Here is a 72,089-nt window from a genome sequence, read left to right on the forward strand (position 1 = left end):
CTTTTCCACAACCCCTTCAATAGACTCCCGGACAGATAAGTCTTCAGCTTGGGGGATACCATTGTCAAGCAAGGCCTGGATACCCTGCTACAATCTCACACAACCCTTGCTCTGTGCAGTACAACCCAAACAACCGCTCCCACAACCGGGGAAAACATCGGCCTTAAGCAAGTATTCTTTAATCTCCAAAAACGGAGTCTTCAACTTCAACACATCTTTGACTGAGTTGGCTTCTTCTTCCACCATGTTAACATTTGCACCACCATGTTGCGACATGGGATTGTTGACAACATTAGGAGCCGGTGCAAAGTTGATGGCCTTCGAATCAATGAGGTCCTGAACTACGTGCTTAAAAGCTTTGCAGTTCTCAATATTGTGGCCAGGTGCCCCAGAGTGGAAATTGCACCTAGCATTGGCGTCATAACCCACCGGAAGCCTGCCAATGGGAGGAGCCAAAGTGCATAACTGCACGAGTTGTAGTTGTTGAAGGCTAGGAAGCAACTGAGTGTACGACATTGGAAGAGTGTCAAAACGCCTGTCCATCATCTTTTGTCTCTGTTGGTAGGCGGGTTTGTTACCCTGTTTCTGTTGTTGGTATTGATTCTGCTGACGCTATGGTTGTTATTATTGTACTGGTGCTGCATTCGGAATGGTCACAGCTGCAACATACGGTTGTTGATGGTAATTCTGAAAGTTGTTCCTCCGGATACCCCTGCTCTGATAAGAAGATAAAGAATTTGCATCCCCTTCTCTCCTCTTCTGCCCTCCAATGAACGGCTTCTTCACTCCTGATGATGACCCAACTCCATTCTGGATCTTACATGTCTTCAAGTAGTTCTCCACCCTCTCACCGGTAAAGACTACATCTACAAAGTTGGAGGCGTTGTAACCCACCAGACGCTCTAAGTAAGATCCGGGCAGAGTGTTCATGAACATGTTGGTCATCTCCTTCTCCAACATCGGAGGCTGAACACGGGAAGCCGTCTCTCTCCATCGTTGAGCATATTCTCTGAAGCATTCATTGCTCTTGAGAGACAGATTCTGGAGTTGAGTTCTGTCAGGTGCCATGTATGCGTTGTATTGATACTGCTTTACAAAGGCCTCAGCCAAATCTCTCCAGCAGCGAATATGAGCTCTGTCCAACCTCATATACCATTCCAAGGATGCCCCAGCTAGACTATCCTGGAAAAAGTACATGAGCAGCTTCTCGTCATCGGAGTATGCAACCATCTTGCGGAAGTAGGCTTGCACATGAGTCTTCGGGCAAGAGTTGCCATTGTATTTGTCAAACACTTGGACTTTGAATTTTGGTGGCACCCTCACACCTGGGACCAGCCCTAAATCAGCAACATCTACTCCGAGAGCATTTTGTCATTCCACAGCCTTCAATCTCTCCTCCAATCTCTTAAATATGGGGTTCATACCATGGTCCATGCCAAATTCTTCCTGTAGCAGGGTGAACTGATCCTCCTGATCATCATGAATGGGTTGTTGATCAGGGTTGGCACGTGGGATCGGGATAGGCCCCGGTCCACTGGGTCCGTTAACTTCTCCAACTGGAGGATTAATTACCGTCTCTGGTTGAGTAGTGGCGAGATTCCTCTGTATCATCTGTCTAAGCTCTTGCTGTCCTTGAGCCACTCCTTGAACCATATCCATGAATTGGTTCATGTGAATTCTCATCTCAGCGAGCTTTGCTGGTAGGCCTTCCATTGCTCTCTATTAATTTCTTCTAGTATCGTACTGGTGAATACCTGAATCAGCTATCTTGCTAGTGGAACACCAAACACAATGAGAACCACTGCGGCGGTACCTGTTATGCAAGACATGCAAATGAATATGTAAATGCAATGACATGTTTATCAATTCCAAAGTGTATTCTACCCCCTTGATTCCAGTCTCACATCAGGTAAATAGTGCAAGAAGATCGAGTCGTGGATAAGCTTCTGAGATCAAGATGCAATAGAGAGAAAACCTTCATACAAATAAGTTCAAAGAGAAGGGCCTTAGCCAACAGTATATTAAAAGAGGATTCCCACAACAAGCCTGTGGATCATCACTACAACACAACAAGCAAAAAGAGGAACAAAAATCAAGAATCATCCTCTTGTATGCAACCCATAGAGACTGCTCCTAACTTCAGCCAGCAGTGCCACCGTGTCAGGATGATCTGGAGATTCTGTCAAACGCTGGATAAGCAAATTCCTCTTATGAATAACCCCATCCAGCTCGTTGATGTGCTCCATGTAGTAATTCAGCCAGCAGTGCCACCGTGTCAGGATGATCTGGAGATTCTGTCAAACGCCGGATAAGCAAATTCCTCTTGTGAATAACCCCATCCAGCTCGTTGATGTGCTCCATGTAGTAATTCCCATCATCCTCTCTGAATACCTCTTCAAGTATGGATTTCTTCAAACCCGTCAGCACCTTGAGTTCTTCAATATGTTCTTGAGCCTTGTCGAGTTGATCTGTGATGTAACCATTGGTTGAACGGGCGCACAGAAGCTCATTGTTCTTCTCCTTCAGCAAAGTGTTCGACTTCTCCATCTCACCAGTCAATTCGGCCACCATATCCTCCTCTTTTGCCTTCCGAGAAGCTGAAAATACATCCCATTGCTCTTGCCACCCAGCTAACTTACCATGAGCATCCGTTAACTACTGCTTGACTCGCCTCAACTCAGAACTGGATGACCCCAAGGCTTTGTCTGTCTTCCTGAAGAAGTTCACCTCCACATCTAATTTCTTCTCTGCTTCCTCTTGCAATCTGATAACTTCCCCCTTCTGATATTCCGCCTTATGGTATAGATGCATACAGTCTTGCAACTTCGCACTCAACTTCGAGTTTTCAGTTTGAATCTCCTCCATGGCTTTCTTCAATTTGTCATACTCCTCTCGACTCACCATTGTTGACTGCTCAGGAGTAGGTGGATACAAAGGCTCTTCAATAGGAAATGGCAGACCAAACTCTTTAACTCTTCCCTGAAGCCAATCTTCATACTGAGGATAAGTCCTGCAATCTCCCTTTCCAAGCAAAGTTCTTCCTCTCTAGATTACCTTGAGCCAGGCCTCAGCTGCCTTGTGGGATACAGTCAGGTCAGATGAAGAATGGAAAAATAGAGATTCTTCCACATCTTTTTCCAAAGGCAGAGTTCTTAAAGCATATCCAAACTGTCTGACTGCTATAGAAGGATTATAGTTGATTCCTCATCTTCTTCCTACCAACGGTACATTCGGGAAGTTCCCACAACTGTGAACAATATCCGCCCGAAGCAAGTTCTGGTCTGACCACTAAGAAATATCTTTAGCTCTTATATCCATCAATCTCTTCAACCAACTCAAGGAGTCATTGAGATCAACGAACGCTCCTGACTTGGGAAGGTGGGAACTAAACCACTTATGAAACAAGGGTGCATAATAATTCACCAATCCTCCTTTTCTATTCTCATTCTTGTGATGCACTGAATGAAATAAATCTCCTAGCAAGGTCGGCACTGGGTTTCCCAACACGAAGAGGCGTATTGCGTTTACGTCCACAAACTTTGCAACATTAGGGAACATGACAATCCCGTATACACAAAGAGCCAACACAACATTGAAACCTCTCTGATCAGCATCTCCAAGCTTCTTCTCGGCCTCTCCCACTAAGAAACTCAGATGAAAACCACTGACTCCTTCCTTCTGACACATATTAGACTTCAAGACTGATTTCCCCAAATATGTGGTTGAAGCAACCATGCTGAGATCAAGCAGAAACTCAGAACTGTAGAATAGCAACTACGGCTTGATAGGAACTCTAAGAAAACTGGCAACCTCCTCCAAAGTAGGGACCAAAATATAATCTGGGAATGTAAAACACCTCAATGGAGGGTCATAGAACTGCAACAATGTAAAGAGAGCATCATGTTGATCTTTGGAGAGAACCGTGACGAAACTCAGAATCAAACCGTAATCCTTCCGGAATCTTTCTAGAGAATCATGATACATTAACTTCATCAGCTGCTGAATGGGATCCAAACAAACCACAAGAAACTTGTAGGCGACATGTCTCTTTCTGCCAATATCCATCTTAGGAGAACTGGAGAACCCCGATCAGAATCAATAAGAAGATATAAACCCCTAGAAATGGATAAACATGTGTTAAATGATATGAATGCAAAATGATGTGATGCAATGCAGTGACATGGAAATCAGGATTGCTGTATCCGCTTGAACATCTGTTGGGTCGCACTGTCTGAAGAGAAACCCACTGAGGAATATGATACGAGATCAAAACTCTGCTCCAGAAAACCGGGTTGGTTGAAGGTTAAGGTTTCCTGAATTTAGCCCGCCCCTCACTGGTAGGTTCTAAGAACAGAAGTTCGTCAGCTTCTTGCCCTTCAGTGGAATAATACGTTTACCACTGAAGGTTTGACATTATTACGAGACAAAAGACCTCCACTGACTCCCCTCAACAGAACATCCTAAAGCAAGTTCCCAGCCTCGGGGTCCTAGGATTGAGCATCGAGAATGCGCCCACCAGAGCTAACATAAACGCATCTCGGAGGAGAGGCCTCGGCTGAGTCCTCGGGAAATGGTCACCAGAGTCGACGATTTCTAGAGGAACATCTGTCGTTATGGAACACCCATAGGACATAATATATCCAGAAGAAACCTCGTATAGGTGTGGGTCTCATGAACGACTTAATGTAGTAACATGCCACGCAAGCCTCATGACTATCTATTCTAAAATCTGTGTGTACGCTCAAGCCTGGATAGTAGGCTTATCTCTCATAGAACAACCCATCCCAACATACAACCAACCCAACAACCAACAGATACAACAATGATATGAACACAATGCAATAAGATAAAGCAGATAAATGTTGAAAGTAAATGAATGTACAAAAGAATAAACACTCAACAAATAAGAAACTACAAAAGCTAGGAGGGACTCGCATAGGGAAACCGGGTCCCCAGCAGAGTCGCCAACTGTCGTAACCTAAAAAATATGCGAAAAGACAACCGGCGAAAAAAAGAAGAAACAGAAGAGTCGCCACCGTTCGTTATTTATCCCAAATGAGGGAAAGGAAACGATCGAAGAAAACCTGAAAAGAAAGGAAAAGACAAGGTCTCGCAACCAAATCATGGGTTCGGGAGTCGATTATGCGAAGGGAAGGTATCAACACCCCTACGCATCCGTAGTACTCTACTAGATCCACTCTTGTTGTTCTCGTCTAGAGGGTGTGTGTTTATCTAAGGTACTATCTACTAAAAAGGAAGGGTCAAAAGAGAATGACTCGCACGGATGTCGCATCCACTACATACGTATCTCATATGAGTATGAGAATCAGAGTCTTCGTAGCTCGGCTACCTATGGGTTAAAGACAAGTGTGCTCGCTAAGACATCGCGTCTTATGCCTACGTATCTCATCTAGAATGAGAATCAGAGCAAAACGTAGTTCAGCTAACTACGGGAACAAGAATCTCGATTGCAACTAGGACAAGAGAAAGGGAAAGGTCTCGATCGCGACGAGGGCGAGAGAAAAGAATCGCAACAAGGGCGAAAGCAAACAAGGATTAGTTGTTAGTCGTCAGTCAAAACTCGGCAAGACATCGCATCTTGTGCCTACGTATCTCATTTGAACATGAGAATCAGAGTTGTCCTAGTTCGACTAACTAAGGGTTAAGGATTGCCATCTGAACATGGTCTTACAAAAGAGGACACCAACTGTGTCAAAGGAAAGTAGGCAATGTGTTCAACGTCTTAGATATAGGTGTCGCGGCTCGTTGAATCGAGTCTTAGGCAGTTACCTCTTTGCAATAGAACGGATTAACATGCCACAAAATCGGAGACGCACGGAAGGTCTAAAAGTGGGGAAGCTCTGCCCTAGAGTTGTCATGCAGTGTGGACCTATGTGTTAGGATTTACAAATGGGAACATCTACCTAATGTTAGCATGCAAAGAATAAAGGGAATTCTACATATGTTATCATACAAAGAATGAGGAAATTCTACCTATGTTATCATACAAAGGGTTCTACCTAATGGGTGCTACCTAAACGGAACAAGAGTCGACGGAAGGAGCAAGGAGAGAAAAGGGATAAGGGTAGATGGCGATGCCTGAAGCAATCGACTTACAAGAGGTAGATGGTGATACATGAAGCAATTGACTTACAAGAGAAATGGCGATGCATGAAGCAATCGACTTACAAAAGGATGGATGAATACGTGCTGGTTCGGTTAAGTTTTGAAAATGATTACTCGACGTTGGATCGAGCTTTTGATCTTGTTTTAAAATGGTTATCGGATGTTCGTTTTAATTCTTGTATTAACAGATAAAGAATGAAAGAATAAATATTATACACTTCATGGGAGAGGGGTACATTTGTTATGAATGGGGATTGTTCATAACAATCAAACAATAAGAATATATGCCTCATACATCATACAAGTAGGCAACAGTCATTAATCAGATCAGATAAATAAACAAGTATACAATCAAGCAATAGAATCAAATAATGATATAATGGAGCATTAAACAAGGTATGGGAAGTATAAACATGTTAAACAATCAAACAATATTAAGCATGGATGAAAGAAACAATTATTACAAATGACAGATGAATCAGACAGATGCACACAAAGGGTCCACTAAATAATTTAATCGGGAAATGATGCAAGGATCAAATAAAATCAAGATGAAAGGCCTCTAATACATGGCATATGATATGAACAAGGGAGGATCAAAAGATCCCTTCAATTGCCATAAGCAATCCCTAAGTCAAACATCAATCATAGAAAAGTCAACTAAAAAGTCAAGTCAACTTAAAAAATATGAAATAAATAGCAAATTAATCAATAAAATTATGAAAAATTAAACTAAGTAAGGTGGGTTCAGGGCATCATCATCCCCCCCAAAAGATTTCAAAAATAATGAAAAATAGTCTATAAATTAGTTGAAATAAAACAGAAGTCAAATGAAAAGTCAACCAAACAAACTAGGTCAAAAATAAATCCAAAATAAATTAAAAATGGGAAATAAAATTCCAAGAAAAGGTCAGGTTGACCATGAGACATTGGTCAACCCTCATCCCAAAAATCAGAACCTAAAAATAATTCTAAGTCATGAAAATAAAATTAATAAAAATATGTGTGTTAAAATGAACCATTTAGAATAAACAATTAAAATTAAATATTAACATTAAATGAATATGAAAATAAAAATTAAATAAAATTAAATAAAACAATAAGAAATGTGGAAAATATTTTTTGGTATTTTTATGAATAAATAAAATATTTTTATTAATTAGAAACAAAACAGAAAATAAAATGAATTAAAAAAAGAAATGAAAATAAATGTGTGAAGGTGATGGGCCTTGGACAAAGGGTGGGAACAACGAAATAGCCAAGGCCCGGTCCAAGTGATATTAAAACCCAGCGTGACATGAACATTTAATTAAAAAATAACATGTAAACCCTTATCAATCGGTCACGCTGGTTTTAAGTCACAAAAAGACAAAATTGGAATGGATGGACATGATTACAAGCTATGCGCACGATCTAACGGTCTACAGAATGACACAACATTATCTTCTCCACTAGAACTAAAAACCCTAGGGCCATGCATGCTGAAACGCGACACATGCAGTTGGTTTCTTCAATCTTCCACACAACAATGCTCATGCTATAGTGTACCAAACATCATGAAGTAAAAACCAAAGTTCAAGTATGGAGCGAGTAGATCATCGTGGTATCTTATTTTAGTAAAAATGGTGGCTCAAACATGAAGAAAAGTGGACAACAAGACACCCTCATGAACACGGATATGGATAGAAAACAACATCACAAACTCAAACTTAATAGCAATGCCTCATGTTGAGGGCTTCATAAACAAGCATGGCATAGTATTAACATGGAACAATATGATGATGAACATGGCAATGGCATGAAAAAACAATAATGAATAAGCATAATGGTGAGCATAAGAAGTCATACATGTCCATGGAAGAAGGAGTAAAAAGCTTACCTAGTGGAAATCAGTCCACTGCTTCTTGATAATGGAGGAATGGAAGAAGAAATGTGTTGTTTCAATGCTTCAACTTTGAGAGCTTGTGAAAATGGAAATGGAATGAAAACAACCTTGTCAACTTGCCTTTTCCTTTTGCTCGAAAATACCAGCCACCACCCTTCATGTTAGGGTTTTAGTGCTTATATATGTTGGGTTTAAAGTGTCTAATGGGCTGAAATGTTTGATTTTGCTTATTTGCACTATGATACAAAAGTGAGGTGTATTAGAAGATCTCTTGTTTTGGCAAAACTTAAGTGAGTGGACAAAAGAGTACATGGCCAAATGAGGTAAAGAAACACATGTGCTGGTTTGTTTGGTCTGACTGCATCTTGATGAGCGCATGACCAAATGGTAAGACAATGCAAACAGTAGAAAGAGTTCATGGAGCTTAACATCTTTCATGTTGGGCACAAATGGAAATGATGAATGGAAGAAGGTGAAAAATGGGCTTAAAGTTCAGGTTTCACAACTGCAAAATGGTTGGGCCAGTTTGGCCTAAATGCTGCCTAGAAAACCAAGTCATGATGCCCACTTTAGGTGAATGTATCTCTCAAACCAATGATCCAAATGAGATGATTCCAAAAGGATGTGAAATAGGACATGGCAAGATACAATTGTTATGAAGAAATTATTTTCAAAAGATGCCTTGAAAGGCAAGAAATATGGCCAAGAAGTCTTGACAAATTTTGCAGATTTTGGGACTTAGAAAATTTTTTGTCTTAAAAAAATGTCTCACTTTGAGTAGGCATAACTTTCTCAGTATTGATCCAAATGGAGAAAACTTTATATCTGTAGAAATCTTGGAACAAGAGGAACAACTTTCATGTTGGAGAAATTTTTAAATGGAGCTTTTATCTTGATGAAAAATGGGCTTAAAGTGGGTGCAACAATCATGAAAACTTGCCCTAAATGGAAAGTCAACCATTTCCAAATTAAGTAACTTTTTCAATTCCTGATTAAATGATGAATCCATGATCCAAACTTGATCAAATTTCACATGTAGGCTCCCTTAGGCATGGATTTTGAGATTCCACCCTCAAAATGTCAGGAGTTGACTTTTCTGGCCCCATAGTTGACTTTTCCCAAACTGTCTGATTCCCGATTCCATTGATCAATTGAAGCACTTCTAACTCAAATAAAAAGATGATTTTTTTGTATGTAGACCCTTGTGGACATATGGAGGGCCATGGAAAAGAGTTTCACCCAAAGAATCAGAAATAAACTGATTTTATACCAAACCCTAGTTTTAGGGCAAAATGATCAAGAACTGATTGCACTGATTGCCAATGGATCTTTCTGGGATAATTGTGAATCTTCCTAGGCCAAGATTCCTCTCCAAACATGACATGGATGAGCTCCTCTACTTCCAACCAAACATTGCATGTTGCAGGTAGCCATGAAACTCTAATTTCTGATTAAATCTAGATGCATACTCTGAGAGCTCTGAATCCTCCACTGATGAACTGAGGACCACAATAAGATACTTGGAGCCCCTTGAGACCCTTGAGACTTTTATATTTAGAAAATAAAGTCCAATTCTCAATCTTGCTTTGTGTGGGCCCCTTCTGTTAAGGAGTGATCAATCAAAACCTGATTTCCCAATCACTAATGCAGTATGCAATGAGTATGACCTAGTATGATGCCACTGAAATGTAAAACATAATCCCATGCTTTCCATGAAAAAATGAAGGGTGAATTTTGGGGTATTACAGAGAGCCACCCGCAATAGCATCCAAAAGTATTTTGTGAGTCGATTGGAGCCCATTTAGAAAAATGTGGATTTGAGTGAGTTCATCAAAACCATGGCCTTTGCATTTTCTCAACATTGACTTGAATCTTTCCCAAGCCTCATATAGAGACTCGTTGCTCCCTTGAGTGAATATCACAATAGCCGTTTTGGCTTCCATGAGTCGGGATTGAGGAAAATATCTTTCTAGAAACTTTTCTTCTAATAAATTCCAATCCGTCATCACTCTTGGTGCTTGATCAAGATACCACTCTTTTGCCTTCCCCACTAAGGAATGTGGGAACATTCTTTTGAATAATGCTTCTTCACCCGCTTCCTCTATTCTCGTAGAACCCGCAATCTCATAGAATTTGATGAGATGGGTATACGGATCTTCATGGTCCATTCTGGTGAATGGATTTGCATAAAGGAGTTGGAGGATTCCGGTTTTCATCCCCGTGTTCCTTCCACCACGAGCAAATTGAGCATTCTGCCTTGGACTATTGGCGGACATTTTGGTAGGAGCTTCATCTGCCATGTTTCCTTCACAAGTTTCTACACCCACTTCTTCAATTTGAACAAGTGAAGAAGTATATTCTTCTTCTCTCCGGTTTCTCTCTTCGGTTAGTTTCCTTCTTCTTCGTGTTTTGCTATTGAGCTTTCGAAGTGTTCTTTCAATTTCGGGATCGAATTGAAATTGCTCCTCGGTAGCCTTTCCTCGCATGCACTAGAATCTACAAAACTAACAAACCAAGTGAAACACAAGAGTGATAGTAGTAAAATAAAAAAACTTATAACAATGAATTATTGCAATGAAATTATTGCAATGAATTATCTCTTAAATAAAAAAACTTATAACAATGAAAAGTAACCAAGTTGTTTTTGAGTGAATAGTTATCTCTTAATTAAAATGACACTAAGACAATGAAATTAGTTTTAATCAAATATAAAAGGCTTGCCAAGATTGGAGTTCACTATCCCAATTTCTTATGTTTCCTCAGTGACAACTATATGGATTCAAGATTATTGATGATATTCAAGTATCCTCTCAATAACATTTATTTCTAAATGAGATTGTGATAATCATTGTATTAATCTTTAGACGATTTCTCCACCTAACTATTAATATAACAATCTTTAATGTTTGATACAAAAGAAGAGTAGTGTATAAATCTATTTCTACAATTCATTCACTACTTGAGAGCATATTTTAAGTCAAGACTTGAATAACCTTTCTCAACAATAACTCAAATCTTAATATTCAAAATAGGGTGAAAATATCAATCATTACATCAATAATCTTTTGTCACATACAAGAGTCAATAGGAATACATAATCAATAAGGGATATCTACTACCTCCAATCACAAAGTGGGGTTTTAGCTCCTCATCACCATGTTTGACAGCAAATGGAATACACAAAATAGCCTCTGTTTTTCTTCTTCAAAACTTGTGATCAAATCTCCTTTTCTCCCATTGTGTGTTTAAAGAGTTCATTCTTTCCCTAAATACCTCCTTTTGGTCTAAAACAGAAAAGCGATCTAAAAATGTTCTAAAACTGTCATACTTAAGTTGGGTTCAAAACATAACAAGTGACCCAAAACTAATTAACAAGTTTGCTGTCTTCGCAGGGTTCGCGGCGCCAACAAGGGTCGCGGCGCCAACTGAAGGAAGTTTAGCTTCTTTGCCTTGCAAGCTTCCTTCACACCATTTCTTCCAAGTTTTGTTCTTCAAATGCTTCCAAAATGCCCATCAAACTCCTTCTAAATTTTGCTCATGCAATCCAATGCTCTCTTGTCCAAAATTTCTACAAAACTAACAAAGAAGTGAAATATCTACTCAAAACATCATTAAAATAAACTTAATTGCATATTTACTAAATTGTGAGAATAAAAGTGTGTAATCCAATAAGAAAATGGTAAAAGGGACCAATAAAAATATACGAAAAGTAGTGATAATTGGTCCCTAACAGTTAAGAACACACGAATTAAGCAAAAACGATTATGGAACATATATTAATCGAAATTAATCAACACATATTCTATAGAACTTGAATGAAGCATACAAGACATAGAACAATATATTGAAAGGGAAAATATATTTGATTGAAAATTAAGAAATCTCAAAGTATTGGCGGAAACTGACCACAACAGATCAACCTTGTGAACTTTAGTTTTCCATGAAATCGTCTAAGCAATATTGTATCTTCAAATCTCAAAATAAGATTACTGTAGCGGTGAAATACCTAATATAATAAAAGGGAAATTCGGGCCCTTATGGGATCCAACCCGAAAATTACAAAAGTCGACCCAAACTAACTATTTTAATTAAGTTTGGAACTTCAACGAATTATTCGACTCTCCTTCATTCTGAATTTGCTTTTGACTTAAACATCAAACTTGTAGCTCTTTCTCTTAACTTTCCAACGCATACTAGAATACGTTAATCTAACTCCCGTAGATCAAGTTATGGTCTACATAGTGATAAGGTATCAAATAAATGTTTATGCTGAAAATAAAGTACAAAAATAAAATAAAATAGAAAATTAAATTAAATATAAAAATACATTAAAATAGTAAAAATAATAGAATAAACTATAGAGTTGCCTAAGTACAATAGTAGAAGAATGTACATCAAAATATACTGATCAAATTCGCTCACACTTGAACTTTTGCATTCAAAGCAAAATTATAAATTCAAAACTCAAAACAGAAAAACAAGAACAAACAAAACATGCAATTCCAAAGGTTATCAAGATAAAAGGTGCAATCAAAGTTCTAAACTTCAAGAAAATGACATTAGTAAGTAACTCTTTTATGACATTCAAAGCAAATATGAAAAATATATTACCAAAGAGTACATTAAAAACAACAAGATTCTCACAAGATAAAATTCACTCAACTCTCAAGTGTTTAGATAGATTGTTTACACTCAAAGCACATCATGAAAGAAAGTACTGCCATAAGCTTGAAAATACTATAACATTCATAATTGAATTACATGCACGCAAAGGTCAAAAGAACTTTTATTCGGTTGTAACTTGGCCAGAGTACGAGTGAGATAAATCCTAAGGGGGTACTAGGCTAAAATTCAAAGGGTCAAAAGAAAATTGAAAGAGTTGTGGGGATTGAACTAAAAATATTTCGTTAACTTTTAAACAACAACTTCTCAACTATTTTTCTTCTCGTTTACGTTTTTATCCTTTTTTTTCTTTTTTCGATCAGAAGGAATATGTAATGACATCCTTTTTTTTTTCTTTCTTTTTTTCAATTTTTTTATATTTTGTTCTGCCATTTTTTAATCAAATATCACAACTATAATTATTCAATCCCACACAACTTCAACAAGACTCTTTCAACCCTATGAATGAGTAATAACATTGTTTTTCACTTTCAAACTTGTAATGAGTTTAAACAAAGAATGAGATAATTGACTCAAGGGTGTTTTCAAACAAGGGATGATATTATTCAGGATTGAATTTTTGGCTATTGGCTAAAAAATAAATAAAATAAAAATAAGTTGCATTTATCATATCAATGTGCATAAGTAAATAAAAAGTTTCAACAGGAGTCAATTCAAGTTCTAGAGACTAACATACATAAGTGAAACACGCAAGAAATAAATAACTTGATTTTTGAATGTTTTCCATTAAAAGACTCAAAATCTCACAAGGTTAATTGATCTATCATAAACGATGTACAATTTAGAATTTAGTCCTAAATATCATACTAAGAATGCACAAAAAGATTCAATCACATCACACCATAAGTCTTTAATCAAGAGAACAAAGAAAATACTCACAATTGCAACTCGAGAGCCATAGAAAATATATGTCATTTTAAAAATAAAATAAAATAAGTAAGTAAATGATTTCCTCCCCCGCACTTAAGACACACATTGTCCTTAATGAAAGAACATAAGTATAAAATAAGAGAGAAGAGAGATAGGAAAGAACACACCCGAGGAGTCAAGGCGGATAGATGATCGCATAAACAACCTTTCTCAAAGAGAGCTCTTTTGCAGTATCTTATTCCAAAGTAAGGCTCTCATGGAGTAGCTTAAGACAGTGTCCATTGACTTTGAAATTTTTATCAGTTCCTTCACTTTTTATTCTTGGATCAAAATACATTATTCTATAGGTGAAAGTATCGAATGGACAAATGAAAGTGGTATTCTTTTTGTCCTTTTGTACAATATAGATCTCATTTTTCACAACATACAAGACCAAAGGGTTAAACCGCCTTTGGGGCAGTCTCACTACTTTTGTTCCATCTTCAAGTAAGACCTGATTCATACATATTATTGATGAGCTAATATCAGGAATGTCAACTAAGGTCCATCCAATTGCCTTCTTATGTTCCCTCAATACTTGTAACAACTTTTGTTCCTATTCAAATTCAAATTTAAATGAAACTATTACAGGAAAATTTTCATTAAATTCTAAAAATGCAAGGAGTGACTTTAGCTCTAAAATAGATGGTTGCTTAATGGATGGTAAAATTTTGGCGGTAAAAACTACATTTACATCTGCAATATCAACTTTGTCATTAGAAATCTCATAAGAAATATCAACCTGTAAAACAACTTCAATTTTAGCACAAGTTGAACATGAGTGAGTATTAGTATAAACATTACAAGTATAAGTGTTATCAAAATCAGACAAAGAATGGAAATCAACAAAAAGTGAATAAGCTGCAGCAAGTTCTCTTAAGATTCTATTTTGACCAATCATTATACGATTATTAAATTCAAAATCAGAATCAAATCAATATATAATCAAATAAAATCATTATCAAATATTAACTTACAGAGTCACGTGATAGGCTGCTGGGATAGTTACACCATTATACTGCAACCCTAAAAATCAACAAACAAACAAAAAACAAAACAAAACAAAATGCTAATAAGACTATAATCTAGGATTCTAAAATTAGTTAATATTATCAAATAGTCAACGACAACGACGTCAATTTGATATGCTGTCGCACAAGGGTAAAAAACGAGGAATAAAATATAGTAAATGGGAAGCGACACCTCGAGTATCGTATCGCAAGGACTCTTGGCAAATTAACCAAATAAGAAAACAAAATAGCGGGATTTCGATTCGATTTAGAATAAGTGTTTATGAAAAGTGATTATAAAAAGTGATTATGAAATAAGCTGATCTACTATTTTGGTTTCCTAACTTATCATTGGTTACTATAATTTTTATGCCCTAAGCGGATTCTAATCCCTTTTCGATTACAATAACAATAACAAGCGCATTGAAAATACTAATATATGATATGTGTTCATAATTTTTGAATCAAGCCAACAGATTTTGAATTAAGCAAACGAGTTAAGCACACGTGAATTAAGCAAACACGATTATGAAACATATATCAATCGAAATTAATCAACACATATTTTATAGAACTTGAATAAAGCATACAAGACATAGAACAATATATTGAAAGAGAAAAAACATTTGATTGAAAATTAAGAAATCTCAAAGTATATATTACCAAACTTCAAGAAAATGACATCAGTAAGTAACTCTTTTATGACATTCAAAGCAAATATGAAAAATATATTACCAAAGAGTACATAAAAAATAACAAGATTCCCACTAGATAAAATTCACTCAACTCTCAAGTGTTTAGATAGACTATTTACACTCAAAGCACATCATGAAAGAAAGTACTGTCATAAGTTTGAAAATACTATAACATTCATAATTGAATTACATGCACCAAAATATCAAAAGAACTTTTATTCGATTGTAACTTGGCCAGAGTACGGGTGAGATAAATCCTAAGGGGGTACTAGGCTAAAATTCAAAGGGTCAAAAGAAAATTGAAAGAGTTGCGGGGATTAAACTAAAAATATTTCGTTAACTTTCAAACAACAACTTCTGAACTATTTTTCTTCTCGTTTATCTTTTTATCATTTTTTTTCTTTTTTCGATCAGAAGGAATATGTAATGACATCTTTTTTTTTCTTTTTCTTTTTTTCAATTTTTTTTTATTTTGATCTGTCATTTTTTAAATAAAATATCACAACTATAATTATTCAATCCCACACAACTTCAACAAGACTCTTTCAACCTTATGAATGAGTGATAACATTGTTTTTCACTTTCAAACTTGTAATGAGTTTAAACAAAGAATGAGATAATTGACTCAATGGTGTTTTCAAACAAGGGATGATATTATTCAGGGTTGACTTTTTGACTATTGGCTAAAAAATAAATAAAACAAAATTCAGTTTAACCTTGTCAACATTTGATTGAAAATTAAGAAACCTCAAAGTATCGGCGGAAATCGACTACAACAGATCAACTTTGTGAACTTTAGTTCTCCATGAAATCGTCTAAGCAATATTGTATCTTCAAAATTCAGAATAAGATAACTATAGCAGTGAAATACCTAATATAATAAAAGGGAAATTCGGGCCCTTATGGGATCCGATCCGAAAATTACAAAAACCGGCATAAACTAACTATTTTAATTAAGTTTAGAACTTCAACGAATTATTTGATCATCCTTCACTCCGAATCTGCTTTTGACTTCAACATAAAACTTGTAACTCTTTTTCCTAGCTTTCCAACACATATCAGAATACCTTAATCCAACTCTCGTAACTCAAGTTATGGTTTGCATAGTGATAAGGTATCAAATAAATGTTTATGCTGAAAATAAAATACGAAAATAAAATAAAATCAAAAATTAAATTAAATATAAAACACACTAAAATAATAAAAATAATATAATAAATTATGGAGTTGCCTAAATAAAATAGTAGAAGAAAATGAATCAAAATATACTGATTAAAAACTAAAATTTGTATTATATAACATGACAAATAATTTATATTCACTTGTATTAAACTTTTAAAATAAATATAGATTATTTTAATTTGAAACAAAAAGAAATAATAACAAAATTCAAAGTTATAATTATGCACTCGTTCATAAAACCGCCAACTCCACCCTCGCTTTTTTTCATTCCAAATGTCTCGAAGCGACGTCGTTTACGAGTTAACAGCCATTTGACACTAGGTTAACATTTTCCACAGTTTCATTCCCATTTTGGTTCCCATTCATTGTTGCTCCTTTTGATTGTGAAGAACGGAACTCGCGTGCCGCAACTGCATCTTCAAAAATTTGTAAATTTTTCTTGTTAGCATACTCATTTTAATTCTCATTTCTTTGATTTTATTTTCCGCAAATGAACTCAAATTTGAAAGTAACAAATTTTTTTCTTTCTGTTTTGTAGAGTTGGTTGTTATGCTAGACCTCTGTTTTGATTTGGTTGAATTTTATTTGAATGTTATCACAGTGGCTAGACTAATGCATTTTTCCTAAAATTTTGTTGTTGTTTTTGCCTAAAATTATGGTGATTTTGCCAAACTCTGCCAATATATATATATATATATATATATATATATATATATATATATATATATATATATATATATATATATATATATATATGTATATATATATATATATATATATATATATATATATATATATATATATATATATATATATATATATATATATTGGGTTATGGTTTTGAGCTTATGCTCCTCTATGTTTTAGTAGCTTAAGTTATGATTTGTGAACTTTATAATCTATGTACAATTTGCAAATATATAACGGTGACTTGGGTTAGAAAGAAACCAAAGTTTAAAAAGAATGTTCCTAATGTCTTGTGACTTTTCATAGACTGTTAGATGATATGGGTTGCTTTTTTTATGATGGTTTTTTGTTCTCCTAGCTTGGTCTTTCTGAATGTTTTGAGCTTATGATTAAAATAAGGATTTGTTCTAGTCACAGAAGCAGTCAAAAATCTTTGTCCCCTTAAGTTTCTATCACATTCTTCTACAATAATACTAATAACAGTAAATACATTTTGGAGTTTCCAATTGCCATTGTAATTTTGACGAAAACAAGTCCATTTCAAAGTCAGTATTCTCTGGTGTGGTTGTTTTGATCTATATAGCTACACAGTTGTACAACTCGTGCACAAACATATAAACATAATAAGTTCTCAAGCTTCTTTTTTACTAAGATAAAGTTAGCTGTATGGTTTTCTTCATATATGCAGGTTACACTAAGCAGCTGCTATACATCTAATAGTTTTTTGCATTATGGTTTTAGATTTTATTATATTATTCTATTATATAGTAAGCATTCTCTCTCTTTCTCATTTTATTTTTCCTACATAACTATTGAATCTTTGCTAGCTACATTATGTTGCACTTAATTGTTAAGGCCCGTCTTTTGTTAATTGTAGCCTTAACATTCTTGCTTCTATAATGTGCAGATCTGAGTCTTGATCAAGCATCCACAAGTTTCTTCAATTTCAGCGTTATTACATTTATAATTAACACTGGCAATTTTGACATCAAGATCACAAAGGTAAAGCGCCTTTGACTCTTTATGTAGTCATAGTTTCTTTTCTTAGTGTGTATACAAATGTTTGGCAATATAATGTTTTATTACCATATGATTTCACAAAGAAAATTATAATTATAATGTTAAAATACATAAACAATAGAAGTTTCTTTGAATAAAAAATGGGGATGAAAATTATCTTTACATGAATATATAAGCTGTCAAATTATAAGAAATAATGGTATGATTAAAATTATTTGAGATGGAGGGGGGAGGGGGACTTGTAGGCATCTATTTCTTTTCCCCTTCCTTTTATTTAAGAAACAAGAAAATTGTCCAAATGGAAGTCATCAAGATATATCTAAGTTTTCAATTAGCTCTTTAAGCAAAATGTGAAAATCACTATTCTACCAAGCAACAACATACAACAATTAATTTTTGTATTATGTTATTCGTATCACCTGACTAGTAGTTTGCTTCATGATCACCACATTTTGTTTGGTTGTCTTCCACTTTTTCTTTTGATTTATTTTCTCAGTTGACAAAGTACAACTATATGATTCATTTTCTATCTTAAATGCTATTAATTTAATTCAATTTGTTTTTTCTTTTAAATTTGAAAACAGATTCATCCAATTATGATTGATAAGAGTTGGATTGACAACCCGATTGAATCAAATGAGTTCAAAAATGGGGTAGTCCAGTTTTTGGACTTTGCCTTTTCAAATGCAGCTATCAAAGGTCGTATTTTGTGTCCTTGTATTACATGTAATTTTCGTAGTTTGGGCAATAGAGCTGAAGTGACTAATCATCTCCTTCAAAAGGGTTTTCCGAGCAAGTACACATCATGGTACATGCATGGGGAAAAGCTTGTTCAAGCCAATGTTAAATCAGTATGTCAAAGTACAAGAAAATCCAATTAAACAATTTCTTATAATACAGTTTAGTATGTGGTATATGATAATATTTTTTATTAATATAGTTTTCTTCATTATGCTGGGAGCTACAATTGAAAAGACCTAGATGTCAAAAGGAGGATAGTGTTGAAATCTCTCTCTCTCTCTATATATATATAAAGAGAATATTCTCTATAATATTCCTTAGTGTATTTTAGAATAGAATAGGATAATTATGTAATTAATAATATGAACTGTATTTTTTTCTATATAATACATCTTCCGTAGTGCTATTCAAACACATGGTTTAATCTAAATGTCTCTTAGTCTCTCCTAATTCAATATGGTATCTAGAGTCTATTAAGAGCCAACTCTTCGCCGTACTTTACCCGGTTGACCCACTGTCTTCCGGTGAGAATGTTTTTTTGCAAACCGTGTCATCACTCCGGTTTGCCTCTTCTCAAAATTCTCAGGTAAAACCACCTTGCCGCCCCATCCGGTCGTTTTTCTCGGCCGTCCCACTCGGCTCCCTCCATCGGTCATAGATCCGGTCTCCATTTTTCATTTCGACTCTCCGAAATTTGTGCTCCAGTTCAAACAATCCCGATTTTGTTTCTTTAAGCCACGAGAGATGCTAATTCCGTCTCGTTTACTAAAGTTCCGCTTATCCCATGTGAAAAACTAACCGGATCAGCCAACTACAACATATGGGCTCGTGCTGTCGATATGTGATTTCATGGTTATATGAAGATCACCTAACCACAAAATTGGCTGATGTTGCCGCCGCCAAACTCGCTAAATGGAAGAAAACTAATGCCTCTCTGTGTCTTGTGTTATGGTTTTCCGTCACACCTAACCTCCAAGCGCAGTATCAAGCCTTCTCCACTTGCAATGATGTTCGGGAAAAGGCTAAGAAAGTCTTCTCTAACGACGTTCATTGTCTATACAGTGTCATCCTCAAACTCAACACACTGAAGTTGCAAAATATGGATATACAAGCCTATCTGAGTAAGCTTGATGCATTGAAAGTGAGTTACACAAACCTCATGCCTTATGCAAAAGATGCAACAACTCATTTCGAACAACAAAGTAAAATTTTCATGGTCATGGCATTTAAAGGGCTACCCCAGAACTCGAGTCCGTTCGTAACTAGATTTTATCAGGTACTACTGTTCTTAACTATGATGCAGTTAGTGAACAACTGTTGCGTTTGACTACACCTCATGCGTTTGGTCTGGTTTCCCTTACATTTATTGTTGCTCTGACACCAGGTGACACTGCTGCCCTTGCATCTATTGGCAACAATCAGAATCGCCTTCGAGGAGGGTCATCCAACTCCAAACCTCGTCCCAAGTGTGACAATTGTAATCGGTTTGGACATACTATCGACAGTTGCTAGAAGTTACATGGCAGACCTCCACGCCAGGTAAATGCAACGTAAATTGATAACCCAAACACTATGCATACTTCACCTTCTCTTCAGAACCCTATGCCAAGCTACGAGGATTTTCTCAGGTGGTGTCAGACTAATCAGACCTCTGGTTCCACGACTTCGGTTGCACACACTTGCACACACTGGTAATTCATCTGTTTGCTTCTCTCAATCATCTCCTCTTGGTCCTTGGGTCCTCGATTCTGGTGCGTCTACCGAGTATAACTGCCGCAAATGGTTCTCAAACCCGATCCCAAGGGATTGATACTGTTCAAATTCTACAATCTCTCTCTATGTCTTCTGTCCTATGTACCTAATTGTCCATTTAATTTACTGTCAGTCAGTCGTTTAACGCGTTCTCTTAATTGTTCTATCACCTTTACTAATAGTAATGTTACCCCGCAGGATCGGAGTTCGAGACAGATGATTGGCGTTGGATGTGAGTCTCAAAGCCTCTACTACTTCTCTACGATATCTACCACATGCTCCACCACATATTCTCCACTAATTATACATGCGCAGTTAGGTCATCCAGGTCTTCCCAAGCTACAAAAGTTGGGGCCTAGTCTATCTAAATTATCCACTTTACATTGTGAGTCTTGTCAGTAAGGGAAACATACTCGTAGTCACTTTCCCGATCGAGTCAATAAACGGGCTGCGTCCCCTTTTGCTTTAGTTCACTCCGATGTTTAGGGTCCCTCGCGTATCATCTACTTTTGAGTCTAGATATTTTGTAACTTTTATTAATGATTTTTCACGTTGCACATGGCTATTTTTAATGAAGAACAAGTCTGAATTGTTTTTTATTTTTGAACAATTTTATCGAGAAATAAGAACCCAATTTAGTTTTTCTATTCGTGCCTTAAGAAGTGACAATGCACGTGAACATTTATCCCAACAATTTTAATCTTTTATGTCATCCAATGGTATTCTGCACCAAACATCTTGCCCTCATACACCCCAACAAAACGGGGTAGCCGAACGCAAAAATCGACATCTTGTAGAAACCACTAGGACCCTACTTCTCCATGGTAATGTTCCTCTCCGATTTTGGGGGAATGCGGTGCTCACGGCCTGTTACCGCATAAACCCCATGCGGATCTGTCCTTAATAATAAGATCCTTCATTCAATCCTGTTTCCAAACTCTCCTCTCCACCCAATTCCTCCTTGAGTATTCGGGTCTACGTGTTTTGTACACAATCTCTCCACTGGTCTTGACAAACTAGCAGCTTGATCACTAAAGTGTGTCTTTCTTGGTTATCATCGTTCCCAAAAGGGTGTTATCGTTGCTATTCTCATACTCTACAACGATACCTTGTATCGATCGATGTTACTTTCTTCGAGTCTGTTCCATATTTCGAGTCCAACCAAGTATCTCCGGAACCTCTTCAGGAAAGTATTCCCACACCTTTTCCGGAGGTCCCATTTGTCAATATCCCCCATCATTCTAGGGAACCTGACCCACTGGATACCCCTACTATTGATGAAATGTGTGCTCTTCAAAGCAGTGGTACCTGGGAACTGGTTCCTCTATCCATCGGAAAATCTTTATTAGGTTGTCGTTGGCTTTATATAGTGAAGGTTGGTCTAGAAGGTAAGATTGATCGATTTAAAGCTCGCTTGGCAGCCAAAGGATTCACTTAGATTTTTGGGTTGGATTATAGTGATACCTTTTCACCTGTAGTCAAGATGGCATCTGTTAGACTTCTTCTAGCCATTGCAGCCATTCGATATTGACCTCTTCATCAACTTGACATCAAAAATGCCTTTTTACATGGTGATCTTGAAGAGTAAGTACATATGGAGCAACCTCCTGGGTTTGTTGCTCAGAGGGAGTCATCGAATATGGTTTGTAGGCTACACATGTCTCTTTATGGTCTTAAGCAATCTTCGAGAGTTTGGTTTGGCAGATTCAGCACTGTAGTACAACAGTTTGGTATGATCCGTAGTGAAGCTGACCATTCTGTTTTTTATCGTCATTCAACCCAAGGGTGTATTTATCTTATTGTGTATGTAGATGACATTGTCATAACTGGTAGTGATCAACAGGGAATACTCCACTTGAAACGTCTCTCAAAACAATTTCAGACAAAAGATCTTGGTAAACTCTGCTATTTCATGGGTATTGAGGTAGTCCAATCTAAAGATGGTTTGATGATTTCTCAACGGAAATATGCTATGGATATTTTGGAAGAAACAAGTTTGTTAAATACTAAACCAACTGATACTCCTATGGATTTAAGTGTCAAACTACTACCCAATCAGGGGGAGCCTCTATCTGACTTAGGAAGGTATAAGAGATTAGTTAGAAAGTTGAATTATCTCACAGTCACTCATCCGAACATTTCTTTTGCAGTTAATGTGGTAAGCCAGTTCTTAAATTCCCCTTGTCAGGAACACATGGATGCTATTATCCGGATTCTGAGATACATCAAATGCGCTCCAGGAAAAGGTCTTTTGTATGAAGATAAAAGACATACTCAGACAGTTGGATACTCCGATGCTGATTGGGCAGGGTCACCCATTGATAGACGATCCACCTCTGGGTATTGTGTACTTGTTGGAGGAAACCTTATATCCTGGAAAAGTAAGAAATAAAATGTATTTGCAAGATCAAACGTCGAGGCAGAGTATATCGTCATGGCAATGGCAACATGTGAACTTATTTGGTTAAAACAATTGCTCAAGGAACTTCAAATTGAAGAAGTAAGACCAATGACACTTATTTGTGATAATCAAGCTGCATTGCACATTGCTTCAAATCCAGTCTTCCATGAGAGGACCAAACCTATTGAGATAGACTATCACTTTGTCAGAGAGAAGATCGAGTCAGGCGACATCGCCACAAGCTTTGTCACCTCTAATGATCAATTGACAGACGTGTTTACAAAATTCCTGCGAAGCCTTAGAACCAATTATATATGTAACAAATTTGGTGCATTTGACTTACATGCTCAAGTTTGAAGGGGAGTGTTGATATGTATATATGTATATATAGAAAAAGAATATTCTCTAGAATATTTCTTGGTGTATTCTAGAATAGAATAGGATAACTATGTAATTATTAGTATGAGTTGTACTTTTTTCTTATATAATACATTTTCCGTAGTGCTATTCAAACACACGGTTTAACCTAAATGTCTTTTAGTCTCTTCTAATTCAATATATATGAATGAAGAAGGAAAATATATTACCGTAAGTAACTCACTATTGTTAGCTTTGACAACCCCTCACTATTGTTGGATAGTGAAATTGTTGGAATGCACTTTATTCATAGTGCTGCCAATTTGACCCAGCATTTTTTTGTCCTTGCAATTAACAGATGCAATGATTTTTGCTCCTTGTGATGTAATCATAATCACTGACCTACACTACCTGGATATATATTTAAGTTGCTATCCTATAATCATATTAAAGAATTGGGAATGATTCTATTTGAATTGCATTGTGAAGGATTAAGCCTTAACTTCTGTAAATATATGTAACAAGTTTGATGCATTTGACTTATATGCTCAAGCTTGAGGTGGAATGTTGATATTTGTAAATATATAGTGTTAAGAATATTTGTATATAGAATAGTCTCACGTCGACTATATCACGTATTGCTTTTCAAAACACACAGTTTATTCAAATGTCTCTTAGTGTCTTGTATTTCAAAACACACATTTCTTAACATCTTCAATTGATTGAAGCACGCAGATTATTTACTGGGATTTTTCTTAAGAGCAATGGGTTACCTCACACCCTTATTCTGTATGTCTAACTAAATGACCTTTTGATTGAAGTAACATGACTTTTGTCCCTTATGTGTTGAGATCTTCATTTCTCTTGAGATTTGTATTTAAGATTTCTTATAGCTTCATATTTTTTAAATATTTAGAATGTTTGGGTCTATCTTTCTTCAAATGAACTCCTTTATCTTTTGAGAAATGTGAAATATAGTGTACACAACATTAAATGGAAACTGCATGCATCTTAATCATGGCATTTCATTCACTATTGAGCTATCGTTTTTCTAATAGGACAAGAGATCACAATACTTATCTGAAGATCAAGATCATGCTGTCAGTTTAGGTGTTCTGTCAAAGGTATTAACTTATCGTGATGGTACAGTTGGACATGTATGTAAAGTTGAGGTTTCAGATCAAGTAGGTATTGGTGAAAAGTTCATCTCTAATCAAAAGGATCTTGATGACACTAACTTTTGGGATGCTGCCTTCCACTAACAGTTTTGATAACTCTTGTCAAAAGAATTTTGAAGACTTGAAAAATCATGCAGAAACTTTGGAAGAAAAACTAATTGGATATGAAGAAACTATGGAGCAACTTGCACAAGTACAAAACCAATTGACCATTGTTCAGAAATTTTTACAACATAAATTTGGCAAGGAGTGTCATTCTTGTAATTTAACTTAATTTGTTTTTTCTTTTAAATTTGAAAACAGATTCATCCAATTATGATTGATAAGAGTTGGATTGACAAGCCAATTGAATCAAATGAGTTCAAAAATGGGGTAGTCCAGTTTTTGGACTTTGCCTTTTCAAATGCAGCTATCAAAGGTCGTATTTTATGTCCTTGTATTCAATGTAGTTTTCATAGTTTGGGCAACAGAGCCGAAGTGAGTAATCATCTCCTTCAAAAGGGCTTTCCTAGCAATTATACATCATGGTACATGCATGGGGAAAAGCCTGTTCAAGCCAATGTTAAATCAGTATGTCAAGTACAAGAAAATCCAATTAAACAACTTATAATATAGTTTAGTCTGTGGCATATGATCATTTTATTTTAGTAATATAGTTTTCTTCATTTTTTTAGGAGCTACAATTGAAACGACCTAGATGTCAATGGGAGGCTATTTTGTCAACTTCCCCTAAGAAGGATGGAAAGTATATGAATGAAGAAGGAATAGATATTGCTGTAAGTAACTCACTATTGTTAGCTTTGACAATCCCCTCGTCCATTAGAAGATTGACAATTTGTCTGTGTTGTCTGATAGACAAATTGTTGGAATGAACTATATTCATTGTTGTTCTATTTGAATTGCATTGTGAAGTATTAAGCCTTAACTTCACTTGATTTAAGCCCATAGACTGTCTACTGTGACTATTCTTAAGGGCAATGGGTTGCGTCACATATGTCTATCTAAAGGACATTTGATTGAAAGTTACTCCCCATATTTGTAGTAACATAACTTTTAGTTGCCCCTTGTGTGTTCAGATTTTCATTTCTCTTGAGATTTGTTAGATGAACTAGAGAGGTTAGTTACAGATTTCATTCTAACCGTAACTAACTCTTTGATTAATGAACTGTTAGTTGCAAAATACAACATGAGTAACTCCAATTGACCTACTACAACAGGTAAACTTGCACTCAAGCTGACACTTGTCAGTCTTGGTTTTGGAATGCATGATGGGATTATGAGCAAGCAACACTGCTGATTGATTATCACATAGAATAACTGGTGTTTTGGTAGAAATACAAAGCTCTGTAAGAAGAGTTTGAACCCAGAGTAAGTCTGCAGAAACTTGAGCAAGACTCCTATACTTAGCCTCAGTGCTAGACCTGACAATAACAGGTTGCTTCTTGGACCACCCAGAAAATCAAGTTAGGGCCAAGGTAAATAGCAGCACCAGAGGTGCCTCTCCTATCATCAGGGTCAGAGGCCCAATCAACATCATAGAACACTAGGAGAGAAGGAGAGGTAGCAGGAGTAAGAGGAGTCAAGTGAAGCCCATGACCAATAGTGCCCTTGAGATACCTTAAGATTATTTTGACAGCCACCCAATGAGTCTCCTAGGGATGAGCCATAAATTGACACACTTTGTTCACAGAGTAAGCAATCTCAGGCCTGGTTAGGGTAGCATACTGCAGTGCTCCAACTACAGACCTATGAAGATAAGGATCAGTCATGGCAACTAAGCCAGTTTTGGTCAGTTTGCAAGTGGATTGCATAGGAGTAGCAACATGATTAGACTCAAGCATATTAGTCCTTTGAAGGAGATCCCTAATATATTTGGACTGAGTAAGGAGCAGGGAATTGGAGGGCCCATGTTTGACTTCAATACCAAGAAAATAGTCCAAAGTGCCAAAGTGATTAAAAGAAAATGCCTGGTTAAGCTTGGTAATAAGATTTTGCACAAGGGAAGAGGAGCTTCCTGTAATGATAATGGCATCCACAGATGAGTAGATAGACAATATGACCATTTACAAAATAAGTGAACAATGATGGATCACACTTGCTAGCTTAAACTGCAGCTGAAGGAGAGTTGCTTGCAACCTTTCAAACCACTGTCTGAGAGCTTGTTTAAGGCCATAAAGAGCCTTATTAAGCCTGCACACCAATGTAGGATTAGAGCTCTCAAAGCCTTTAGGTTGTTCCATAAAAACTTCTTCATCAAGCAAGCCATTAAGGAAGACATTGTTAACATCTAGCTGTTGAATGGTCCAGTTGTAGGTAAGAGCAATGGATAAAATGATCCAGTTGTAGGTAAGAGCAATGGATAAAATGATCCTAATGGTGATTGGCTTGACCACAGGACAAAAAGTTTCATTGAAGTCAAAACCTTGCTTTTGGTGAAATCCCTTTGCAACAAGTCTGACCCGTTTTTATTGATAGTCCCATCAGGATTTTCGTTGAGCCTAAAAACCCATTTGCACCCAATAGCTTGCCTATGAGGAGGCGGAGACACAAGTGTCCAAGTGTCAATATGCATTAGAGCATCATATTCTGCCTGCATGGCAACTTTCCAATGAGAATCAGCAAGGGCCTGTTTGTCAGTTCTAGGTTTAGTGTGAGCAACAAGAAGTTTAGGTTGCAACCTAGGTTGGGAGAAACCAGTATTGACTCTAGTCTGCATATTATGATGTTAACAAGTCCGTGGAGGACAGGAATTGCATGAGGTGGAAGTGGAATAGAGCTAGAAGAAGAGGTGGAATGAGAACTAGAATTAGAATTTGAAACAGGCAAGTTAGAAGCAGAAGCAGAGTCCCTAGAGGAACTGACTGAAGGAGACTGACTGAGCATGTGCAGGAAAGGTATCCTGTGAAGTAGTTGGCTCAGGATTAGAGGTGTCAGAGTTAGAAGGAGTAAGAATAGTAGAGTTGGAGGTTGAGGGAACTACCACTCAGGAGGCTGACTCAGAAGGAGTGAGTTCATGAGCAATAGAAGGTATAGTAGGAAAGGAGTTCCTAATAGGAGTTGAGGGAACAGTAAGAGTAAGGTGAAGAGGAGGAAGAGACACAAATGAGGGAGGTGAAGAGGAGGAAGAGACACAAATGAGAAACAATTTCTTTGTATGGAAACCTGATTTCATTAAAGAGAATATCTTTAGAGCTGTAAAGTCGACCTTCAGGAGCAAGACACCTGTAGCCTTTATGAGATGGGGAGTATCCTAAAAAGAGACACTCCTAAGACCTGAAATCTAGCTTGTGAGTGTTGTAGGACCTAAGTAAGGGAAAACAGGCACAACCAAAAATCCTAAGAAAAGCATAGTCAGGTTGAAGTTTGAACAACACTAAGTAGGGAATTTGAAATTGAATGGATGCTGAGGAAAGTCTATTAATTAGATAGACAACAGTAGAAAATGCATAGTCCCAATAAGTGAGGGGCATAGAGGCCTGACTCAGGAGAGTAAGCCCCATATCAACAATATGCTTATGTTTTCTTTCAATCACACCATTTTAGTGGTTGGTACGAGGGCATATGATCCTATGAACAATGCCTAAATCTGATAGTAACTTGTTAAAAGGGTGAAACTCATCACCCCAATCAGATTGAAAAGCTTTGATAGGACAGCCATGTTGAAGTTCAACTAATGCTTTGAACCTTTTAAAAATTGTGATGGCCTCACACTTGGCTTTAAGAAAATAAATCCAAGTAAATCTAGAGTAAGCATCTACGAAAGACATGTAATACTTGAAGCCTAAAGTGGAGCTAGAATGGCCCCATAAATCACTATAGATTAATTCAAAGGGACTAGAATATGTAGTGTGTGATGGTGAAAAGTGTAATCTATGACATTTTCCCATACAACAGGCAAAGAAAAAAATGAACCACTTTTATTATTGAAAGAATCTTACATTCTTGTAACACAAGTTTTAAAGCATGCTCATTGAGATGACCCGGTCTTAGGTGCCACACATTGGTAGTACTAGAAGTAGTAACAACAAAATTAACACTAGGAACATAATGTGACTGACTAATAGAGAGCATTGGCTTGACAACATTATTGGTCAAATTGATAGTAGGGAAAGTATAAAGGCCGTTGTTGAAATACAAGAGACTAAGAGATATTTGAATAAACCGTGTGTTTTAAAAAGCACTACGGAGACTTTATTATATATAAAGAGATTATAACTAATTACATGATATAGTCGATGTGGGACTATTCGATATACAAATATTCTTAATATTATATTTACAAATATCAACACTCCCCCTCAAGCTTGAGCATATAAGTCAAATGCACCAAGCTTGTTACATATATAATTAGTTCTGGAGCTTCGCAGAGATTTTGTAAACACGTTTGCCAATTGATCATTAGAGTTGACAAAGTTTGTGACGATGTCACCTGATTCGATTTTCTCTCTAACAAAGTGGCAGTCTATCTCAATATGTTTGGTCCTCTCATGGAAGACTGGATTTGAAGCAATGTGCAATGCGGCTTGATTATCACAAATAAGTGTCATTGATCTTGCTTCTTCAATTTGAAGTTCCTTGAGCAACTGTTTTAACCAAATAAGTTCACATGTTGCCATTGCCATGTCCCTATACTCTGCCTCAGCGCTTGATCTTGCAACTATGTTTTGTTTCTTACTTTTCCAGGATATAAGGTTTCCTCCAACAAGTACACAATACCCAGAGGGGGATCGTCTATCAATGGGTGACCCTGCCCAATCAACATCGGAGTATCCAACTATCTGAGTATGTCCTTTATTTTCATACACTATACCTTTTCCTGGAGCACGTTTGATGTATCTCAGAATCCGGATGACAGCATCCATGTGTTCCTGACAATGGGAGTTTAAAAACTGACTTACCACACTAACTGCAAAAGAAATGTCTGGACGAGTGACTGTGAGATAATTCAACTTTCCAACCAATCTTCTATACCTTCCTGAGTCAGATAGAGGCTCCCCCTGATTGGATAGTAGTTTGACACCTGGATCCATAGGAGTATCAACTGGTTTAGCATTCAACAAACTTGTTTCTTTCAAAATATCCATAGCATATTTCCGTTGAGAAATCACCAAACCATCTTTAGATTGGGCTACCTCAATACCCAAGAAATAACAAAGTTTACCAAGATCTTTTGTCTGAAATTAATTTGAGAGATGTTGCTTTAACTGGAGTATAACCTGCTGATCACTACCAGTTATGACAATATCATCTACATACACAATAAGATAAATACACCCTTGGGCTGAGTGACAATAAAAAACAGAATTGTCAGCTTCACTACGGACCATACCAAACTGTTGTACTACAATGCTGAATCTGTCGAGCCAAACTCTCGGAGATTGCTCAAGACCATAAAGAGACCTGTGTAACCTACACACCATATTCGATGACTCCCCCTGAGTAACAAATCCAGGTGGTTGCTCCATATATACTTCCTCTTCAAGATCACCATGTAAAAAACCATTTTTGATGTCAAGTTGATGAAGAGGCCAATGTCGAATGGCTGCAATGGCTAGAAGAAGTCTAACATATGCCATCTTGGCTACAAGCGAGAAGGTATCACTATAATCCAATCCAAAAATCTGAGTGTATCCTTTGGCTATCAAGCGAGCTTTAAATCGATCAATCTTACCATCTGGACCAACCTTCATTGTATAAAGCCAACGACAACATACTAAAGATTTCCCATGGGGTAGAGGAAGCAGTTCCCAGGTACCACTGCTTTGAAGATCACACATTTCATCAATCATTGCTTGCCTCCACTCAGGGTGAGACAATGCTTCACATGAAGTTTTAGGAATAGAAACAAAAGACAAAGAAGACAAACAAGTATACTACTGCAAAGGGGAAAGACGATGATAACATAAATCAATATAATATGGAGAAGAATTTCGTGTTTGACGTATACTTTTTTGAAGGGCAATCGGAAGATCGGACTCAGGTTGCAGGATCAGATCCGGTGATGGCGGAGGCGTTGGAGGAGAGTCTGCAATGACCTCAGGGACAGGTATGACCTCAGGGACAGGGACAACAGGCGTTGGATGACGACGCTGATATGTTTGAAGTGGTCGAGAAGTGGGTGGGTCAGGAGCCCTAGATTGATGGGGGATAATGGTAGGCGGAACATTAATAACTGCCGAAAAAGGTGTGAGAGTACTTTCTTGAATGGGTTCTGGAGTTACGTGACTGGACTCGAAATATGGAACCGACTCGAAGAAGTAACATCGGCCGATACTAGGTATCGTTGTAAAGTATGTGAATAACAACGATAACCTTTTTGGGATCGATGATAACCAAGAAAGACACTTTTTAGTGATCGAGCTGGGAGTTTATCAAGACTAGGAGAGAGATTGTGTACAAAACATGTGGACCCGAAGACTCGGGGAGGAATTGGATGAAGTGGGGAATTAGGAAAAAGGATTGAATGAGGGATTTTATTGTTAAGGACAGACGAAGGCATGCGATTTATAAGATAACATGCCGTTAGCACATCATCCCCCCAAAACCGAAGTGGAACATTACCATGGAGAAGTAGGGTCCAAGTGGTTTCTACAAGATGCCGATTTTTGCGTTCGGCTACCCCGTTTTGTTGAGGTGTGTGAGGGCAAGATGTTTGATGGAGAATACCATTGCGTGACATGAAATTCTGAAATTGTTGGGATAAATATTCACGGGCATTGTCACTTCTTAAGGTACGAATATACATACCGAATTGAGTTCTTATTTCTTGATAGAATTGTTCAAAAATAGAAAATAATTCAGATCTATTCTTCATTAAGAATAACCACGTGCAACGTGAAAAATCATCAATAAAGGTGACAAAATACCTAGACTCAAGAGTAGAGACAATACGCGAGGGACCCCAAACATCGGTGTGAATTAAAGCAAAAAGGGACGAAGCTCGTTTATTGACTCGATTGGGAAACTAACCACAAGTGTGTTTCCCCAGCTGACACGACTCACAATGTAAATTAGATACCTTCGATAAATTTGGCACCAACTTATGTAGTTTGGAAAGACTGGGATGATCTAACTGAGCATGGATAGTTAGTGGAGAATCTTTGGTTGAGCATGTCTGAGATGACACTGAGAGGTAAGAAAGGCCTTGAGACTCACATCCGACACCAATCGTCCGTCCCAAACTCCGATCCTGCAGGGTAACATTATTATTAGTGAAGGTGACACTACAATCAAGAGAACGAGTTAAACGACTGACTGAAAGTAAATTAAATGGACAATTAGGTACATAGAGGACAGAAGTAATCGAGAGAGAAGGTAGAATTCGAACAGTACCAATCCTTTCGGATCGGGTTTGAGAACCATTGGCAGAAGTTATAGTAGGTAAGAAACCGGATGTAAAGAGGGAAGAGAAAAGATTTTTATTACCGGTAACATGATCAGACGCACCAGAATCAAGGACCCAAGATCCAAGAGAAGATGATTGAGAGAGACAAGCAAATGAATTACCAGTGTGTGCTACCGAAGTAGTAGAATCTAAGTTCTGATAATTCTGATATCACCTGAGGAAATCATCGTAGTTTGGCATAAAGTTATGAAGAGTAGCCATGAGTATCGGATCTGAAACAATTGGCCTATGGAGAGTGGAGCGGTGGAAAAATTGTCGGGATCGGACTTCGGACGTGCTGTCACGTGCGGAGGTTTCTGCCGATGAAAAGTGGGGAACAGCTGGATCGGAAGAGACGCTTCTGCTGGTATGTTACCGGAGAATTTTGAAAAGTGAGAAGTAAACCGGAGTGATGACACGGTTTGCAAAAAAAAAATTCTCATCGGTAGACAGTGAATCAACCAGGTAAAGCACGACGAAGAAAGAATTGCCTCTTAGCAGACTCTAGATACCATGTTAAGAATGTGTGATTGGGCCTAACTCAACCCTACAAAACCGGTTGGTAGAGTGAGGATTGCCTCCATTTATAAACACATGTTTAGTTGTCCGATGTGGGACTCTTAACACACCCCCTCACGCTCAGGACTGGACATCTGGAACGTGGAAATAAATGGTGGGTGGCCCGATAGCGGAAACCATAGTAGGTGACTCACCGGATCTTAAACGAGGCTCTGATACCATGTTAAAATACAAGAGACTAAGAGACATTTGAATAAACCGTGTGTTTTGAAAAGCATTACGGAGACTTTATTATATATAAAGAGATTATAACTAATTACATGATATAGTCGATGTGGGACTATTCGATATACAAATATTCTTAATATTATATTTACAAATATCAACAACCATCATCACCAACCAGACCCTCAAACAATGTAGCACTAGATTCCTGAGATTTAACAAGGCACTTATCAGGTTTTGGTTATTAATGGAATAAGAAGAAAATTATGAAGAGTGTGAGGTGTGTGTGGGTGAAAAGGAGACTTAAAAGAGCTAGAGCCAGATGAGTGAATGGGAAAATCTTGTCCATTGCCAATGAAGACGAAGCACCAGAATCAGGATACTATACGAATGATGCAAACGATGAGGGTAGGGAGTTGGCAATAGAGGCACTTGGTGTAGCAAGATTAGCAATCTGCGTTGGTAGTAGAGGCTATTAAGAAATGTGGTTGGACCTAACTCAACCCTACAAAACCGGTTGGTAGAGTGAGGACTGTCCCCACTTATAAATACATGTTTAGGTCATATATTACTCCATGCGGACTCTTAACACACTCCCTCACGCTCAGGACTAGACAACTGAAGCGTGGAAATAAATGGTGGGTGGTCCGATAGCGGAAACTATGATAGGTGGCCCACCGGATCTTAAACGAGACTCTGATACCATGTTAAGAAATGTGGTTAGGCCTAACTCAACCCTACAAAACCGGTTGGTAGAGTGAAGACTGCCCCCACTTATAAATACATGTTTAGGCCATATATTATTCGATGTGAGACTCTTAACACTCTCCCTCACGCTCAGGACTAGACAACTGGAGTGTGGAAATAAATGATGGGTGGTCCGATAATGGAAACCATAATAGGTGGTCCACCAGATCTTAAACGAGATTGATACTATGTTAAGAAATGTGATTGGGTCTAACTCAACCCTACAAAACCGGTTGGTAGAGTGAGGACTGTTCCCACTTACTCTTAAGAGAGGCCTTGTTCAGACATTAGGAGAAAAGGCTCCATAAGAATGAGCAGGTGCGTGCCAAGCAGAACCATAGGAGGAACCAGGATGAGATGCAGGAGGATAATGCTGAGTATATTTATGCCAACAATTAAGAGCAGTGTGACCAAATTTTGAGCAGACTTGGCACTGAGTAGTAGAATTGGAGAACCTGCCACCTCTTCCTCTGTTAGAACGACTACCACGAAATTGCTGAGTAATGTGCTGCATCATAATCCAGAGTGTGGAGTAGAGATGTGAGTTGAGGACGAACCAGAACTGGTAGGATTGGCCTCTTCAGATGTGAGAGGCTAGGATTGACATAAGTGAGATTGAGAGAAACCAGATCCGGTACTGTCTGCTTCTTGAACTTAGCCAAACGCAATTCATGAGCAAGAAGAATCTCAACCTCATCCAAGTCCATCAAGCTGAATTTGCTTTCACACAACTGAAGTAAATTCCGATGGTAAACAAACCGTCAAGGATAACATCAATGTGATGCGAAACAGGAACCGGATCACCAATTGAAGCTAACGAGTTCACAATAGTATGAATTTTAAGCAAATAATCCTGAACAGTGGAGCAATCGAAACATGAGCAGAAGCCGTGGGCGACGGCGACCGTTGCGGTGGTTCAGTCATGGTCAGGACCTAGATTGAGATCTAGCCATCTGATACCATGCTAGATGAACTAGAGAGGTTAGTTAGAGATTTCCTTCTGACTATAACTAACTCTTTGATTAATGAACTGTTAGTTACAAAATACAACATGAGTTACTTTATATATAGTAACTCCAATTGATCTACTACAGCAGGTAAACTTGCACTCAAGCTGACACTTGTCAGTCTTGAGGCTAATGCTACATGATTACAGCTACACTAATAAGATTTATATGTAACGTTTTTAATAACTTCTTTTTAATTATTTAGAATATTTGGGTCTATCTTTCTCCAAATGAACTCATTTATCTTTTGAGAAATGTAGAACATCTCTCAGTCTCTTTATACTTATATATAGTGTACACAAACATTAAATGGAAATTGCATGCATCTTAATCATGGCATTTCATTCACTATTGAGCTATTGTTTTGCTAATAGGTTAAGAGATCACAATACTTATCTGAAGATCAAGATCATGCTGTCAGTTTAGGTGTTCTGTCGAAGGTATTAGCTCATTCTGATGGGACAGTCAGAGATGTATGTAAACTTGAAGTTTTAGATCAAGTGTGTGTTGGTGAAAAAGATATCTCTAATCTAAAGGATCTTGATGACACCAACACTTTTGGAATGTATTCACCTTCAACTGATAGTTTTGATAACTCTTGTCAAAAGAATTTTGAGGACTTGAAAATTTATGCAGAAACTTTGGAAGAAAAACTAATTGGTTATGAAGAAACTAAGCAGCAACTTGCACAAGTACAAAACCAATTGACAATTGTTCAGAAATTTTTACAACATAAATTTGGCGAGGAGTGGCATTCTTTTCACCAAGGCATTCCTCCATTTTAATGATTAAATTTAGTTATGCATGAATTGATGTTAACATTTTGCACTTGTTATGTCATTTTATGATACCACACTAGTTTTATAAAGTGTTTCTTTTATACTTATCTAATGGTTAATTTAATGCAACTATATTATGCTTTTGTTATTAATAATTTGCTAACACTTATTGTTATTATGAGTATGTTTATGTCACTTTATTGTATTTGGATTGAGCACCTCTAGGGGTACAAAGAAATCATTATGCTAATATTAAAAAATCACCTAAAACTAGTCAGGTGTTATGTCAACTACTGTCATTTAGAAGAACACAACAACAACAAAACTTTATTCCAATAAGTGGTACAACAAAATTATTTAGTTACCTATCATCTGTTAGCATGGTGTGGCATATAATTGAGTCTGTTAAATAAGTGATTTAGTCTCTTAAATACGGTTTGAGTCCTTTAATTTTCATTTCTCTACTTTTCTCTAACTTTCTCTCTATCTCTCTTGATTTACTTTCTCCCATATGTATTTTTCTCCAAAATCAACATTACAATTTTTTTTATTTCATCCAAAATATGCCTAAAGTTATTCTAACTTTTTCTCTCAAAAGTTAGAGAATCCTTGCTCGTTAAATTCATGATCATGGAGAGTTGGGGTAAATAAAATAAGTCTACGTTTGAAACCTTTCGTTAAATACATGATCATGATGGAGAGTTGGGGTAAATAAAATAAGTTTACGTTTGAAACCTTAAGACTCTATTTGAGAGTTGGTTTCTAGAGATTTTTGAGAAGATTTTAAAATGTGTTTGATATTTTTAAAAATTTTAAAAATTAATATACTGCATTAGCATATAAAATCATATTGTTTTTGTTGATATTTGTAAATATAGTGTTAAAGAATATTTGTATATCAAATAGTCTCACTTCGACTATATCATGTAATTAGTTGGAATCTTTCTATATATAATAAAGTCTCCGTAGTACTTTTCAAAACACATGGTGTATTCAAATGTCTCTTAGTCTCTTGTTTTTTAACATGGTATCAGAGCATCGTTTAAGATTCGGTGGACCATTTATTATAGTTTCTGCTATCGGGTCATCTACCATTTATTTCCACGCTTCAGTTATCTAGTCATGAGCGTGAGGGGGGTGTTAAGAGTCTCACATCGGATAATATATGGTTTGAACATGAGTTTATAAGTGGAGGCAATTCTCACTCCATCAACCGGGTTTGTAGGGTTGAGTTAGCCCAATCACACATTCTTAACATGGTATCCAGAGCCTACTGAGAGACAACCTTTCACTGTGCTTTAACCACTGTCTTCCGATGATTTTTTTTGACAAACCGTTTCATTACTCCGGTTTGTCTTCCATACATTGTCGTGACTCATTCCGACATCAGTTTTTAAAATTCTCCAAATAAAAGCGCCTTCTCCGATCCAGTTGTTCCCCACTTTTCACCGACAGAAACCTCCACACGCGTCACCTACGTCTCTACGCGTGGGGCTCGTGTGCCGACATCTGATCCACACGTGATAGCACGTCCGACGGTCGATCCCGACAATTGTTTCAGATCCGGTATCAGATTTTATTTTTCACTTGTAGAAAGTTGTGATCCAGTTCAACCAGAGCCTTTTTCACCTGTTCGCGTGATATTTTTTCGCTTCAGATACTCATGGATACTCCTCATAATTTTACGCCAAACTATGATGATTTTCTCAGGTGGTATCATAATGATCAGAACTTAGATTCTACTGTTTCGGTAGCACACACTAGTAATTTATCTGCTTGTCTCTCTCAATCATCTTTTTTTGGATTTTGGGTCCTTGATTCTAGTGCGTCTGATCATGTTACCGGTAATAAAAATATTTTCTCTTCCCTCTCTACGTCTAGTTTCTTACCTATTATAACTTTTGCCAATGATTCTCAAACTCGATCCGAGGGGATTTGTACTGTTCAAATTCTACCTTCCCTCTCTGTTACTTCTGTCCTCTATGTATCTAATTGTCCATTTAATTTACTTTCAGTCAGTCATTTAACCCGTTCTCTTGATTTTAGTGTCACATTTACTAACAATAATGTTACCCTGCATGATCGGAGTTCGGGACAGACGATTGGCGTCAGATGCGAGTCGCAAGACCTTTTTTTACCTCCCAGTGTCATCTATCAAGAAATAAGAACTCAATTCGGCGTGTCTATCCGTACCTTAAGAAGTGATAATGCCCGTGAATATTTATCCCAACAATTTTAAAATTTTATGTCATGCAATAGTATTCACCATCAAACATCTTGCCCTCATACACCTTAATAAAATGGGATAGTCGAACGCAAAAATCGGCATCTCGTAGAAATCACTCGGACCCTAATTCTCCATGGTAATGTTCCATTTCGGTTTTGAGGGGATGCTGTGCTAACAAGATGTTACCTTATAAATTGCATGCCCTCATTTGTCCTTAACAATAAAATCCCTCATTCAATCCTTTTTCCCAATTTCTCACTTCACCTAATTCCTCTCCGAGTCTTTGGGTCCACATGTTTTATACACAATCTCTCTTCTGGTCTTGATAAACTATCAACTCGATCACTAAGGTGTGTCTTTCCTGGCTATCACTGATCCCAAAAAGGTTATCATTGTTATTCACATACTCTATATCGGTCGATGTTACCTTCTTTGAGTCTGTTCCATATTTTGAATCCAGTCACGTAACTCAAGAACCCATTCAAGAAAGTACTCCCACACCTTTTCCGACAGTTATTAATGTCCCGCCTACCATTATCCCCCATCGGTCTATGGCTCATGATCCCCCTATTTCTCGACCACTTCAAACATATCAGAGTCGTCACCCAACACCTGTCGTCCCTGTCCCTGAGGTCATACTTGTCCCTGAGGTCATTGCAGACTCTCCTCCGATGCCTTCGCCATCACCGGATCTGATCTTGCAACCCGAGTCCGATCTTCCGATTTCCCTTCGAAACGGTATACGTCAAACACGAAATCCTTCTCCACATTATATTGATTTATGTTATCATCATCTTTCTCCTTTGCAGTATACTTGTTTATCTTCTTTGTCTTCTGTTTCTATTTCTAAAACTCCAGGTGAAGCATTATCCTACCCTGAGTGGAGGAAAGCAATGATTGATGAAATGTGTGCTCTTCAAAGCAATGGTACCTGGGAACTGATTCCTTTATCCCATGGGAAATCTCTAGTAGGTTGTCGTTGGCTTTAAATAGTGAAAGTTGGTCCAGATTGTAAGATTGATCGATTTAAAGCTCACTTGGTAGCCAAAGGATACACTCAGTTTTTTGGATTAGATTATAGTGATAGCTTCTCGTGTGTAGCCAAGATAGAATCTGTTAGACTTCTTCTAGCCATTACAACCATTTTACATTGGCCTCTTCATCAACTTGACATAAAAAATGCTTTTTTTCATGGTGATCTTGAAAACGAAGTATATATGGAGCAACCACATGGATTTATTTCTCAGGGGGATCATCGAATATGGTGTGTTGGTTACACATGTCTCTTTATGGTCTTAAGCAATCTCCGAGAGCTTAGTTCGGTAGATTAAGCAATGTAGTACAACAATTTGCTATGGTCCATAATGAAGCTGACCATTCTGTTTTTTATCATCACTCAGCCCAAGGATGTATTTATCTTGTTGTGTATGTAGATGATATTGTCATAACTGGTAGTGATCAGCAGACTATACTTCATTTAAAATAACATCTCTCGAATCAATTTCAATCAAAAGATCTTGGTAAACTTCGTTATTTCTTGGATATTGAGGTAACCCAATCTAAAGATGGTTTCGTGATTTCTCAACGGGAATATTATATGGATATTTTGGAAGAAACAGGTTCGTTGAATGCTAAACCAGCTGATATTCCTATGGATCCAAGTGTCAAACTACTACCCAATCAGGGGGAGCCTCTATCTGACTCAGGAAGGTATAAGAGATTGGTTGGATAGTTGAATCATCTCATAGTCACTTGTCCAGACATTTCTTTTGCAGTTAGTGTGGTAAGTCAATTCTTAAACTCCCTTTGTCAGGAACACATGGATGTTGTTATCCGGATTCTAAGATACATCAAATATGCTATAGGAAAAGGTCTAGTGTATGAAAATAAAGGACATACTCAGATAGTTGGATGCCCCGATGCTGATTGGGCAGGACCACCCATTGATATATAATCCACCTCTGGGTATTGTGTACTTGTTGGAGGAAACCTTATATCCTGGAAAAGTAAGAAACAAAATGTAGTTGCAAGATCAAGCATCGAAGCAGAGTATAGGGCCATGGCAATGGCAACATGTGAACTTATTTGGTCAAAACAGTTGCTAAAGGAACTTCAAATTGAAGAAGCAATACCAATGACACTTATTTATGATAATCAAGCTGCATTGCACATTGCTTCAAATCCAGTCTTCCACGAGAGGACCAAGCATATTGAGATAGACTGTCACTTTGTCAGAGAGAAAATCGAGTCAGGTGACATTGTCAACTCTAATGATCAATTGACATACGTGTTTACAAAATCCCTGTGAAACCCCATAACTAATTATATATGTAACAAACTTGGTGCCTTTGACTTATATGCTTAAGCTTGAGGGGGAATGTTGATATTTGTAAATGTAGTGTTAGTAATATTTGTATATCAAATAGTCACACATCGAATATATCATGTAATTAGTTGTAATCTCTCTCTCTCTCTAATAAAGTCTCTGTAGTGCTTTTCAAAACACATAATTTATTCAAATGTCTCTTAGTCTCTTGTATTTCAACAGTTTTAATTTTTTATAAAAAAATATTAAATACATTTCAAAATATAGGTAGCAATCCTCCAAAAAGCAACTCCCAAATATACCATAAATAAATCTTTGTAGTTTGATGGATCAGAGACATGTTTTTGATTGGAAATGCTCTTGGATCTTTGTATTTTGAGGGGTTGGTCCTCTTCTTTAAACTAATTAGCCATGGTTTAAAAAAAACTAGGCGGATCCTTTTGGGAAAATTATACATGTAACTTGGCTACTACTATGATCAAAATATGAGTATAAAAATTCTCCAAAGCGTTGTTTTGTTAACCTTTATATAATACTCTCTTGCAGTTCCTGAGATTTGAAGGGATGTTTTACTTCAAAATCCCGTTCAAGTATAGAAAAAGTTCCCTCCAATAGCTTTTTAAGAAGCTTTTTTGTTGTTGTGTTTTTTTTACTTAAATAAAACTACTTTTTGTTATTAAGATCTGCCTTACAAAAATGATTGGCATAGTTGCAAGCAAAAAAGAAAGCTGAGCCAACAAAAAAAATCTTAATGCTTCTTATATGTTACTTAGATACCATTTAAAAATATTTAAATATTCCTAGATTTCAGAGATACATTTTTGGATGCATCTAATTCTCAATTAACATTAAAATATTTCGGAGATGCATCTTCAAACTTATTTCTAAGATGCTGTCGCAGCGTAAAAAAATCTAGGCGCAAGGAAGACTCAGAATATAAATAAAACAGAGTCGCCACCGAACTTTATTTATTCCCGAAAAGGAAAGGGAAAATATCGATAAAACCCATAAAAAACAAAAAGAAATTTTCGTCGCAAGCAAATTGAATTTGGGAGTCGGTTATGCAAAAAGAAGGTATTAACAATTCGGTGTGCTCCGAACGCTCGACCGTTAAGGGGTCTAAAGAGATGTGCATCTCTTGGTCCTTTGTCTTTCAATTTTTATTACGAAAAATGTTTTGCATCAACGACTTGACGTTGTATTAAACATTGCAAGTTGATTATGAAAAGAGTTTGAATTAATAAGAAGACATACTCGACGTTGAATTCAAATTGAATGTGATTTGGGAAAAACACTCGACATTGAATCGAGGGTTATTGTTTTTTTGTTCATTTCTAAAAGTCGTTGATTTAATCTTGAGTTAACAACTAATTAATACAATAAAAAGGAAGGGAAAACGGTAAATGATTACACATCACATGAATGGGGATACAATTTGTCGAATGAGGATACAATACAACAATTAACAATACAAGCTCAATAAAAAAATGTAAATAACAAAGATCTCATTGTAAGAAGGTCCAAGAGAAAGGCAATAGACCAAAAATAAGTCGGATTTTTAAACTACTAAATTTAACGCTGTGTTAAGCAATTATAAAGTGATTCATGTATGAATCATCCATCTGAGGCCGATCAATAAACTCTATGCGTTTAAGCAATTTCTAAAGTTAAATTAAATTTTTAACTCCAAAATTGTAATGCATCTAAAAATTCAACAACTCGATGATTTAAACGACATTTCTCAAAGGTAAGATAAAACGAAAATTAAACTACTGAGTTTAGCGTTATGTTAAACAATCGTAAAGTAATTCATGTAAGAATCACTCTAGCTGAAGCCGATCAATAAATTCTATGCGTTTAAGAAATTTTTGAAGTTAAATTGAATTTTTAACTATGAAATTACAATGCTGTAGCGGGAAGTTCATGATCATCAAGCTATTGACAAACTAGACATCAAATAACATGAGTCGCCACCGCGCTTTTATTGTATCCAAGGGAAAAGGGAAAAAGTACGAACAAAACCTAAAAGTAAGAAGTTTTCAAATCAAAACTAATAAAATGTCAGAGATTACAGGTAAGGGGGTTGGTTACACAGAGGGAAGGTGTTAACACCCAAAGTGTCATAGGTACTTCTAGGGAGCCCTTTTTGTGTGCATATGTATTTTGTACAAAGTGATGTTTACAAACAAATAGAATGGGGGGATGAGAAAAGAATTCATTAATTATATTTTTGTGTTTGAAAAGACCTTCGGTCTTGTGCCTACGTACCAACATAAAAATGAGGGATCAAAACCTCGTAGTTCGTGCTACAAATTTCAAAATGGATGCATTGCTTTTAACAAAAATTAAGTTTGAAAGGCACAAAGGACTAAAAATGGTTTGAATGAGTTAGTCCTTTTTGGCTTTTTGAAATTTTAAGTCAAGTATAGTTAAGTCTATTTACAAGTTTGATTTAAGAAAAGAAGTTTGAGAATGCAATGGCATAAGACCAAGGTTTCTATCTTTTTGCAAAAGTGGTCTAAGTTTAGAACAAAAGTAGTTCACACAAAGAAGATTTTGAAAAATGGAGGGAGAGATTTTTGAAATTAAAGAAATGGGGAGAAGATGAAGAGGCTATTATATGTACAAAAATTAAAAGTTTAGAGTTGAAAATATCTGACCAAATGGGTAGAAATCCAATAGATAAGAATGTCAATAGAAACCCAGAATTCCCTTGGACTTTTAGAATCAAGCAACACACAAATGCACAATTATATTATCTTGAAGAGCAAGGCATCAAATAAAGATGGCCTCATCCAAGCTTATCCATTCCATGATCTTCTTCAAAATAGTCCATGTAACAGATGAATTCAACAAGTCACAGGTTCAGAATAACAACTTCACAATGGTCATGTTGCAGATGAACTTAGAGATGTCTTCAAAGATGTATCAGATGAATTTCAAATTGCAAGCACTTGGTTTCTCAGCAAGTTGGCATTGGCCAAGTCCCCTAACATAGGAAGGTTACCTAGATTCTAAGTCCATTTGTCCAAGATCAAGCCAACAGTCAACTCAAAAGTTTTTTAGGGTTTTTGTTATTATTATGTACATTAATGGTCAAAGACCAAACAAACAAGCAAAGTACACAAACAAAATATATCACACAATATGGTCCAAATGGACAAAGTGAAAATTGCATTAACATAATCAATTAGAATGATATGAACAATGGCAAATGAAGTAGAGTGCTAAAAGTAAATTGCATTAAAGTAAAGGCTTGAAATTAGAAGTTAGTAGTTAGTAGGTTAGGAGTTAGTATTGTTTTGTTTTTGATTTTCATTTCAAGACATTCTTTGGAGAACACTCAACCCACTTATCACAAGCATGAATCCTTGAACCAAAGCATCTTCCAAAGGAAGTAAAGAAGGCCAAGTTTCCACACAATACCATGAAAGAGGGGAGACTTACAATCTCACTAACTAGAATGCTTATGCCTTTTATGTCACAAATTTAGCGCTATGTTAAGCAATCGTAATTGGACTATGTAGAAGTCACAACTATTTGAGGTCGGGCAATAGAAATTTGGTGTTAATGCATGTTAGAGACATAGTATAATGGAATATGCTCATGAAGCATACCACACACAAAAAGAATATGCAAAAGGTGTGACCTAATCTCATCCATACTCATGTCAATTTTTCAATCAACTAGCATTAGGACTTTGAGATATAGGCCAAATGGAATGAATGAATGAAGAAATGGAATAAGATGAAGTGGGAGGGGAATGGATGAAATCACAAATTGGTCAAGGGAGGACTTGTACCAAATTAATATCATTCATTCATTTTGGGAGATGGAATGTACGTTCCATCAATCCCTTAAGTCCAATGATATTAATTTGACAAAGTCAAATCAACCTTGACCAAGGCCCAACAACAAGAGTCAAACATAAACAAGTCATCACAATTGGTCAACAAATTTATTTGGCATTTATTCAAATTAAAAATACTAAAATAGTGCATTTAAATTAAATATGGTTTGTCCAATTCCTAAAATCTCATCAAAACACCAAAGAAATGTCCATGAGATTTATCATAGGTCGAACAAGGTCAAAGGACCTTGGAGAAAAATTTCATAATTTTTGGACATTAAATTTTTTTTAAACAATTAAAAACAAATGAAAAACCAATTAATTCATGAAAAATATTAATAATGATCCAAAAAATAATTTTAATTCAGAATATGAACGAGAAAAATATTTGATTTTTTTTGGTGAAAGTCCCATATTTTTTGGATCAATATTGAATTTAATATGAATTATTGAAAATAATGCAAATAAAATGAAAATTAAAATATCAGAAAAAACATGGACCACTTGTTCTCCCTTATTAATTGAGGTGGCAGATCAAGTGGCCAGGAATACGCGTTCTACCACGGTCATGAGTTAGCGCGTGGCAACATTGATAATCAAAACACACGCTCCAGATTAAAACAAATTAACAAGATCATGTGGCTGGGAGACATGCCAGCGCATGGCCGGAGCTGTAGCTCTGGTCTTCTTCTCCGGTGGACCTCACCGGACTGGTCCACCATCAACCATCACCAAAATTAAAAACAAGGACATGATTTTAACGTAAAAATGGAACTGAGCTCGAATCTGGCCTTAATTCACTCTAACTCCAAGCATATTGAGAGATGCATGGAGTTGAAATTTGAGGTACATGAACTGAGTTGCTTCGATTCGGCCTCAAAGCAACTCAATCTTCTTTCCTACATTGGTAGGACTTCAGACAACCAAAGAATCAATAGAATTGAGCAAGAATTTAAGAGAATCGAAGAGTTCAAAATTTATGGAAAATACCTTCGATGGAGGTCTGGGTTCAACTGATCTTGATCTTGCTTGTGCTTGATCTCACCCCACTTGCTTGCAGAAGAAGGATTGGATGCTTACAAGGTTGTGGATTCCTGGAGATTTGAATTTCAAAACAGTGGAAATTCAACCTCAAATTCAAGAGAATTTCTCAGGCTTATCCTTTGCAAAGTGAGGGTTTGAGATGGGGGATCAAAGTTGGCGCAAATGTGTGTTTAATTCTGAGCAATTGGAGCTCTATTTATAGCTGAAATCATTGATATTTGCACACTTGAAATCACTTTCCAATTTTGGTCATGGATGATGCATGGGTGCATGGGCGTGCATAGACCCATAAAATGATTGCCATAAGTCCACAAATGAATGTTGGATAGTCTGAATTAAGCTTGGATTGCAAGACAAGTGTGCATTTGGATTTGAAGTTTGATCTTTTCCAAGTGATGTCACCCTATTTATGCCATGCGCAGCCTATGCATTCCTTGTCCAAAATGAATGAATTTGAGCTCTTTGGAAAGGTGAGATCAAGAGGAACAACTTTCATGTTCAACACTTTTTCATTTGGAGCTTGGAACTTGGATAAATTTAGGTGGAAGTTTGGAAATTTTTGACATATCAAAAATTTTCTAAGTGTCAAGCCATATGTTTCAATATTCCACCTTACTTAACTTTTTATATGAGCTTCAAATGAGAAAAGTGTCTTCATAAAAGTTGTATCTCTCTCAAAGACCTTAAAAATGGTCACCAATTTCATGTCATTTGGATTTGAAATGATAGAGTTATGCATTTTTGAAGATTGGAAAAATCACTTGATCAATGGTATAGGTCAAAAGTGACCTATAATGTAACCTCATATCACATGCTCAAAAAAGTTGAATTAGCTCCGACTCTAAAAATCAAAGTTGAAGCAGACACATTGAATTTGATTGTGCAACTTGGAAATATTTCATATCATAAAAATTGATCAAGTTATGGCCTTGGGAAGTTGACTTTCAAATTAGGGTTTAGACAAAATGACCTATAATGTTTCAACATAGAAAATGATTTTCCAAGCAAAACTAGCTCTAGGTCTCAACATGAAAGTTGTTTAGAATGTAATTTAGAGTAAGTTTGATCTTGGAATCATTTTCATATGGTGAAAATTTAGGAGATAAGGTCTAGGGAGACCCAATTTTGATAAGATGAATCCATCTGGCCAACCACCATCAACCAACTTGCTAACTTCCAATTCTCTTGACTTTCTTGGCGCATGGTAGATCATATATGCATAAGATGATGAATTTTGAAGTGTCGCTTGAGAAATTTGATCAATTGGTGAGATAGCTTGTTGGAGAAGTTACTCAAGATACCCAGTCAAACTAGGGTTTCCAAGGCAAATCACCCTCAAACTCTTGAAGAACTCTTGATCAATATATCATGTAGAGAACATTGGGACTCATATATGATGTTCATAACAATTCTTGAATCAATTCTTGGTTGTGCTCTTTGTTCATGAGGGTCTCAAACCCTAGATGTGAACTTGATGAATCAATGGAATCATGCCCTTTCTACAAAAGAGTTAGACAAATGCAAAGACATATTTTTGGTATTTTGGTTAGTGAAATGATAAGATACAAGTATAATATAATCACAAAGTGCTTGGTGATCTCTCCCAAAATAAACCCAATGAAAAGGGGTAAGGAGGATGCCAAGGTATGATCCCAATGCTAGTGCTTATGATGAAATTGCATGAGGGATCTTAGGGTCAAAATTGGGGTCTTACAAACGCATATGAAAATCCAACAACTCGATTATTTAAACGATATTTTTAAAGGTAAAAAGAAACGACAATTAAACTAAATAATGTAGCACTATGTTAAGCAACCGTAAAATATTTCATGTATGAAATACTCTATCTTAGGTCGGTCAATAAACTCTATGCGTTTGAGCAGTTTCTGAAGTTATATTGATTTTTTAACTCCAAAATTACAATGCATCTAAAAACCGATAGGACAACAAATTGAATTTTTTATTTAACAATTTAAAATAATCAATTTTATCGATAAATAACAATAATAATAAGTGTAATGCTAACTTGTGCCCCAATGGTACAAGTTAAGAGATAAATATAGTAAAAATTTATTGGAAATTGTGCCTTAAATTTAATAAAACTTTATAATTAATGCTTTTATTGTTTTTTTCAATATGAATTTTCTATTTATGGATTTTTTAACATGTGTCCTTGGGACACAAGTTAGCATTACCCTAATAATAAAAAATATAAATAATAATGATGATAATAATGATAATTAGTAATGATAATTAATAATGACAATAATAATCCATAAAATATAATGATAATAATAATAATAATAATCTTAAATGGTAATAATAATCAATAATAATAAATAATAATTATAATGATAGTAATTAGTGATAGAGATAACAAATAATTAGTAATAATAAATAAAAGTTAGTAATAATAATAGTAAAAGATATAATAATAATAATAATAATAATAATAATAATGAATAACAACAACAACAATAATAATAATAATAATAATAATAATATAATAATAATAATAATAATAACAATAAATATAGTAGTAGTAATAATAATAGTAAAAATAATAAAAATAAGGAAAAAAAGGGCGAATTTGAAGATAAAAAGAGAGATATTTTGTTTTAAAACTTAGGTCCCCCAACCGAAAGTTGACATGTGTCACAAGGGAGAAAAAAAAATAAAAACAAAAGCACAACCTCTTCTTCTTGCGCTCAAGAACAGGAAAAACATATGAAATTTTCTTCTATTGGTTCCTTTGTCTCTCTCGCTCACGGTCATGGGAGGCGGCCGATTGATGGTGGTGGCACAACGACTGCCCCTCCCTGCTCACCCTCTCACTCGCTTGTGAATGTCAATAACAACATGAAAATATTAATCAAAATCCACCATATTTACAAAATCATGAATAAGCAACAAAAACACAACCTCAACAACAAAAAACTTGGTTTTAATCTTCTCCCACTTACTTACTCTCCAAAACCCAACGATGGTGCTTGAGTTGTTGATGATGGTGTAATGAAGTTTGTGTTGTGTTGGAGAGAAAGAGAGTTTATGTGTTGGTTTTGAAGAAGGTTCATGGAAGAAGTGAGGTTGGGTTGTAGGGAAAGAGGAGATGAAATGATTTATGTTGGAAGGGAAGAAGATGGAAGTGAGGAGAAGAAGAGTTATGTTGCTGGTTTTGGAGAAAGATTATTTTTTTCAAAGTTTGTGTGAGAGAGGAGTATTCTGTATGTCGTGTTTATGAAGTTGAAAAAGAGAAGAAAATGAGTGTGGGGCAATCTATGCGGAAAAGAAAGAAGAGGAAAAAAAATAAAAAAATGAAAAAAAGAAAGAAAGAAAGGAGCACATGGGAGGGAAAAAGATAAAGAGAAAAAAAAATTTAAAATAAGGTCAAATGTCTCTTTTCCATTGGTCCAAAATTTAATCAATTTTAAAATAGGAAAATGACAAGTGACTTATGGTGATTAGTTAACATTTTAATTCAAAAATAAATAATCTTTTTATTTTTACTAATTAAATTAACAAATAAATAAACATAAATTAAAATCGAATTGAAAACACAAATAATTCTAAATAAATTTTCCTCTTTTTTGGCAAAAGAACAATAATAATCGGATAAAAGCTGAATAAAAATTGGGCGTAAAAATGTTAGAAAAAATAAACTGAACACACAAAAATGATCAGCGGGAAAAAAACTTCTCGTAAACATACAAATTTTGATCAAATTTTAAAATAAAAAATGATCGGTTAAGAAGGTTTAGGCTGATTAAAATACGACCAAAAAAGTAGTCGAAAAAATAAAACGAGTACGCCAGGTTAAACTACGTGAATCGTAGATTAAGAATACTGACGTCTGCAAGCTTAATTTTGAAATTTTACACCCACTAATTTTACGCATATTTGCAAATTGATTCAAATGATTTGCTTGTAGATCCAAAAGATTATTTTGATTGATATTTTAAACGTTATACGGAATGAAATGCATGCTATGATAAGTAAAAAATGTAGATGTATGGTGAATGCATTCGTTTACTGATCGAGAAAATATGAATAGACAATCAGATGTAACATAAACACTCTTGGATTATTTGCTTCTGGTTCTCAATCACACTCACAACCCTACAAAGATTTAGATGACAACAACAGTCTTGGTTGTCATCCTTTGGACCTCTGAAACATGATGTAATTGAATGAACGATGGATTGAGGTTGAGAAATCAAGTCTTTTGAGTTCTTTAATCAATAGATGACTGAATGAAATATCATCAAGACCAAATAAAATACCATAACTCCTGACTTTTCATCTAAAATCCTAATGAATGTTTTTTACTGAAAGAATACATGATAAAAATGAAAAGATTATGCTATGTTGATGCAGGTAAAAAGCTCAAGGTAAAATTTAGGGTATAACAGATGCATCTCCGGAATGTTTTGGAGCTTAAATCACATCAAAATCCTTCTCCTTCCTCATTTGTGATATTTCTCAAAACCTCTTCAAACTCTCTGAATTTGTTTCTCATCACCAAGTCCAAAATCAAATAACTAAGCTCATAGGATCTTCAATCAACCTCAAAAAAATCATCTAACAGTGAAGCAAAGTGAAAAATTGTAAGTTTTTTGATGTATTAAAAAGTTTTTGAGTTTTTGTGTAAATGAGTAGAAATTGATGATTAAGGTTAGAAATGAATAAAAATTGCATGAATGATAGTTTAAACATAGTGTAAAACATGTTTGTTGGCTGATAATGATGACCCAAACTTTTTTTTTATGTTTGCATTTGTGCATTGGCGCCATTGACGAACCTGTTGTCTTGCAGAAAATTCCGGAGATGCATCTCCAGAATTTTTCAATGTTTTAGTTTTCCAGTAACTCAAGATGCATCTCCAGAATTTTCTCAGTCTTTTTTTTTCTAATTTTCTTGCTTGCAGTGTTGCTTACTTGTGTTGTACCCCAAAATTTACCCTTCTTTTTGATCTTATTGGCTTATGTTTCATCATCATATACATTCATGCATATCATTGGTTCTATGGTTATGGGATCGAGGCATCTCTCTTGCGACCTTCTTCAGGCTTTAGAAGGAAGAAAGATGATAATCAATGAAAATGAGGTTGATCTATCCTTAACTTCATGACCACTTAAGCTACAAGGGTTTTCTCATACCCTAAGACATCTCAAATGGTCCATTAGTCTATTAGTTGAATGAGAAGTGCAAGAGAATGAAAGTTGGTCACACTCTCCTATCTCTTGATCCCTGAGCTATGAGTGTTGATTATCTCAGTATGTGGCATACCCATGGACCACTTTTGAATTATCTTCATCATATCGTCATATAAGACATCTTTGTTCAAAAGTTTCTCCATTTTCCCTAGAGGAGTCAAGGTTTTGAAGATGTGCACTCATATCTCATCTTTTTGGACTAAAATTAGGGTTTGTGATAAAATTAGTTTATTTCTGATTTTTGTAGCAAGACTTGATTCCATGGTATTCTATGTGCCCCTAAGTATTTATGTTTGGAAAATTGACCATCAATTGTATTCGGAAGAAGTTCAATTGCTCAAATGACCAATGTTTTGATTCAATTGAGGAAAAGTCAACTGAGTTGGTAAAAAGTCAACTTTTGATTCCTTGGGTCAATATTGTGTTCCTTAAGTCAAATATGGTCTATGTTTGAAATTAGGCGTGGCGGGCATGCCCGCCAAGTTGAAATGGGCATGAAAACCCGCCCCGCCAACGTGGCGGGTTGGTGGGCGGAGGGCTTGCCCATGTTTTTTTATTTTGTTTTACTTTCATTTTTTAAAGAAATTAAAAGGCTATTTTTTTACATTTCAATAAGAAAACATCAAACCAACAATTAGAACGTATAAATGGCAAAAGACTAAAACCATCAAAGTATTACCCTTCAATCAAAAATAGAATCTTCAACAAGTATTTACCTAAAATACAAGTAGAATCATCAACAAGTATTAAGTTTCAAGTTTCAACCAACCAAAATAAATATTTAAGTTAAACCATCAAGCAAACATTAACTTTTAACCATCAAGCAACCAAAGTTTAAGTTCAACCAACAAAAATCATAATAAGTATTAAGTACAACATCAAAGTTTAAGTTTAACCAACCAAAACCATAATAACATTGCCTAACAAAATAAGAGTGAAGCATTCTAAAATTAAATTCTAATCATCAATGTCAAGAATATTAGATGCACTCTTAGAACAAGTTGAACCTTCTTTTTAATGGATATTATTATTGGACCATATACCTTTTTTTCAAAATGGGTCATGGATATTTTTTAGGTAGTTTTTTTTTTCAATTTTTTTTTAACAGACTAGCGGTCCAACCCCACCCCATTATGTATTCCTCCCACGGGTATTTTTGTTTTGGCGGGGCGGGCGAAACAGGTAGGCAGGCTCAAAATCCCAACCTAGCCCGACATTTTTTAACGGGTGCGTGGGCCGGCCCAGCGGGCCCTGAGCCGTTTTGCCACCCCTAGTTGAAATTTGATCAAGAAAAGTCAAGAGATTCATCAAAAATCAAGAATTATGTAAAGTTACTTAAATTGGAAATTAGGGTTTTGGAAACTTGCTATTTTTGGCAAGTTTAGTGTTAAATGAGCAGCTACTTTCATGGCCATTGTTCTCTATGATCAAGACCCCAAACCAAGTTGACCTTAACATGAAATTTGTTATCCTTTCTCCAAGCTTTAAGGATATACCAAGATTGAAGCATTTGGATCATCATGTCTCAAGTTATGGTCGTTGAAAGTGGGGTGTTTCAAATTCACTCAATTGTCCTAACACTTAGAAAATTTCTAAGTGTCCCAAGTCAGGATTCCCAAGCATGTTCATGGAAGTTTTAAGGGATATTAGGGACTCCATCTCAAATGGATTATAATATGAAAATTATAGTGTTAAGTCTTCTGTTTCCATTAATTCCAAGAACACTTCATTTGGATAGCCACAACTCAAGATATCACCCTTAAAAGTCATGACCTTGGTGTAGCGGAGTATTCGTTACCTTTAGATTTATTGACTAAATCAAAAGTAAATCATACAATTCGAGTCGCCATCACACTTCTATTTATCCAAAGGAAAGGTTAGAAAGCGAACAAAAACCAAGAAGTTTTATCAAATCAAAAACTAATAAAATGTCAGAGATCTGGGTAAGGGGGTTGGTTATGCAATGGGAAGGTTTTAAGCACCCAAAACATCCTTAGTACTCTAAGGGATCCCTTTTTGCCAAGTTGTATTGTAGGTTGGTATTTGTGAAAAAAATATTTGTGCAAACATGATTGGGGAGATGAGAAAAGAATATACAAATTATTTACAATTTTGTTGTTTGAATGGATGAACCCATTGCCTACGTACCATCACAAAGGTAGGATCAAAACCTCGTAGTTCGGGGTAAAAATTTCAAAGATCGGTGAATTGATTTGATTAAAAGCCTTGAGGTCTTTTGTTATCAAAGGGAGAAAACTCAACCTAAACCAACAATCCATCATGTGAGGAAAGCTTCAACATACTAGTGAGGGGTTAACCCTATAATAAGCATGAAAGACTTATAATCCAATCACTAAGGATGAGGTGAGATTTACATCAACCACTATGATAACTCAAACCCATGACTAATATTTATGAAAAGTTTTTAACAAAGGTGGTCATTGGAACCACAAAAATCACTTGAAGCGAGTTATATTTACAAGTTAGAAGTATTCACAAAATAAAGTCAAAGTTGACTTAAGATTCAATTCAAAATAAGTATTGATGAAAAGAGTTTGAAAAAAAAAATCAAAGGCATATGGCCTAGGTTTCTAGTTTTTGAAAATAATGTCAATGTTTGCACAAAAATTAGTTTGGCTTGGGTTAGAGTGGAGAGAAGAAGATAATGGCTAGTCCTAAACATGCAAAGATGAGAGAAGAGAGTAAAACCCTTGAAGTTCCTTTCTTGAGATCATAAAGATGATTCAAGATGCTCATTTCCTTTGGACTTAACAATTAACTCAAGCAATCAAACAAATATTCAATCAAAATCCTAGGATCTCCATTTGGCTTGTCTCTCTTGACTTGGTTTTTCATGACAATAGTCCTTCTAGCTATCTCAAGTTTGGAATCCCTATCACACAAGAACAAACAATCAAAAAGTTCATAATTCAATAAGAGGAATGGACAAAGGAAGTTTGGATTAGGGGTCCTTTCAAGTCATCTTCAAGATTAAGCATTCTAAAGGCATGAGGCCTAGTTGCTCTTCAACAAATTTAGCATTCTAAAGGCATGAGGCCTAGTTGCTCTTGAACTCCATTAAGCATATGTGAGGTCCTAATTCTAAGTCCTTTCTCCTTTTTGCATTGGGTTCACACAAACAAAGACAAAACAAGCAGAAGGCAATAATATTTTTACACAATAATGTGCTCAAGTGAGCAAAAGGAAAATAGCATAAACATAAACATGAGCTCAAATGAGCAAAAGGAAAAGACAATATGAATAAATGAGCAAGAAATTAAATTGCATTAAAGTAAATTTGCAAGAATTAAATGCTTGAATTAAAAGTTAGTAATTAGTAGTTAGTGTTAGTGTGCCATAAGGCAATTTAGTGCTATGTTAAGCAATCATAAGTGGACTAATGTAGTAGTCACACCTATCTGAGGCCGATCAATAAAACTATAGGTAAATAAACACAAGTTAGAGATCATGACTAGTAAGCCAAACTCCTACAACTTGCGATGCCAAAAGAAAAGAAGAATGACCTTGTATGGATTTTAAGTTTTCTTACTTGACCAAGAAGCAACCTATCTTGGACACAAAGCAATTCACTTGATCTTTGATCAAGTTGAATTTGATTTGGATCAAAGAAGGTTAAGCCTCTCATATGTCAAGGCTAACCACAAATCATTAACTCATTGGTCAAAAGAAAAAGAAGAAGAAAAGAGATGAAAATGAAATGTACAAAATGAAAATTCAAATGACATAACCAAAACACAATGATCAAATGTGAATGGAATCAACATCAACCAATGGTAAACAGAAGTGAAATGAAGATTAAAGGTCAAGAAAGGTCACACATATTTTTGGTATTTTTTGGAATTAAAATAATACATAAAATAAAATGGATAAATCATGGTCAAACTTCAAATCCAATTCAAGTCAACTTGGATAAGTCCAATTGGATCATCATAAGTCTAACATGGTCAAACTAGGTTTGACAAATTTTCTCAACATTTTTTGAAAACAGAAACTATTTTTAAACAATTAAAAATGAAGAAAAATAACACAAATGGACTAAAATCTCAAATAAATCTCAAATCAATTAAGAAATTGATGAGAATATTTTTCATAGACTTATCATCATCCATATGTATTAAGAAAATATTTTTGGCATTTTTGAATATCAAAAAGTATTTAAAATGAATTAAAAACAATTAAAAACAAAATAATTCACAAAAAATATTAAATTGAATCACAAAAATAATTAAAAATCAGATTATGAAACTAGACTTGAAAAGAATTTTTTTGCAATTGGTCCCATATTTTTGTGATTCCAAATAAAAGAGTTATGAATTTTTGAAAATAAATGGAATAAAAGAAATTAAAACAGAAATTATAAAAATAGGAAAATCCACAGCGCTTGGATGCTCATTTATTAATTGACGTGGATGATCGTAAGGCCATGAGGCGCGCGTGCATTGTGTTCATTAGTCCAACGCGTAACAAAACGAATTAAAAAAAGTGAAATAAGGCAAATGCTCAGATTAGATCATGGCAGATGGATCCAATGACCAAGGAGCTTCCACGTAGGGATGGTGGTGGAAACCACCGTCTTCTCCGGTGAACAAACAGAAACCGGCCACCAGTTGCAGGTTTTGCAACCTCAACCAAACAAAATGTGCCTCATACCAAATTAAAGCTGGGGTGATGTACATCACCTATGTAATCTTGGATTATCCTCAAGATCCCCATGGAAGGAGACTTCTGAGATGGAAAATCCAGGTGTTCAATCTGCAGTGCATCAATTCATGAAATTAAAGCCACCACTGGCTTGCCTTTCACACGAGGACTTCAGAGAGCCAAACAAACACAAGCAAATCACATCATATAAGGAGATTCAGATCAAAACAGTTGAGATGTAAACCTTTGAAGTGCAGCTTGGATGAACACGATCCACTCCAATTCTTGATTGCAGCTTGATCTTGAGGTATGGTATGAGTGCAAGGCCAAGGAATAAGTGTTGAAGATCAACTGATTTTGTTGAAATTCAAACTTGAAAAGAGAAATGAAAATTCAAAATTCCTTTAGTGTGAGGTTAGGATTCAATTTCTGCAGAGCTTTAGGCGCCTTCAGGTTGAGAAATGAATGAAGCAAGGTGTTTATTTATAGCTGAAGCTGCAAGGAGAGTGTGACAAACTCGTGTGCATGAAGCTTTGGGTCCTCCATGCATGAGCCTGTACAGGCGCATGTGAGGCCCAAAAGCTAATGGTTTTGCAAGCTGATAGCATAATGAAATGATTTGGATGTGTGGTTTGCATTACAATTGCTTGTGTATGAAGTTTCATCATGAAATGCATAAATGGTCACAAATGTTCCTCTCTTTGAAAGTCCCATTTGGAAAATCCAAACATAGACATGTGGGTAATGGTTGGAAAGGTCTTGACATAAGGAACAAAAGCTATGTTGTACAAAAATCCATTTGGAGTTTGGAAGTTTATGAAAACTGGTCATGAAGTTTGATGTACAAAACATGCCTTTGAAAAATTTATCAAAAGTGACCAACTTCAAGCCCTTCTGTTTCAATGATTCAAGCTTCAAATGGAAAAACCTCTAACATCAAAGTTGTAGATATGTTCAATATGATCAATTTGGAATTAAATTTTGCATAATTTGGATTTTTGATGAGAATTTTATGGGCACTTGAAATTGGACCTTTTCAAGATTCAATGGCCTTGGTCCAAAATGACCTATCATGTTTTGTATTATCACATGTGTTTCTTTTAGGATTATGAAATTTTGTCCAACATAACAATTGAATTAGACATCTTAAGTTTTCCAATGCAATTGGTATAACCTCAAAATCATAAGAAATCAGTGAGTTAGGTCCTTGGGAAGTTGACCCAAAATTAGGGTTTCAGTCAAAATGACCTATAGTGTTTTTAAATGAATGATGACCTTCCAAGTTTCAAATGAATTTTTGATGAACATGAAAGTTGTTCATATGGTTCTTAAGAACATGTTTTATCTTGGGGTCATCTTTATTTGACAAACACATCAAAAGTTAGGTATTAGTGGATTTCAATTTAGTTAGATAACTTGACTAGTTAACTTCTCAAGTCCAAACTTCAAATCTTGATGAATGAATGATTGAGGACACTCACGTAGGCTCATATATGCATAAAATAATGAATTAAATAACTTCCCTTGATTTAATTTGATCATAGGTTGAGGTTGCTTCATGAGCAAGGCACAATCAATGCACATATGAATTAGGGTTTCCTTGGGAAGCAAGCCTCAAGCCCTATGGTTTATCTTGATCAAATTGGAAAATTGAGATACTTGGGAGACATATATGATGCTTGATATCTTTGTGAACCATTTTCATGCTTGGTTTCATCTTCATCTGGCCATTTCATTGAGCATAGGGGCCTTCTAGGAGCCTTGGATCACATGATTGCTTGAGCTTCCAAACAAAACAAGTTAGTACATATTTTTATGCTTTTGGTTAGTAAACAAAAAAATAAAGGCAATAATATACAATTCAAGCATGCTTGGTGGTCTCAAACACTCACACAAGTCCCAACCCAAGGGTAAAGGAGCCAAGATGCTATGATCCTTGAGGCAAATGCAATGTGCAATGATATGATGCCATGAGGGATCTTAGGGTCAAAATTAGGGTCTTACAGATGCCCCTATTTAAGGTCATTCTATCCGGAGATATGAAGGTTAAAATCTTCGTCTCGACGAGGTAGAATGGGCTTAAATAATAATAAAGAGACGGATTTTGGTCCCTAAGAGACCTCATGATGCAAATATATGTATGCAACAGTTAATATTTTGTGGGGATATATAGCCACAAAGAAAAGAAATTCGGGGAAACTGAGAATCCAAAGGAGTAATACACTCACTAGGGAGACATAGACTCTGGGGAAAATAGGGTAAAAATGCGTGAGCAGGTCACGACTTGAAAACTTACTGGGAGACACGAAGGGACTCCATGAAAATAAATCAATGGAAAGACTCGAGCTGACGCAAAGATGCATGTATTGGGGAATATGCGAATACAACAAAACTATCCATAACAGATACTTCAGATAAAAATCCGGACTCAGGTGAGGATGTCCCCAAAGGACTCAGCTGAGGAGGAAAGCAACTAGATATTACCGATTACTAGGTAATAAACTCAAAGAGACATGTGATCAAATACACCGGTATAAGGGTGAAAGAATGACAACACAGGGAGAAAGAATATCTAAGACCGGTATAAGGGTGAGAGATATCCATCATCCAAAACATCTGAGGACGACCTAAAAGGTATACCTCAACTCAGGAAAATCTGACTCCATAGGGGACAAACAATCATAATAGGGAGAAGAAGGAAGGAACAACAGGGATACCGGTTACTGGGCATATAATAGGTGACCAACCAGGCGTGAATTGGGGAATATTTCCAAGACACTCATCATCCGAAAGGAGGGCTGACAAAGCAAACTCGATTACAATATGGACATTCGATTCCATAAGGAAATACGAATCTTACTCAACGGGGGAAGAAAAAGTCTTCGACTGAAGAGCGCATGAGATATATTATCTATTACCATCAGAACGTAGATAACATACTCGCATGGAAGATTATCCACAACCAGTTACTGGGTTAGTAAATGATAGATCAATTGAAAAGAAAGGACATCGAGATACGGCTTTATAGCGGGGTATTCGTTACCTTTAGATTTATTGACTAAATCAAAAGTAAATAATACAATTCGAGTCGCCACCACACTTCTATTTATCCAAAGGAAAGGTTAGAAAGCGAACAAAAACCGAGAAGTTTTATCAAATCAAAAACTAATAAAAATGTCAGAGATCGGGGTAAGGGGGTTGGTTATGCAATGGGAAGGTTTTAAGTACCCAAAACATCCTAGGTACTCCTAGGGAGCCCTTTTCACAATTGTTGTAAGGTAGGTTGGTATTTGTGAAAATTATTTGTGCAAACATGATTGGGGAGATGAGAAGAGAATGTACAAATTATTTACAATTTTGTGTTCGAATGGATAAACCCATTGCCTACGTACATCTTAAAAAAGATTAGGATCAAAACCTCGTAGTTCGGGGTAAAAATATCAAAACAAGTTGATGAATTGATTGGTCAAAAGCCTTAAGGTATTTTGTTATCAAAGGGAGAAAACTCAACCTAAAACCACAAATCCACCATGTGAGGAGAGCTTCAACATGCTAGTGAGGGGTTAACCCTATAATAAGCATGTAAGTCTTATAGTCACTCACTAAGGATATAGGTGAGTATTATATCAACCTCTAGGATAACTCAAACCTAGTAGCTAATGTTTATGAAAAGCTTTGTCAAAAGTGGCCATTGAAACCACAAAACAATTGAGTGAGTTGTATTTACCAATGAAAAGTATTTACAAAGTATGGTCAAAGTTGACTTAAGGATTCAATTCAAAATAAGTGTTATGAAAAGAAGTTTGGAAAATCAAAAGCATAATGCTTAGGTTTCTAATGTTGAAAACAAATGTTAATGTTTGCATAAAAGTTTGGCTTGTGTTAGAGTGGAGAGAAGAAGAAGAATGGCTAAGTCCTAAACATACAAAGATGAAGGAAGAGAAGGAGTTCCCTTCTTGTGATCATAATGATGATCCAAGTAGCCTCCATCCTTTGGAATAACAAGTAATGACCAAATAACTCAAGCAATCAAGCACACAAATCAAGCTCCTAGGAATCTTCCAATGGCTTTTGTATCTTTCACTTTGGATGCACATGACAATGGTTCTTTAATTGGGCTTAATGTTTGGGATCCCTAGCACAAGAACACACAAATCAAAAAGTTCTACAAAAACAAATAAAGAATGGACAAGTGGGAGTTTAGAATTTGGTCCTTTCAATGTTCATCTTGAAGCTTTAAGCATTCTAAAGGCATGAGGCCTAGTTGCTCTTTGACATTTATAACACTCTAAAGGCATGAGGCCTAGTTGCTCTTCAAACTCCATTAGCTTAGGTAAGGTCCTAAAGTCTAAGCCCTTTGTCCATTTGCATTTGGTTCACAACAATCAACACAAGACACAAGTACAATAGTATATACACAATTATGTGCTCAAGTGAGCAAAAGGGCAAATTGCATTATCATAAACATGAGCTCAAGTGAGCAAAGGGAAAAAGCAAATGAATTATATGTACAAGATATTAAATTGCATAAAGTAAATTGCAAGAATTAAATGACTTGAATTAAAAGTTAATGGTCAATAGTTAGTGTTAGTGTGCCATAAGGCAATTTAGCGCTATGTTAGGCAATCATAAGTGGACTAATATAGTAGTCACACCTATCTGAGGCCGGTCAATAAAAATATAGGCAACAAACACAAGTTAGAGACCTTGACTAGTAAGCCATGCTCCTACAACTTGCCATGCCAAAAGAAAATGAGAATGATCTTGTATTGATTTAGGTTTTTTGCTTGATCAAGAAGCAACCTATCCTTAATGCAAAGTCATTCACTTGATCTTTGATCAAGATGAATTAGATTTGAATCAAGGAAGGTTAAACCTCTTATACATCAAGGCTAACCACCAATCTTTAACTCATTGATCAAAAAGAAAAAGATGAAGAAGAAGATGAATAAAATATTTTTGTATTTTTTGAATATTGAAAACTATTTAAAATGAATTAAAAATAACCAGAAAAGAGAAAATTCACAAAAAATATCAAATGGCAAAATAAAAATATTAAAAATCATTTTCAGAAACTAGAATTAAAAAGGAAAATAATGCAATTGGTCCCATATTTTTTGGAATTAAAATGAAAGAGTTATGATTTTTTGAAATAAAATGGAATTAAGAAAATAAAATGGATTAAATCAGAAATAGCAAAAACACCACGCGCGTTGGATTGAATCTCATTAATTGACCTGGCATATCCAAAGGCCATCAGGCGCGCGCTCACCAAAGACACTAGTCAACTGAGTCACATCCAGCATTATTAAAAGTCATAAGAATGAAAGGCTATGATTAGATCTAGAAAACGCATCCAATGGCTCATATTTAATCTGGCAAAGAGACGGTGGTGTACACCACCGTCTTCTCCGGCGAGCTCAAGGATTTCGGCGGAAGTTGCAGACATGGAAACTTAACCAAATGAAGCGATCCCCACATCATTGGATAGCTGGGGTGATGTACATCACCCCTGTACCATTGGTTTCTCCTCTAGACTCTCATATGAAGAGAAATCAGAGAGAGAAAATCATGGTGTTCAATTTAAACTTGGTGTATTTGCAAAATTAAGAACACTATCCAATTGCCTCTTATGAGAGGACTTCAGCCAAGCCAATAAACACAAGAAATAAGCTATAATCAGTGAGTTTCGATTGAAAAAAAGTTTGAGCATCAACCTTGGAAATGTAGATCTGTGAAGCACGATTCCTTTCAACTCTTGATTGTAGTGTGTTCTTGAGGTGAAGATGAAGCAAGGCCAAGGAATTTTAAGTCCAATAATCAACCAATGAAGTTGAAAATTGGATCTAAAATTTTGAAATGAAAGAGAGAAGTTCCTTTAGGTGAGGTTTTGGATTCAATTCTGCAGCATCTAAGGCGCCTTCAGGTTGAATGAGAATGAAGCTGAGCATGCTTATTTATAGCAAAACCTGATGCAAGCAAGGTGAATTTCGTGTGCATGAATGATGAGGGCCTCCATGCATGGGCCTGTACAGGCGCATGGAGGGCCCAAATCCAATTGCTTTGGCAAGCTAAAATGCAACTGAGCTGGTTTGGACGTGTACATGTGAATGATTTGGCTTATGCATGAAGTTTTCAAATGGTTTCTAAAATTGCACATAATTCTTCATCTCTTCGAAAATGCCTCTTCCCAAAATGAAACATGGCCTTGTGGGTAATGGTTGGAAAGGTCTTGACTTGAGGATCAATTGTTATATTTAACAAAACTTCATTTGGAATTGGGAAATTAGTGTAAATTGGTCATAAAGTTCAAGCTGCAAAACATGTGCATGTGAAAATTTCCAAAATGGACCAACTTCAAGCCCTTTTGTTTCAATGATGCAAGCCTCAAATGACAAAACCTTCAACATAAAAGTTGTATATCTTTTCAAGGTAATAAATTTGGACTTAAATTTTGAATCATTGGGATTTTTTATGAGAAAGTTATGGGCACTTGAAGTTGGACTTTTTCACATTTCAATGCCTTTGGTCCAAAGTGACCTATAATGTTTTGCATTATCACATGTATTTATTTTAGGATTATGAAAATTTGTTCAACATAACAAATGAAGTAGGCATCTTAAAATTTCCAATTCATTTTATCCCTCCTCAAAATCATGAAAAATGAATGAGTTAGGTCCTTGGGAAGTTGACCCAAAATTAGGGTTTCAGTCAAAATGACCTATAATGTTTTGAAAAGGATGATGACCTTCCAAGATTCAAATCAATTTTTGATGAACATGAAAGTTGTTCATATGGTTATTAAGAACATTGTTTCTCTTGGGGTCACCATCATTTGACAAACACATCAAAAGTTAGGTCTCAGTGGATTTCAAAATAATCAGATGAATTGACTGATCAAGTTCTCAAGTCCAAACTACAAATCTTGATGAATTGATGATTGAGGACACTCACATAGACACATATATGCATAAAATGATGAATGAAAAAACTTCCCTTGATTGTATTTAATCATGGGTTGAGGTTGCTTCATGAGCAAGGCACAGTTGATGCACAAATGAATTAGGGTTTCCTTGGGAAACAATCCTCAAGCCCTTTGGTTTGCTTTGATCAAATTGACAAATTGAGATACTTGGGAGGCATATATGATGATTGAGAGCTTTGTGAACCATTGTCATGCTTGCTTTCCACTTCATCTGGCCATATCAATGAGCATATGGGCCTTCTAGGAGCCTTAGATCTTATGATTGCTCAAGCTACAAAACAAAAGATGTTAGTGACATATTTTTGTTCTTTTGGTTAGTAAACAAAATAAGAAAAGCAATAATATACAATTCAAGCATGCTTGGTGGTCTCAAACCAACTCACACAAGTCCTAACCCTAGGGTAAGGAGCCAAGATGCTATGATCCTTGAGGCAAATGCAGTGTGCCATGATATGATGCCATGAGGGATCTTAGGGTCAAAATTAGGGTCTTACAGATGCCCCTATTTAAGGTCATTCTAGCCGGATATATAAAGGTTAAAATCTTCGTCTCGACGAGGTAGAATGAGCTTAAGTAATAACAAAGAGACGAATTTTGGTCCCTAAGAGACCTCATGATGCAAATGTGTGTATGCAAAAGTTAATACTCTATGGGGATATATGTCCACAAAGAAAAAAGAAATAAGGAGAAACTGAAAATCCATACGAGTGATATACTCATAAATGGGACAGAGACTCTGGGAACTCACTGGGGAGTAAAGGGGAAAAATGCGTGAGCAGGTCACGACTTGAAACTTGTTGGGAAACACGAAGGGATTCCATGAAAATAAATGAATGGAAAGACTCGAGCCGACACAAAGATGCATGTATTGGGGAATATGCCAATACAGCAAAACTATCCACAGAGGATACTTAGGATAAAGATCCGGAATCAGATGGGGAAAACCCACCAAAGGGACTCAAGCTGGGAACATCCACAAAGGACTCAGCTGAGGAAACAAAAAATGAGGTATTATCAGTTATTGGGTAATAAGCTCAAGGAGACATGTGATCAAGACACCGGTATAAGGGTGAAAGAACAACGCGCTCGGGGAGAATGAATATCTAAGACCGGTATAAGGGTGAGAGATATCAATCATCCAAAACATATGAGGAAGACCTAAAGAAGGTATATTTCAACTCAGGAAAATCTGACTCCACAGGGGACAAAAAGTCATAATAGGGAGCAGAAAGGAAGGAACACCAGGGATACCGGTTACTGGGCATATAATAGGTGACTAACCAAGGCGTGAATTGGGGAATATTTCCAAAACACTCATCATCCTAAAGGAGGGCTGAAAAAGCGAACTCGATTATAGGATGGACATTCAATTCCATAAAGAAATACAAATCTTACTCGACTGGGAAGAAAAAGACTTCGACTGAAGAGCGCATGAGATATGTTATCTATTACCGTCAGAACGTAGATAACATACTCGCATGGAAGACTATCCACAACCGGTTACTGGGTTAATAAAGGATAAATCGACCGAAAAGAAAGGACATCGGGATACCGGATACTGGGTATAAAATGATGACCAATCAAAGGTGAGAAACGATCATCACCAACAAAAGGGTAAATGAAAGATGACTCGCATGGGATAAATTGCTTTATCAGAGCAATCATCCAAGAGACATATCACCGATTACTGGGAGATATACTCAAAAGGTGAAGGAATATCAATACCGAATATTAGATAAAGATAACCAACCAAGAGGGGATTACATCTACCGGCTACTGGGCAGAAAACCATGGAAGAGAGTAACCGTCATCGGTTAGGATGAACAAAATCAAAGGTTAACTTTGCAAGGGGATAAAATGGGTTTACAACTACCGATTACTGGGTAGAAAACCACAAAAGTAGGACTTACAACTACCGGTTACTGGGTAGAAGGCCACAACACTCTGCCGGGGAAAAGATGGACAATTACTGGTTATTGAGCAATCATTCATCTAAACTACGGGGAAGCTGCCAAGGGAAATAACAAGAGCAGTCAATCTAGGATCAAACTAGAGAGACACTATGAAACAAGACTCAACCCAATGAGGATATAACTCAGGGGAGTAATTCCATCCCAACACATATTTTGAGAGGAAACTGAAACAAAAATCATCTATGGGGACATAACTCAGTGGGGAATATGGAAGAAAGGATAAACACTTTCTGCCAATGGGGTTGATTCTATATGGAGAGATCAGACACACACATCTGCTTGGGGAAATACATATCACCGGATAGAAGGAGACAACAACAAAGATATATGGCAAAGAATGCAACATGAATATCTGAATGTTATAATTATGCATGTATATGCATGGTTTATGTATGATGAATGACGACAAACAGACATATATAACACAAACAGGTCCAAGAAACAATGGACATACATCCGGTACTACATCTCAAAAGAGAAAGCCAAATCCATTGGGGGCAACCAATACCAGGAAACACCAATCTCTGCAGGGGAATAAAACCAATGTTGAGAATCAAATAAAGTTACTGCCAGGGACAAAGATCACTGCTAGGGGAGCAAACAGGATCACCGGGAATCAGAGACTGCTGTTGGGAACGAGCAAGGGAACACAATCACCAAAGCTGGGGATCTTCCAATAGTACGCAAAGACAAGGATAAGATCAGTCAGAGGAGAAATCTACTGGGATCTTATCAGGAGGTGATGTAAAAATTCTGTGGGGAACAACCACCAAACAGAAGCACATCAAACAAAAATCACTTCTAACCACGGAGGAAAATCTCTGTTGCGGAGAAGGAAGAACTAGTCACTCCACTAGGGAAGGAAAAGGAAACATCTTCCTCAGAAGTTCCAACGCCAAGTCAGGATCGGACAGAGCCTCGACTGGGGAGAACTACGGATAAGATTCCTTTGTAGAAGAAACTCTATTGGGAAACATATCGGGACAAGATATAAACTCTGTGGGGAACAACCACCAAACAAAAATTTCAAGAATCAACACAATCCCTCATACTGCTGGAGAAATAGTCTCTGCTGAGGAAGGTGAAAGCAACACTCCACTAGGGATAGAAAATAAACATTTTATCACCCGCTCTTCTAGGAGAAGAAATCATCCGAGAAGGAGGAAATAAAAGCAATCAGGCTCTGGCCAAGCAACTCTCATGGGGAACACTGTTGGTGATCAACCGAGGATAACCTGAAAGCGATCAGTTGGAGATAACCTGCTGGCGACCAAAATGGGGAAGTCTCACATGAACAACCCCGTTGAGGATGAATGGGGAACAAACCTGCTAAAGATCACAATACGTGAAGCTGCTGAGGATAAGCTACAAACCCAACTGTTGAAGATTCCACTCATGTTAGGATTTCTTGTTCACTCTGCAGGAGAATTCCGAATTTGAACAAGGGGATATCAACTTCCTCGAAAAGATAGCATATCAATTTATCAATCTATAAGGGATTTTAGGTCAATCCACACAAGGGACGACAACCATATAACTGATAACACAAATGCTAAATCCCTACTCAACTGGGGAGCTAGAAGACCAAGGCCAAACTCCAAACATCAGACTCTGTCAGGGGATCCGGTGGAGTTAAGGGGGGTTAAAGATATATGTAGCACCTCAAATTTGCACCCCCCATTCATGCATTAATTTCATTTTTAGGTCATTAACATTACATATTGCATTGCATCAATAAGAAGTGGCATCAAGAGAATGCATCAGTGCAAAAGGACAGGTTTTTCCTGAGTTGAAGGCCACATGAGTATTCTAGAGAGCTTATATGAATCAAGGTTCATTTTGAAGCAATTTTGCCAAGTGTTAGAAGCTCAAAGTCATCAGTGCATTGTCAGGTCATCTGAGGCCCATAAAAGTCAACTGAAAGTCAACTGAGGGCTAGGAGGTGGAGAAATGGTTTGAGACACTTCATTCATGTCCCAAGGAGGCATATTCATCATGTCAAACACATACCTTGAAGATTTTGAAGTCAGATCAAAAGTTTCCAAAAATGGAAAGTGACCTGTATTTTCAAGTTTCCAAAAATGGCAAGTTTTTGGACCATATTCAACTTGACTTTCCAACATCAAAGAAGCTTCAAATGAAATTTTGGTCAACATGAAAGTTGATTATCTTTCTCTCCCATTTCCAAAAAGTCCAAGATCATGAGCATCTGATGAAGGGTTGAGAAGTTATGAGCAAATGATCACCAAGTATACATGAAACTTCAAAGTGCCATAACTTTTGATTCAAAACTCCAATTTAAGCCACTCTTTTTGCATATTGCTTCTTGTGACCTATATTTTCCAAATCCATCATTGCATGGCATGAAAAAATCTCACATGACCATTGGTGCATACATGAAAATTTGGAGGGAATATGAAGAATTTAAAATTGGTGCATCACATGAACTTAATTCCAATTCCATCATGATTGTTGGATGGTTTTAAATGACTTTGAGCCTTAACATGCTACTGTTCACGTGGGATTGAGCCATGCACCCTCATTTTTGCATTTTTGGTCATACACCTTATTTCATCTTAATATTTCATTAGCCAAGGCAAGTGTGATTAGCAGCATAATTAACATGTCATATATAAGCTTAATCATAACAGAATTGTTCAGTTCTACAAGTTCTAGATCTAGAATCTCATTTCCCTCCAAATTTTTCTCTCAATGCAAATTTGAAAATTCTTCACACAACACCTCAAATTTATTGCATATTCGTGTTCATTGATCATCATTTAGTAGGGATAAAGCTGCGGATTGAAGATTTTGGCCAAGAATCAAGCAAGTTGAACACATGAAGATGAACATGGAACTTGAAGTTTGAGCTGCATTCAAGTGGATTTAAGCATCAATTCGTGCATAAAGCTTCCATACACAAGCTTAGGAGTGGATCTGGACCTTGCTGGAGCTTGAATCCAAGAAATCAGGTCACTGCTCTTCAAAGAGGTCAGAAATCGAATCTCACCATTCTTAGTTTTATTGCCATGATTGTGTAGAGTTTTTCTCACTGATAATCCTGATATAAACATAATTGAATTTGGTGAAGAATTGCGTGAGTTATGCTGAGTTGAAGTTTTGGTGTGCATTATGTTTCTGTTCGATTCGCACGATTCATTGAGATTTAGGCTTAGAAAATGTTAGATTCGTGTTCCTGGCGTTGAGAGCTTTCGAATGATGTATGCCATGCGTAATTCTGGATTTTTTTTTGATGAAATGCACTGTAGCGTCGCCGGTCTCAACGAGGAAGACGGTGGAAACCACCGTCAACCACCGCATGTGAATAGTCTCAGGGTTTTCTGGTTCGCGCGCGTGATTTCACTGTTTGGACGCTTGCAACCTGTGTGTCCTGCGTTCGAATCCCATGCGTGAACGTTTGTGAAATCCATTTAATTTAATTACTTAACCAAACAATGCGTTTTGGATTAGCGCGCTTTGTGACCTTGTGTTCACCAGTTCGATTCCAGCGTTTGCAATTCCTCTGATTTTCAATTGTTTTGTTGAACGCGCTTGAACCTTACCTTCGCCTGTTCGATTCCTGCTGTTGTCATTTTGGAATATTTCATTTGTTTTGTGAAGCGCTCTTGAACCTCATGTACATGAGTTCGAATCTTGCATGGTGCACTTTTGTGATTTTTATTTCCAGCGCCTATTTTGACTGCCTTAACCTGGGTTCGAGTCTTGGTGTGGTTGTTTCCAATTGCATTTCACATATTATTTTCCAATTGATTTTCACATTTATTTCATTTTATTCATGCAAATTCAAAAAATCATAAAAAATAGAAAACGATTCCAAATAAATCCAAACTTTTTTCTACATGTTCATTTAAAGGTCTATTATTTTGTATCATTTATTTCTTGATTTGTGCCTTGCTGAAATTTGAAATATGCTTGATTGTTTGAACATGATGCAAAATGTGACATGTTGTGCTATTTGATTTGTAAAATGCTCATTGTTTGTCCAATTTCTTTGAAATTTGATATGCTGATTCCTAACATGTTACATGATTCTTGAGCTTTTGTTTGGCATTTTTAGCATAATCCATCTCTGTTTTGGACACATGGATTTTAGGTGTGACAATTTGTGTCACACATTGGGATGCTGCCTTTGTTCATTTTCATATACATGTCAATTGAGCTTTTCTGATTCCAATTTTTTGCATGATGCTTGTGTTTAACATGTTGTGTGCACATAAAAATTTTCTTGATCATGGGATTCATTTCTGTTTTAATATGGAATTTTTATGTTTGATATCCAATTGTATGCATTGTGATTGCCTTTGCCTTATCTTATTCATTAGATGACTTTGCTTATTGATTTGGATTTGATCCTTTTTAGGACATGCTCTTACTTGAGTAAATGTGCTGCATGTTGAATATTGGCTGCTGTTTTGACTTTTTGCTTTGCCTTTGACCCTAGTCTTTGCACTATTGGTTTGTACTCACCTTTTGAGCTTTGTATTTCAGGTTCAAGCAATTAGCTCTAATGATTGATGTAATCTCATGACTTGAGATGCAAATTATTTTGTCCACTAACCTTTGTTGTGTTGTAGGATCATTGGTGATGAACTCACTTGAGTTGCATTTGACTTGCCTTGTGTAGATGATGAATAGGCACCACTGTTGATTGTCTGTTTGCTTTGTCTGAATACTATATTGACTTGTTTGACTTTCTTACAGGTACATTAGTCGCTTTTAGCTCATTGCTTGAGCTTTGCTTTGCTTGTGGTTGGTTTACCACCTAGGTAATCATTCTCTAACTCCATGTAGTCTGGAAGCCCTGTCGTTTCTTTTGGCAGGCATTTGGCTGAAGTCCTCCTTAAGAGGCAATGACTGTGTTTGTTTACATTTGTGCTAAAGACCTCCTTGTCGAGGCACGGTTCCTTGTTAAGTCCTCCTAAGTGAAGAGGCAATTGACAGATAGAAGGGACTAGTAGCCAGTCCCCTGTTAATCGTTGAGTCGTTCATTATGCTCGCACTACGTACTGATGCTCTTGAACCTAATCCAAGATCCTTGTATATAGAGTCAGTCAAGTGGAGTAGGGTCCCTCATTCTGGATCCCCACGTCTTCATTGATTCAAGCTCACCCAGGCCCGGGTTAAGAGCCATGAGGTCTTACCCTCATTACCTTTCATCTGCTCACCCTGACGGTCAATGTCAGTGGTTAAGAGCCCTCAGATACCCTTCCAGTTGGCTTGTTTGTCGAGGTTGATATGACCCCTTCACTAAAGCCTGGCTTGTTTGTCGAGGTTGATATGACCCCTTGACTAAAGCCTTACCCTTGGATGTTTGAGCCCCCTTGTTGGTGTGGTTACTTCATGTTTTTGTGTGGTGTGATTGTATCCCCATAGGATTGCTAGACTTCGTATAGTCTCTCGTTTGCATGTCAATTAAGGTAGCACGCTTCCTTCGTCTAGGACTTCCTTTCTTGTGTGAGCATTCCTAAAACACAAACAAACTTTATCTTCTCTTAAGGACACGTTAACTCCTTCTACTACAGGTGAGTAAGTCTCCCAAGGTCGAGCATCCGGTAGATTGCGTAGTGACGTTGTTCACCTAAAAAACACAAAACAAACATAAATAGTTTAGCCGAACCACGACAACTCTGATTCTCATGTTCAGATGAGATACGTAGGCACGAGATGCGATGTCTTGTCGAGTTTGACTGACGACTAACACTTAATCCTTGCTGGTTTTCGCCCTCATTGCGATCCTTTTCTCTCGCCCTCGTTGCGATCGAGACCTTTCTTTTCTCTTGCCCTAGCTGCAATCGAGACCCTTCTTCTTTTGTTTGTTTGTTTGTTTGTGGAGTCAGATGTAAGACCATTGATTGGCTATCTGTTTCCTGTGTCTGTTAGGAGTCGGATGTAAGATTAGCCATTGGCATTCTGTTTCCTGTTGGCGTTTGCTTGTCCGGAGTTTGCTGTAAGTCCATCTATTGGCATTCGGTTTCCCGTTTGTTTGTCATTTGTTCGGAGTCTGACGTAAGTCCATCTATTGGCATTTGGTTTCCTGTTTGCGTTCGCTTGTCTGGAGTTGGATGTAAGTCCATTGATTGGCCTTCCGTTTCCAGTTATGTGTTTCGTTTGACATCTTAGCGTCTCCTTTCAGTGTTTTTGTTTCGGCGTGCGTTAGCCGAGCTGCGAGTGCTCTGATTCTTTCTCTGGTTAGAGAAGATACGTATGCATAGGATGCAATGTCCTAGCGAGCACGTTTCCCATTTCCCCGAACTACGTCGACTCTGATGTTTGTTTTTGACAAACTACGTAGGCCTAGGATGCGGCATCCTGCCGAGTCCCCTTTCTCCGTCTTCTTTCACCTGTTTATTTATTCCAGTGTGTGTGCATTCTTTGAGCAGTTATTTAGCAACCTTTTCCTATTCTTTTGAGCGTGGATCCCGTCGAGTACGACGGACGTGAGGGGTGTTAATACCTTCCCCTTGCGTAACCGACTCCCGTACCTTGCAATCTCTGGTCGTAGGACCATTCCTTTCCCTTTCTCAGGTTTACTTCGAGCGTTTCCTTTCCCTACTTTGGGATAAATAACGCACGGTGGAGGCTCTGTGTCGTTTCCCACCGGTTGTTTTTCGCGAATGCGACAGCTGGCGACTCTGCTGGGGACTTAAGAAGTTGACCTCTTGCTGGTCCATCTTCCCTAAGCGAGTCAATCTAGCGCTCTCTAGGATAGTTTTGGTTTCTTTTACTTCTTTATTTATGGCATTTATGGTTATTGTACTGTGATTGTATATATTTGCATAAATGTTTGCATGCATCATATTATCCTTGTGCTGGATTCTGTACAGGTTGGTTCCTTTGATTTGGGGTGGGTGTTCTGAGTGGGGCTAAAAGCCAGGCCCGAGTATACACCTAGGATTAGCGTGGTCTCACATTTCCTCACATGTTGGATCAACATGTTGTTGCGACGTGACATACCACAAGCCGGACGAGGTTCTTTGGAGAAAGCCCTTCCGGGTGGAGTATTCCACTTTGGTTGGGTTGCCTCTTCTGAGCTGTTGACTTCGGTGACCGTTCTTTCTCGGATCTTTGGTTGAGATGATCTTATGAGAGCTACAACGGCACACCCGAAAGGGCAAACCCGTTGAGTATCTTGCCCGATTGTCGAGACCATTATCCGCCTTAGGATGACCTTATTAGAATTCACCTGTGAGGGGAGGGTTTGATTCCTACAGATGCATGTTATGGTGGCGACTAATGGTTCAGTTCTTGATTTGGGTCCTATTTATAAGTCGGATTTATGGACATTTATTCCTGGCGCCGGAAGGCTGTCCGTGGTATTTATCAGCGGGTTCCGTTTATTTCGGATCCCCGGGTTGAATTGAAAGGTGCTGGTTCAGAGGATCTTGGTGTTATCTGCTCAGTGATTGTTTGGTGATGATGGTGATATATCTTCCGTTCCGTTTATTTCGGAACCCCCGAGTTGGATTTATGGTTACTCATGCCCTCAGATGGTTGTGATCAGTCCAGAGACAGGAATGTCCGTACAGTTGATGCTCAGATGACTTGGAGGATGGCACCATGACTTGCATTCATGCATCTGCATCATTCCCGTTTTGCATTCATCCGCATCTAACTCATGTCTATCCATACTCAGGGTACATTCTCTATTGAGATTCCGGTTAAGAGACATCCTGATGTCAGAATGTTATTGTTAAATTATTATTCGTCTCGATGAAGCCATAATTGAAGGACAAAATGTTCCTCATACGGATAGACATTGCATTCATGCGTGAGTCATAATAACCTGTCTTCTATTTTGCAGGTGTCAGTTTCTAACGTGTTTGGTTGTCTCAAGAATTATTGCTCGTGCACGCGGAATCATCCTTTGCACGTAGCTCGTCCGCACAAATACCCTGCCAGACGCAACAAACCCAGACTGAGGGATTCGTCCAACTCTGACATTCTCGAGCTGAAAGAGAAGATGAGTGAGTTGAGCAACGTCATGCAAGGGTTCACCCTGGGGGGAAGCAAGCGAACGCCGAAAAGGTGGATAAGGCCGAGGCTTTAGCCAGGGCAAAAGGAAAACAGACGGTGAAAGAGGATAGTTTTGGGATTGGCTACCAATCGGGCAAAGGCTCGTCTGGGCAGAATAGAGGATGTCATCAACCGTTCACGTTCACCAGTGCTGGAATGCTAGATCCAAATCGCATCTGTGCGGTGGGTGAAGAGATTGACAGTGACTGCGAGCTCGAATCGTGGATAAAATCGTGCGTACCAGGGATGGAGGTCCAGAACTGGAGGGCCGAAAAGATCATCACTGTCACTCTACGTGAAGAGTAATATTTCTGTTTTTCAATTCTGTTTGCATGAAAGCCATACGTTTTGCCCGAAACGTAGTGGTTCATTGTAAGGGCCACCTCATGTGTTTCATTTTGCAACATTTTGCATCATTAATAAATGGATGTTTTTTGTAGTAAAAGCGGTGTTCCCTGTTTTTCATTTATTTTTGCAGTTTAAAATAA

The 72,089-nt window shown here is 36.7% G+C and overlaps 1 protein-coding gene across 4 annotated transcripts; it reads left to right on the plus strand.

Moving 5' to 3' along the window:
- Positions 1-16,746: 16,746 nt before the first annotated feature.
- LOC127128069 (uncharacterized) lies at positions 16,747-35,419 on the plus strand. Of its 4 annotated transcripts, XM_051057324.1 has the most exons (7): positions 16,747-16,918; positions 18,085-18,179; positions 18,782-18,896; positions 24,507-24,819; positions 24,930-25,196; positions 25,301-25,402; positions 34,883-35,419. In XM_051057324.1, exons 4-7 carry the CDS (start codon positions 24,676-24,678, stop codon positions 35,291-35,293), a joined length of 924 nt encoding a protein of 307 aa, XP_050913281.1. In that variant the 5' UTR covers positions 16,747-16,918; positions 18,085-18,179; positions 18,782-18,896; positions 24,507-24,675; the 3' UTR covers positions 35,294-35,419. The 4 variants fall into 4 exon arrangements, with proteins under 4 accessions (XP_050913281.1, XP_050913282.1, XP_050913280.1 ...); XM_051057323.1 differs by lacking the exons at positions 16,747-16,918; positions 24,507-24,819; positions 24,930-25,196 and adding an exon at positions 17,351-17,944 and having other exon boundaries at positions 18,782-19,048; XM_051057321.1 differs by lacking the exons at positions 16,747-16,918; positions 18,782-18,896; positions 24,507-24,819 and adding an exon at positions 17,354-17,944.
- The last annotated feature ends 36,670 nt before the right edge of the window (positions 35,420-72,089 follow it).

The sequence above is a fragment of the Lathyrus oleraceus genome, chromosome 3 (assembly GCF_024323335.1).
Source record: "Lathyrus oleraceus cultivar Zhongwan6 chromosome 3, CAAS_Psat_ZW6_1.0, whole genome shotgun sequence".
Taxonomy (NCBI): Eukaryota; Viridiplantae; Streptophyta; class Magnoliopsida; order Fabales; family Fabaceae; genus Lathyrus; species Lathyrus oleraceus.

Bases quoted from the DNA above. Each gene is read 5' to 3' on its own strand.
- LOC127128069 (XM_051057323.1), top strand. From the start codon at position 17,860: ATGCAGGTTACACTAAGCAGCTGCTATACATCTAATAGTTTTTTGCAT. The intron at 17,945-18,084 runs GTAAGCATTCTC...TATAATGTGCAG, and splicing joins TTATATTATTCTATTATATA to ATCTGAGTCTTGATCAAGCA. The intron at 18,180-18,781 runs GTAAAGCGCCTT...ATTTGAAAACAG, and splicing joins TTGACATCAAGATCACAAAG to ATTCATCCAATTATGATTGA.